This window comes from Cryptomeria japonica, chromosome 7 (genome assembly GCF_030272615.1).
Source record: "Cryptomeria japonica chromosome 7, Sugi_1.0, whole genome shotgun sequence".
In the NCBI taxonomy this organism is placed as follows: domain Eukaryota; kingdom Viridiplantae; phylum Streptophyta; class Pinopsida; order Cupressales; family Cupressaceae; genus Cryptomeria; species Cryptomeria japonica.
The window spans coordinates 410876546-410948634 of NC_081411.1; the positions used below are offsets into that span (position 1 = coordinate 410876546).

The 72089-nt window shown below is 34.1% G+C and overlaps 1 protein-coding gene and 1 non-coding gene across 2 annotated transcripts; one reads left to right on the forward strand and one right to left on the reverse strand.

Moving 5' to 3' along the window:
* Window positions 1-12267: 12267 nt before the first annotated feature.
* TRNAT-AGU (transfer RNA threonine (anticodon AGU)) lies at window positions 12268-12338 on the reverse strand. The gene has a single exon. It is a non-coding gene; the product is annotated as a tRNA-Thr (tRNA).
* A 2696-nt stretch (window positions 12339-15034) lies between these two features.
* Window positions 15035-55283, forward strand: LOC131035096 (uncharacterized). The gene is made up of 8 exons (XM_057966731.2): window positions 15035-15489; window positions 15590-15731; window positions 32052-32194; window positions 43751-43824; window positions 43925-44460; window positions 45530-45607; window positions 45807-45869; window positions 54685-55283. The coding sequence occupies exons 2-8, from the start codon at window positions 15687-15689 to the stop codon at window positions 54736-54738; spliced, it is 993 nt and encodes a 330-aa protein (XP_057822714.1). The 5' UTR covers window positions 15035-15489; window positions 15590-15686; the 3' UTR covers window positions 54739-55283.
* Window positions 55284-72089: the final 16806 nt, after the last annotated feature.

Below are 72089 nucleotides of genomic sequence, written 5' to 3' on the forward strand. Positions count from 1 at the left end.
CATACCAATCTTAGAATCCGGTGGATTGGATTATGGTAAACATGATATTCGGTTGAACTTTACAGTTGTATTTATTTCAACTTAAAGTTAGGGTTTACAAAGTTAAAAAGGGCAAAGTGTGAATCATTTCTCACATTACGAGCGAAGAGTTGAAGCTGCAGAGTGAGGCGAACTTGATTTCAAGGTGATCAAAAGACTTGAGGTGATCCGACAAGAAGTTTTTGTGCATCTGACAAAAGAAAAAGGTATTTACCAAATCATGTTCATCCTTTGAACCCTAAATTTATTGAAATGGCATCTTCTTATGTCGATAGACCTTTGGTAGTAGAAAATTCTGAATGAGCAAGGCCACAATGCAAAAGACATCCATTTAAATCTATTGAGGACGATTCTAATGGTGCTTTTTCATCTGTCATACAAAGTTCTACATGTTGATGATGCTAGGGCATACATTCACTGCTTAATTGAGGAAACCGAAAGTAAGGAGATCTTAACCTTGTATATTGAGCACATAATGGATGAAGTTGGAAACCTCAAACCAGACTATGCACAGCTACAGAAGAAGGGTTTTGCGTAGTTTGTTCATTTTTCCAACGTTTGATGAAGATGAATGGGTAAGATATATTTTGGGTCATGTCCACAATGAATTCATATGGCTGGACAAACCTTACAAGATAACCAAGCGGGTCATTCATGCAGTCACATGTTTGCATCAAACCGATGGAAAACCTAATTTGAGGAAGGTAACAAACACAACCATCAACAAACTAACTAGTGCTCAATATGCCAACATGTCAATGACGATTGATGATATCGTAGAGCATGCTGTCAAATTTGCATCAATGATTATTGGGTACAAATTTTATCGGTCTAGCAAGTTGAACTCGGTCTTCGGTACTGCAATATATGTAGCTTATCAGATGGTGAAAGAGGATATGCAGTATTACTTGTGCATAATTCTTCTTGAAGAGCTCCTGATAAATTTGAAGAAAATAAAATCAAACAAGAAGCATGTTTTCAAATTTGGTTCATTGATTGTTTCTCTAGCACTATACTTCATGAATGAAATACTTGGGATAGGTAGGGTCCAATAGGCATTTGACTTACCGGTAGATACTCAAATCAAACAAGGTCTACAAATATTGGGAAATAAAGAGAATCAGACATCTGCCCTATGGAGTTTCTTCAAAACTTTCCAAGGCATAATGAAAGATAGGGAAATGATCCCTAAGGAAGTAGTGGACAAATATGCAGATACTCTATGTTTCATGGTTGACAAGGATCAGTGCCATAAGGAGGTAGTAGAGCCAAGGATAGTATGAGGTTGATGCTCAAACTCTTGAAGGCTATGCTTAACATCTTTTAGGCAAACTGGTTGACCCTCAAGAAGCAAAATTTGGTACATTCAAAGATAAAGATATGGAATTGCACAAGAAGTTTACTCAGCTTGAAAGGAAAAGAAAGGTAACAATAATGTCCAAGGTAGTGGTTGAACAGATGGGCTTTACCAGAGAATCTATTAAGAAAGACAAGAAGAAGAAGGCTTAGATGAAAGCAAAGGATAAATCGAAGAAGCTTAAGACTGAATCGGTTCCCTCCAAGACAAAGCCTAAGGAAACTAAGTCTTCTCCTACTCCAATGAAGTCATCTCCTCAATCAACAACTCAAACCTCATCCAACAAAGGAGTACTAAAGGAGAAGAAAAAACTAAAAATAACTTATGTCATTGTATCTCCTGTTGCATCTGAGATAGAGTTAGATAAGGAAGCCAAGAAAGCAAAGAAGAAAGGAGAATTTGTCATAGTGGTTAGAAAATCACAGTCTGGTGGTTCCCAACAAAGCAAAATCAAAACCTTCTCTAACCAGTATGCCAAAAAGAGGAAGAAAGCTAAGGGCAAATCTTGATGAAGGTCTTGAATCCAACAAGGTGGAAGGTAAATATACCATCATCACCCCATTGACTACAAAATAATTAACTGATGAAATAGTTAATAATGGAAATCTCAAGAATATAAGTGCATACTATAAAAATATTGATGAGAACGATCAAAGGGAAATTCAGGAAGCTATTGTGTTGCATTTGCATAACTTCAACAAATCATTAATTGAGTTAGAATGTAGCATTCCAAAAGATCTATATAACATTCTTGATGCTAGAAGGCTAACAACAAGCTGAGAAGATAAGAAAATGAAAGAACGTGAATTGATCAATATCAATGCTTGTATCACACAAGAAGAAGTTGATAGACTCATGGAGCAAGCCAAAAAGAAGGAATTCCAAAGCAAAAACAAAGTAAACATGCTTATGGTTGGCAGGGTTGAGGAAGTCAGAAAAGAAACTAAAGAGATATGGAAAAAGTTCTTAAAGAACATCCGATTTCCAATCAACCCCAAGTATGATGATGACTCACAGAAGGAAGATACTTCCCTTCCGGGAGTACCAGAAAATTCTCCAAGTAATTAGAAGGATGAAATTCAGACAAAGGCCAAAGAGACACCAAAAGATGATACTGCACCAAGTGGTGACACTGGTGCAAAGGCTGAAGAAGAAGATAAAGGAAAAGGAGGTGAGAAAGAAAAAGAAAAGGATAAAGAAGAAGCACATACTGAGTAGGAACTAGATCAAGAAAAAGATGCAGGAAAAGGAGAATCAAAGAAGGATGCTGAGAAAGAGAAAACACGAGAGAAAGAAAAGGTCAAGGTATAGGATAAGGCCAAAGAAGCGAATAAGGGAAAGCAGAAAATTGATGATGTCCCAGCGATCATGGCAATTGAAACACCAAAGGACAAAGGGAAAAGGATTTTCCCACAAATATCCATCAATTTTGATGGACCTCTTAACATTGGACAGATGTCTCTAGCTGAAAGGTTGATGGTTGATGCAACAGTTCAGGATCAAGCTAGTCAGGACTTGGTTAAGTCAGAGAGTGAGGACAAAAAGTTGATTGAGATGACTATAAGTGTTTTGTAAAAGGTGGTACCAGAAATGCAATTAGATCCAAATTCTAACGCCTCCGACAAGTTGTTACAATTGATCAATAATAACAATACCAATTTTGAGTCATTGGAAAAGGCAACCATCAAGCAAGTATTGGACAGATTCAAGGAGGTGCATATGCAGACATTCCAGAAGATGATTGAAGATGACAGGGTCATATTGAACAAAGGACTGTAGACAATCTTTGAGGCATTGAGTGAAGAAGGAAAGATATATGTCATGCCTCGTATTTTCCAAATTCATATCAAATATAGACAAGTAGATTAGTGCTTTCCAGGGAAAGCTTGATGGTATATCTCAGTTGTTTGATCCCAATGTAGCCCTTACTAGCAGTATAGAAGGACAAGTGATGGCTCTAATTGATCAAATCTTGAGCCTCAAAATAGAAAAGGACAAAATACTGAGGCGAGTTGGTGAACTCTAGAACCTTATTGCCCCTCGGATGGACACCATGCTAAGCAAAAAAGTAGATTGCATAAAGACTATGGCACAACCAGTTTCGACAGACTTGAAAGATGCGAAGATATATGCTTTTGTTTTTTAGTGCCTTCGTTACATTTTTGGATAACTTGAAGAATGGGTGAGATACCCACTTAGGATTTTTGAAGACTCTTTTTGTAGATATCTTCAAGTATGTATAGAATATCCAGTATATACCCTTGTATATAAGTTTTTGAGCAGCACCCCAACTTTGGCATTGCTATCAAAGGGGGAGAGTAGAGTGAAAAATGTACAGGGAACGATACAAGTTTTTGGTTGATATAAGTTTTTGAGTTTTTGGTCTAAGGGGGAGCCTTAGAAATTTTGATCCAGTATACAGGTTGACTCAACACTTAGTCATTTTTCATGAGTGTCGCCATCAATGCCAAAGGGGGAGATTGTTGGCTATTAACACTCATATGGTGGATACCAATGAATGTATAATGGATTAGGGTTGTCATTGATGGCAACTCTTCATTGAAATCCTATCTAGTAGTTATGGATTTTGGTAATCAACAAAGATATTAGCTAAGTGAGTGGTTTGGTAATCTGTCTCTGGTATTTCAGGATAGCAGAGCACTTTTGGTCTAGAATCTTTGCGGTGATTTCGGTGGACATATTCGTAAATGGGATGATAGGGCCATCATGTAGAAATCATTTTGACATCATTTGGTTGATCCGCACATGTTTTAGAGATACGGTCTAAGCCGACACTTGGTTACATGTTACATTGCATGATATGGATGGCCAACTTGATGAATGTTTTATTTTGTGATTGCGGATATATATGACCGATGTAGAAGATCTTTTTGAGGTGTGATATAAGTGAGAAGTGATCGATAAACCTATTTGGCGCAGTTTCACGTGCGCACTCTTGATCTGGTAGCTGACTGAGAAGCAGAACAGGGCAAAGTAGTTACAATCAGACCTTTTGCACTTAACCAGAACCCATCCAAGCATTGTTTGATGCTATTTTGGAGTTTAATCACTGCAGTTATCATTGCAAATGATCTGTAAGTCTGTGTGACTTCCATATTGTAATTGAACCTTTGATTCTAGGCAGTGTGCCTGAATGCAAGTACATTCACCTTATGTAATTTTTATGCACTCCTGATCATAGTATATGAATATTGTGGGTTCCAATCCTCCCTTTTCGAGTTTCCACGTAAAAATTTTGGTGTTATGATTTTGTGGTTGATTATCTCATGTTCTTGCATTTTACTTTCTTGCATTTGCTTTCAGTGGTCTAAGAATAAGTTTGAAAATTTATTTACCGATAGAATACTGATTCACCCCCCTCTTAGTGTTCCTTGATTCCAATAGTTTACAACGCCACCTAACCTTATGGAACCCTTAGGCCCATCTCACCATGCTCGTGGAGGTAGTCACATGACCCATACAATAATACAATACAAGGGGGATAATACGCTCACACACACAACATACATGACACACAATGACATATAAAAATGCAATGGAACATTAATGATAATGGTGATGCCAAGACATGATTCCATATCTAGTCACTTCTCAAATCTACATAGGAGCTGGATATTAGAGACCACAAAATGAGATTCTCATTGCATAGCTCAAAGTGGTGGTCCATACCGAATCGAGTAGTCCTCTCGTGAAGATGAGGAGACTCGATCATGCTAAATAAATGCCTCATGGATGGTCAGGCCTTCCCAATATGTCCTTAGTCTATACAATCACTTAAGGCACACAAGGGGCATCCTCAATTATCTCATTAGTGTGTTTTCCCCAATGTTTTAATTATGTTATCACTTGATTACAGTAACTCTCTAATGAGTTACCCTAGTGGCCACTTTGGGCCCCAACCCCCATTAAGAGACACTCCCCTATCCGAGTCTAATACCGCACCCTAAGATTATCCCATTCCAATGAATGAAGAATTCATATGCAAAACAATACCAAGCCTCAGCTAAATCCCAAAGCAATGCATCAATTGTCGCTATTCACATAATGCCTAATTAGCCTCAATATCATGGAATTGGATTTGAATTGATCTCAATTAAAAAAATTACATATATAATACTATCATCCCCATTGAGATATTGTTACAAAATCATCAAAATCCATTTTGCATCAATTCACAATTTTGGAACAAAAACCAGCCCATGGCCATCCACTATTGGAGGACCTCAAAAACCTTAAATTTTCAAAACCCCAAAATTGAAAATGTAAGAATACCCTTTAATCCCCATGTTACCAATGCCATAAAAACATATTCAAATTGACATTTTAATCATTGTACACAAAATTGGGCAGCATACCATTTTGTAAAAACCATGATTTCAAAATTTGTTTCAATCAAATTGAATAATCACTACAATGAAAAAATTTAAATTGAAAAGGTGTTTGAATTTATTTAACAAATCATTTGCAATAATTTTGAAACACTAAATTGAGAAACAAGAGAGAAATTGAATTCCTACCTCATATATTGCTCAACACTTCAAATGGAAATGTGTTGCACACACAACGAAAGAGGGTAAATCCTTCGGACAACCAATTGCATTCACCAACACAAATCTTTCAAGCTTCTACCCACATAATTTCTTGAAGTAAATCTATCACAATCAACAATCCAAAATCCAAGTGTAGGGTTTTTTGAGAACACAAATGAGAACATAATACTAGCCGTGAGAAATGAACTCTAATTCAACAATATAAACTCACTTTTTAAAGTTGAGATTAAAATAATAATAAAATTAAATTAAAACTTAAATCCATAATAAACTCCCAAATGACCCCTAGAGTAAAATAATACAATTCTCCACATTTCAAATACATGTAAAACACATCATGCATTATAGTATTAAAATTACCACAATAATAAAAATATCATTAATATGATGATAATTTGCTAATGATTGACTACGCACAAACAATCATTATGAGTCATCCATAAATATGTAATAAGGTGTATCAGACATTACTAGAGTGTTAACTAGTGGTGTAAACACATGTAATAGGGAAATCATCCAAATTAGGATGATGGGTATGGATGGGTTTAACAATGGTTGTTTGCTATCTCTTGTAACCATTGTCGAGGATATGGGCACAATCAAACTTGTGGAAATAGGTGGAGTCGATTCCATGTACCTGCATCACTCAATAACACAACAAGCACCTATACATGTATAATATAGCTGAAGCGCGTATATAACTAATCCCCAATTGGGGTCGCATAATAATATGGTCATTAACATAATACATCATCAAATCACCATAACATAATCAATGCATCATATCATGAGCACATCATCATTAGTATAAACAAAATATCATATAATCATATTGTCAGAACATCATATATAATCATCACTAAATCTACATGTATAACCATCTATCAATACAATAATGATATCTACACGATCAAAAGAGTATAATTATAATTAGGATCACCACATTTATGCCAATATGTAAAAGAATAAACATACACACAATCCAAGTGTATCATATACAAAGTCACTATTGCTTCAAAATAAAGCAATGGCAAAATGCAAACATGAGAGGCATTACATGATACATTTTAGTTGTGTGGGAGTTGTTAGGATTTGACCAAACCATTAACACTTTACTTGCTTTACAAGTCTTGATAACATGCCACCTTTGTTATGCAACACATAATATCACCACCCACATGACATGTGTATATAGTTAACATCATTGACCGAATCACTTCCCAACTCAATTGTTTATATTGTTGACATTACCATCCATACAACTAGCCTCATCGTTGAATTTTGTGCATGCTAATGTAATACTAATGCTAGCATCCTATTTGGCTTGGTAAAGAGATCCCTCTCCATTGAAATTTTAAATTTCACATCCCAAAATTAGGCTCATATCTTAGTCATTCAAAGGCCTTTTTAGGTACATTTTTTACTCTAGGTATTTTTGTTGGCTATGCTCATGTGCAACTAGTTTCTAAATTTAATTTCCTCAAATATTTAATTTTATCAAATCTTTTTTTTGTCTTATCATTCTCTTTGAGACTTAAAATAATGTTTTTCGAGTTCCATACTACTATGTACTATTTCTATTCCATTCCACGAGTACTTGGTGCTTTCTATATATTTGTCCATTTTGGGACTTTGAAAAAATTTTGCATTATAAAATAGACTAATTTATAAAGTGTCAAACTTTATATTTATTGGGAGGGTCATTGCACTAATTTAATTAAAGGTTTTTCTTTTGTATCGTGAATCAATTTTTAGTTCCTCTACTCGAACAAGATATAATTATTTTGATTGAAAATCTAAAACGTTAATCTTCAAGTATGAAGTACAAGATTATTCAAGATTATTGTGGGTACAAAGGTAAATATCTAACTAGATGTAGAGAAAATTAAATGACAAAATAAATGCGATGAGATGTGTGAGTTTTTTTGTGTTTGTTTGTATCTCCAACTTATTGTTCCACATCGAGTCTTTGGATTCATTCAACCATATTTAGGCTACTTTGGCTAGTTTCTTTTGGGAAAATGATACCTTGATTGGTCATTGATTAGAGAATGAGCTTATTAATTTTAGCACTATTAGTTTTGACAATATATGTAAGATTTCTTCACTAACCTTGAATCCTTGAGATGGTGGTTAAAACAATGTGGGATTGGAAAAGAATACATTCAGTTGATCCTTAATATTCTTCTCAAGCTTGGTTCATACCACTTAAGTTATATTTCTACATTCCATGCCACTAAAGGGGCTCTCAATTTTGCATGAATGATGATGTCTCTTGATGACATATCTTATTGTCACCAAGAAATCTAGGTTAAGCCCATTTAAGTGGGTACTCTAGAAGCTTCTAATTCACACGCCTTGCAAGCAAACTATGGCATGAAAGATTGTAAGGTTTCTAATAGAAAGGAATATACATATAAAAATAAGAATAACAAGGAGAAAAAAGATCATAAACCATCCACTACTTCCAAAATAACATCTAAGGCATGGTCCTCAAAGGGTGACAAGCCTAGGAAAGAGAAGGTCACGTGTTCTTATTGTAAGAGACCTAGTCGTGATGAACACCAATGTTGAAAGAAGCATATTGATCAATTGCCTCACATTCTTGAGAAGAATAATATTAGTGTTCTTAAGTTAGTCAAATATGGTTCATGAAATGACGAGTTTTCCAAAATAAAGGACAATAGTAAATGTTGATTGTCCCAGGTTTTATTGGATGTATTTTAATGTATATATTTGATTCAATCTAATACTTGCATTCTTGGAATTCTATGTGTTCTCAAATTGAATAACATTATACTATATATATTCCTTTGGAGAGGCATGCCCTTGAACGAACATGTCTCTCCTTTAATTATAATAATTTAATCAATATTATAATGTGTCATCAATCAATTATTAATTTAGAATAATATAATAGATTAATATTGAATATTAAATTTCATATGATTAATAATAATATAACATAATAATATATTATTGTTAATCAACATATATTATATGTATTCTAAATAATCATTCGACTGAAGCTACAAACATTAACACTCCCTCTTAGCTAGGGAGGATGATCAAACAGAATGAGTAGTGATCTCCCATGTCAACACTTATGGCCCTCACCATAGCTACACAAAGCATAATTAACACTCCCTCTTAGCTAGGGAAGATAAAATCAATGCAAATGCATTAAGTCTAGATTAATTATGGAATAGAGAAAATATTATCTCACTATGATATCAGGAAGTATGGTATAAACAAGAATATCAAGGCACATGATATTCACCATAGCTCAAAAATATCATCTCATGGTATTGGGAGTATTTGCATCAACCATATGATGCTCATCACAGGGGACCATAGTCTCAAGCTGTGAATTTGCCTCCGTCGGCGATTCTATTCACAAGCTCTTGCGTGGATTGCCTCTGTCGGTGATTCTATCCATAAGCTCTTGTGTGGATTTCCTCAGTCGGCGATTCTATCCATGAGCTCTCACGTGGATTGCCTCTGTCGACGATTCTATCCACAAGCTCTTACATGGATTGCCTCAGTCAGCGATTCTATCCATGAGCTCTCACGTGGATTGCCTTAGTCGACGATTCTATCCATAAGCTCTTATGTGGATTGCCTCAGTCGATGATTCTATCCATGAGCTCTCACGTGGATTGCCTCAGTTGGCGATTCTATCCACAAGCTCTTACATGGATTGCCTCAGTCGACGATTCTATCCATGAGCTCTCACGTGGATTGCCTCAGTTAGCGATTCTATCACAAGCTCTTAAGTGGATTACCTTAATCGGCAATTCTATCCACAAGCTCTTACGTGGATTGCCTCAGTCGGCAATTCTATCCACAAGCTCTTAAGTGGATTGCCTCAGTCGGTGATTCTATCCACAAGCTCTTATGTGGATTGCCTTAGTCGGCGATTCTATCCACAAGCTCTCATGTGGATTGCCTCTATTGGCGATTCTATCCACAAGCTCAAGTTATTGTAAGATCGTCACCTTCCAATAACCTCAAAAATACAAGTGGAAATAATTTGGAAGTCGTCACTTCCTTATGATTTACACAGGGCCCATAAGGCATTAAATGATTTCATTAGTATAATAATCATTTAAATCAAGTTTTACCTCATAAGTGTTTCACCTCCAATAGTGAAAATCCCTCTCAATCACTATGATCAAAATTGTCACAAGTTGACTGAACCATCTGCTCCCTTTGAAGCTCAAGTTTTTGTATCGACCTCTTGTCCTCTTTTGAAATGTCAGACTCCCTCTGCATCTGGTCTCAATCATCAATTCATTTATAAGCATCAATTTATTTCTCCCTTTAATTCAATTTTATTGTGCTTTCATCCTTAAGGTATGTCAGAGAGAGATTACAAATAGCTCATAAACTAAATTATCTCAAACTGTAGCGTCCTAAAATTGCGACACTTGCAATTTCGACTGCATTTCGGTCTTCACGATGGCGACGCAACACGCAACCTGAATGGAGACCCCAAAACTTGCTCGCGACACTGAAAACTGCATTTTTCAAGCACCCTGGCCTAAACCTCCTTGCACCCTGCTGTCCCGGGAGGTGGGACCAGAGCGCCCAACGCCCTGGTCCCCAGGACCATGGCGCCCAGCGCCCTGGTCCCTGGGTCCTATTTTAGGCCCGGTCTCCTAAGGGGCTCGGGTCTTTTTGTTTGCAATTTGGAAATTACATTTCCTGGTCGGCCTAAGGTCGGGAAAATCAGTCTATCAGCCCTAAATGACAAGTATATAAACTACATTTTTCTCTCTCATTTGGCATGAAGAGGATATGTGTACAAAGCGTGGAAATTATACTCAAGCATTCAAGCATTCAAGCATTCTTTCAAGCAATTGATCATTTCAAGTCTCCATTCAAGGCTAAGTGTTGCATTCAAGTCAAGGATTCAACCATTGAAGAGGAGATCACATACGACATGCTACAACATACAACATACAACATCTATACCTTCGCACATAAGGATACAAACATCCTTAGAACAAGGTATTAGTACTTGTTTTACAGTCATTTACATTTACAGCTCTTGCTCATTTCTTGGTTAATTCCAAAACCAGGGTTTGACCTAAAGGCAAACCCCTAATCCCTAACCCCCCAATCGTCTTCGCTTTTCTGTGTGTAGGTTGCAGGTACGCGGCTGAAATTGAAGATCTGGAATCCTTGTGCAGAGACGAACAGATCCCCCTTCGTTTCGCGGATTTTTCGGAGGACCGTGGCGCCGGGCGCCATCGTCCCGACAACTTTTGCTCAAATTTGCAGGACAGCGCCGTATCGACATTTTACTGCTAATTCCAGGTCCGCAGCTTCATCCTATAACCCGAACTCAGTTTATAAGCGAATCTTTATGACTTTCTATGCATGCTTAGCTTAATTTCTTTAACAACATTCTTTACAAAAGAGGGTAGCCTTGCTTTCCTAACCCTTGAAATTCATTTAGCATCCAACCTTACATTGTGTGGGATTGGATCTTATGAGTTTCAACCTCTCTTTTGAATGTAAAGTCTCTCCCCTAAGTGAAAACCATCGAATCCTAGCAAACCTCCCTTCTCTCTCCTCGGAGTTGGAAGAGGGGAGAACAACTAGGGTTCGATTGCGATTTTCCGCTTTACACAAACAAAAATACCAATGATAGAAGCATACAAGATTTTACTAGCCAATATTATAGCATAAATTACAAACTCAATAATTCATGTGCCTTAATAAAACATGGAATACTTATCTTAAGTTTAAAACATTTCCTTTCATAAGGTGAGCCCATATAAGAAATATCACGCATGAATCATCTCTCATCATAATTCCCTTTGAATGATGTAGAACATTTTCATAAATTTGATCAACACTTTCATTATGATCTGCCACACACAATCATTAATAACTTTTTCAATTTTCCAAATTTATCCAATCTCTTAGGTGAGATGTTAGAAAATCTAATTACAAACATTTCCTCCAAGTTATAGCCAGATCCAACGGTTAAAACAAAAGTTATGACATTTTCCCCAAAACTGCTAACCCTAGGTAGGGTTTCAAGTGACCTGCACCAAAGTCGTCATATCTTGCACAAAACTGAATCAAATTTGATGAGATAAACATACTTGAAAACTAGAAACACAGATCTTTCCATCCATATATTATAGTCCTCATTTTGAGGCCAACCAAGAGGCATACAATGGCATATTTCAGACTAAAAATTCTAAAAAAAAACTGAATTCTCCAACCCTCTCCAACCTCCAAATTAAACTTCACAGGCTTGAGCTCTGATACCATGTTGAGACATGGACCAGCTAGGACTCGAACCTAGGACCTTCCATCACTGCTGGAGTGCTCTACCACTGAGCTATTGGCCCCTCTTGGACCAGTCCATCGTTGGTCCGGGTGTGGCTTATTTCCAACACCAACACCTCCCCTTAAGCCACACCTCTCGTGTGCTTGGGGCTCCTAGCCTGGGCCTGGCTCTAATACCATGTTGATTTTCCCAGGTTTTATTGGATGTATTTTAATGTATATATCCGATTCAATATGATACTTGCATTCTTGGAATTCTATGTGTTCTCAAATTGAATAACATTATACTATATATATATTCCTTTGGAGAGGCATGTCCTTGAATGGACATGTCTCTCCTTTAATTATAATAATTTAATCAATATTATAATGTGTCATCAATCAATTATTAATTTAGAATAATATAATAGATTAATATTGAATATTAAATTTCATATGATTAATAATAATATAATAATATAACATAATAATATATTATTATTAATCAACATATATTATATGTATTCTAAATGATCATTCAACTGAAGCTACAAACATTAACAGTAAAGGGGAGGTAATGGAGATTCCTTATAACAATTTTAGCTCCACCTTCCACTTGGATACTATGATGCTTCACAACACATTGTATTTTCATAGGATGATTTCACATCTTTGGAGACTTATTCCATGTTGCACATGTTGATGGGTCATGACATTCTAATTGAAGCATGTAGCAGAGTGTCTTGTTGACATGTATTTGACATTTGAATGTTATTTGTGTGTACCCATTATTAAATAAATATTATTAGTTTACCATATCACTTATATCAAATTAAGAAAATAGGTCAAGTCTAGTCTCGATACAATGGTTATTCAATAGATGCAAAGTACTTCTACAATGGACCTTGGGAGAGCATGCCAACAATCTTAGCTACATATTTTTCCACTTTGTTCTTGATTCTCCTTTAATCACACCTTTCACTCATTTTGAGGAGGTAAGTTGTGGCATGAGTAGATTAGGCATTTTAACTACCACTACTTATAACAACTCAACTAACATGGCATGGTTATAGAGTTGCTTTCTATTTACTTATTTGAAAGTGTTTGTAAGGGTTGCATCTTAAAGAAAAGTTTGACTAGAGAAAATCATAGAGGGCTACTAAAATTTTGAAGTTGATTCACAAAATTTTGTTTGGACCATTCCTCATCCACATGTTCACCTTCATTGATGTTTTTTCCAAATATACATGGGTGCACATTCTTTACAAAAAGATTTTTGAGTGTTTTTAGGAATTCAATTTACTCGTGGAGAAACAAATCCATTAAGGCTTCATGTGTTGATAATAGTGGTGAGTATGCCAACCACTATTAAAGTAGTTTTATATTTTAGAGGGGAATTGATTCACATTGAGTATAATCTATCCTTTTCATGATCATTGAAAATAAAATTCAATTTATATTTAAAATTATTGTTACTTGTATAATAAAATCTATTCATCACATATTTTTATTTTCTTTTCAAGTTTCCACGGAGCACACGTGCTAAATAATAACCATGATGATATATAGAGGGGTCCATTACTCTACACATATGTGATATTCTTTTTGTATTTGAATATTTACTTTACATGCCTATTTATGAATGCTTACATACTTTGAAATGAATGATCATTGTGGGATTCACATGCACCTTAAAATGGGGGAAAAATATAATTATAAAAATTGTATATCCATGCTAATTCACATTTAGTTTTAGGTCCATCTTGATGGAGTGATTCAATACAATTACAAATCAAGAAGTCGAGCACTTTTGTGCAGAGTCGAGCTCATTCTCCCATATTGTTATCCACCCATATTTACACATTCTTCCATAGTTGGCTCCATCTTACCCATATACACACATGTTTTCATGTATTTGTCATTTTTAGCTTATTATTGTTCCTTATATCCAAACATTCATTTCCTAACTAGATAATTATTAACTCAATGTCTTTGTTCAATCTTATGGGCATGCGATTGATTCTATATCTGCAAATCTAGACTCCAAAAGTAAAAAAAATTAAAATTAAAATTAATTAATTCTCAAATTTTATTCTCACCATATGCTAACTTGGTACACTACCATGTAGTAGTATTTTAAGACATTCAATATGCACTTATTGATCATCTAATGATCACTTGCAATATCTTATACATTGGAGAGAAGAACTATTTTAGGAAAAAATCAACCGAATCACTAGAGCTAACCAAAATTTGTAAAACCATTTTAGAGCATCTACATGTCTACAAATTACTCTCCTTGATCATTTTCATGATCATAAAGCCAATCTTTCTAGAGGTTCGACCTAGGATAACTTGATCCTAGTGATCTCGTAGCCTCCCCAAGGTATTTTTGAATACTACCAATCCTTGATGATCAATGTGGACAAATAACTAGGTGAATCAAAAAAATAAGAGTATGAACTATACTAAATCAAATTCATGGGCCACAAATTAGATCCATGCACATGAAGATGATCCATAACCATAGATTTGACCTTCCATAAAATTGATAAATTATTATGATTCCAAAATCTTTTTCCAAATTAAAAAAAACTTTTTAAATTTCCACATAGATATATTTCAATTTACCCCTTATATTTTAATTTTCTAAAATAATATAATTATCTAAATACCATTTATAATAACTTATTTTTTTAATCTGAATTGATTTATCATAAATTGTCTGCATTTATTTATAAGTAGCCTATACATTAGGTTATTTTCCTTTCCACACATATACGGAAACCCGTTTTTACTTCCGATACAATAAATAAGCAGGATGCTTTGTATGCGATGTTTTTTGAAAAATTAAATATGTACGAATTTAAAGATAATAAGAAAAAAAATCTGAGCATTTTGTCACATACAGGGGTCCCAGGTTCGATTCCCCATCCGATCCTCAAACCCTCCTTGTTCCCCTTCCCTAATCCCGCGTCGCACAAGACTTCTTAGCACGTCCTCCTGTCATAACTTTCTTTCTGTCATCTGAGGCGTTGCTTTCTTACCATTTTCTCTTCCCGTCAAGTGCCGTGAAAAGCAAGGTTCATTTTCTAAATATTTCCTTCTGTGCCCTTTAACGCTGCATTTTTACAGGGCAGTTAATCGGCTTGAGCAAACAGCAGAGCAGAGCGGAGCACTGATACTGTCGTATTGATGAACGTTCGATCGATGCACTGCTGAAGGCTGCCAAAGGTACACCAAGAACAGATTCCTTTTTTCAGACCTCAAGTGCACATGGAATCATTTGAGTGTTTTATGCATATGTTAAAAATATATAATTTTGTTCCCGCAGAGCTTCCGAGAGTAGCGGAAGATCTGTTGTAAGCTTTTGCTGGACAGTGAAGAGGCAGGGTTTGAAGGGATTTTAGAGTGCAGAATTCAAAGAATTGATGTCTCGGCCCAGAGTCACAATTACTCTGGGGCGCAGTGGACAGGTTCGACTTATTTTCCTCTCCGATCCAGGATAAATCAATTAACCTATGTATTTTTTGTGGTTGACGTTCATTTTCCCCTTATTTCCTTAGACAATGACCTAGTCAAGGACGCATCAGGATGCTCGTACAACTTAGTAATGAATTTAAGTATGAGGATTCGTGTAGTTGTGTCAGGACAAGAGGGGCCTCAAGAGTAAAGGATGTGATAACGACTTGGAAAAATAAGAGATGCTATTCGGAGGACTTGTTTTCAACATTTTTTTATCAAGTTGGCTACTGTGTTGAGGCTCATCACTTTCTTCCTAAGATATGTTGGTATAACAGTTCCTTTAGGAATTTAAATGTGATTGGTCCATACCTCTGTCAACCGTAGTTTTCAAGGTTTTAAAATTTGATTCATTCAGGAGGTAAAATAAATTAAAAAAGTTGAGAATCCAGAATGTGAAAAAGATCTGAAAAATGTGAGGTCTAGACTGAATCGGTCAAAACTTGCCAGCCCAAAGTGTCTGAATCCCTCCAGTTTTGGTTCAATAAATCTGAATTTAGGAACTTGGCTATTAAGTATCTTGGCCATATATTTGTTGTCAATGGTTTCCAAACTAGTCAAGCCAAAGTCAAAGTTATCAGTGGGTGATCCCTGTTATTGACCCACAAATTTTTATTGGATCCCTCAAACTTGCAGGGTCTATTGAAGCTGTCTGAAATGAGGATGCCACCAAATGGCCTGCTTTGTCTGACCACCTTAAAGATGGATTTTCTTTTTCTCATGTCATGACTATCCTTGGTCTGTTAAAGGTTTAAAATGCTTTATAATTAACTGTTATGCTTACAGCTTTGGAATAGGTGCATTGTTTTTGAAGTCCATTGACCTAATATGCTTGAAAGCTCAAAGTTAGAGTGATAGAGAGAAGAGAATGTCTAGCTTTAATAGAGTGATGTTGGGTTTCTCACATCTTATTACCAAGCGTTATTGGTTGATTTTGGGTACCAAAGGTTTGATTAAGAGTGGACAGCTCAGCCTGAATTGTTCTATGAGAGACTTTCATTTGTATTCAGAATGCTTTTGCTCTTCTATTAGAGTTGCTCAGATTGAATTGTAGCAGGCATAAAACAAAATTTTCTGTTTTTATATTGCTCCAATATGTAGGATATTAGTGCAATGATATTTTTGTGTTTTTATAATGGAAGAGAAATATTATTTTTGTTAACCAAACATAACAGATAATATGGCCCACCTGATATCCTGCGGCTTAATGCCATACACCACCAAAAGTAGGAGATCATTTCTATGCAATATATATCTGGTTTGCGTCCCTGTAAAATAAAGAATGTTACTCTTGTTGCCGTGGACACACCAAATATGCACATTTCCTCTTCAAAATTTATTTAGAGTGAACAAGGAAGATACTATCTTGTAAATGATAATGTTTTAGCAACACAGAAATCTGAAACAAGATACACAGAATTATCCTGGGAAAACCCTCCACCTGAGGGTGAAAAACCCAGCCCACACAAATATGATCTTTATTATATCTCTGAAAATGAATACAACTGTTGATAGTTTCAGATTACTATCAATCACAACAAGATAAGTTTGATTCTGTACAAATCAATCATGACAATGAAGTCAAATGATACATCTCATATACATTCTATAAACCTTCATAAGACTGAAAACTCTGAACACAGAAAACATATAATATTACTGATCTGACAGACTACATACACAATGTTCTCAACTCGCTACAAGACAAATGAGAGAAGCCAGCAATATATAACTATCCATCTGCAGAAGAAGAAGAAGAAGAGCCACGAAAATGGAGGGAATCGCAAGTGAAGAGACTCCATGAAGGAAGAGGAAAAGACACCGACAGCCACATAGACATGAAAAGTCACCGACAGCCACAGAGACATGAAAAGTCACCGACAGCCACAAAGACATCTTCACCAACAGAACATGAAAAGAAAACGGAAGCCAATGAACCGAAGCAGGATAAATAAAGGTAACTAAATCCACAAGATAAATAAGAGACGTTGCATCTTGGATCTCCATCGCGGCTATAACTTCAACAGTAAACAGCTCCCAAAGGTTACTACTTGAAGCCAATTGGGACACAAATATCTGATGCTTAATGACTGCAAATTTATCTCTGGAAGCTGTAACAACATCAAAGTCTCAGAGGCAACTTTATCAATGCACAACTGCTTAAGATCACCAACTCCATGAACAAAAGCATCTGTCGTAATTGACCAATCCAACACTATATTCCACAGATCAGAACTTTGCACACCAGTAAGAGCAAAGATGAAATCGACATAATATGATCCATGACTGCTCAGATAAAAATCCATACAATCTATTGAAGCCTGATTCCTCAATCTCAAATGGTGAAAGCTCATTCATGAGCTAAAGAAGTTCAAGTGAACTATTAGAGATCACGTGAGAACTATTTAAATCTGACCCAAACCAAAATGGGTTTGACCAGGTGACAAATGCCACCAATGTCTCAAACAAAACCATTGAAAGCTGCACATGCTCTATCATTGCTGAATCTAGTTGGATGAAGAAGAAATCAAGCTTTGCTAACCAAATTTGATTAACCTTAAGAAGAATCCTCATAACAGGCCACACATTCTGCAATAAGCAACCACATAATTAGATAGTCTATGGTAGGTTTAATTTGTAATGTCCCTGCTAATTTCTGATATGAAATCCTATTTTTTTACACTAAGACATTTCATCAAACACTTGGCTGCCAAAGTTTATTATGCTGTTCTCAGTTTCAGTTAGACTTCAAGGACATTCTAAAGCATTTCTTCATGTAAGATAAGCCTCAATAATGATAGAATATCATAGAAATAATTCTAACAACAACCACAACATAATAGGGGTAAACAGGGCTCATTAACAAATCACAACTCCTTGCTGTCATTTTATTAAATACTTGGCATACATTCTCAGAATAAGATGCAGTTCCTAAACTTATTCAATCCTTATAAGAACCCCTCCATAATATGTTGTTGAAATACTGAAGTATGGACTGATTTACAAAGGGACTAGTCTCAGATTTTTTGACTATGGACTGATATAAACTCACAAATTTACAACTGTAACAAAGGGTATGGAATGCCAAGAACCTGATTTTAATGTCCCAGGTACAGCGATGAAGATGCAAGCCAAGATCCTCAATTATGATGTCTCCTATGTGCAAGATCGAAGCCCACTATATGCCGTCCCTGCTACTGCCAAAGGAAGTCTGAGAACTAAGTGTAATCTGCAGTTTTAATGCTCCTCCAAACTAATCGGATCCTCCTCTAGATGAAAGTGCCCTTCTCCTCGAGAGATCTCCAAGCTATCATATGCATTAATAGCTCAAATCGAAGGTCTTAAAGGCCCACGACTTGCCTCAGATCTTATTCACAAAATAAATTGAAATGAACACCAAAATACTTCACAAATTGTCCCAATGGTATCGCCTTCCCTTCCTATGATTTTTAGAACCATTGAAGGTCAAAATCGATGCATGTAGAAGGTGGCATGAACAAAAACGCGGGGACCAAGTTCTGCAACTGTGATAATGGCAGCCTCTTATATCTTCGATTTGCCTCCACAAAATAACAAGAGGTATCGCTTGGATGCCCAAAGGGAAATTGCTGTCAAGTTAGGCCAAGGGATGCCTACACCATCACACGAGCGTACCCTCAAATCTGCAAGTCTGAAGCACTACCATAATCTGATATAAAAACTCCTTATGCTCAAGTGAAAGGACTGATTTGCCCTTCCCAAACACCATCAATTCGTTATGCACAATGTGGAAAACTGAATATCTTCCACTCCCAAGAAGAAGCTAGGGTTTCGTCCAGCCCTTCCTCAATCTGTTGAAGGTTTGCGTCCTCAGAGATTCAACCAATGCAATGCATCAGTCATGTCATCATATCTAATCAATCTCCAATCTACCTGATCAATCATCACCCTCTTCTGTTTCTCCTTTTCATAACCCATCACGAGATTCCTTCTAGAAGAGGGTAGGTACACTTTATTATTTATTTAAGTGACTTTAATTATTTTAATTTTATACTTTAGCCACTATTTAATTAAATTAATTAAATATAAAGTCACTTTTTAATTTTTAATTTATTTAATGACTTTATAAGAAATTAATTTAATTAATTTCTCCTTATTCCTCTATTTAGCCAAAAGGCTAAATCTTCAAAAAAGGCTAGGAAAAATGGGGACATTACAAAATTCCAACCTCCAAGAAATAGGAACTGAAGCAAATAAAAAATTAGTTACATGTAAGCAAGCTCCATCTACCTAGATATAAGACTTAAAATACACCAATGTTTAATTTAGTAATTACTAATTACACATCAAAACTCTATCCACACGAGCAATAATTAAAGTACACCAATATTAAATATGAAATATCAAAGTAGTAATATATACAAGCTTGGAGTGTGGATTACAATATGAATATCTCAACTTAGGCCATACTCACTAGCTTAAAAAATCCAAACTTGAGGATTGAAGGAGAAGCATAAAAGGATAAATTAATGTGTCACCAAAACTATTAGGTTTCGTCAAGAAGCCTTATCATGATCATCTCATGTATGGAAGATTCCCACAAATTTTAGCAAAAGGAGCATATAAATGGACTTAAGAAGCATTGTATATACTTGGGTTTGGAGTCCTTCAACTAACAAGTGTTGCTGGAGAGGGGATATTGTATTAGTAAACAATCAAGAATGATACTATTAAGCAAAAAAATGGGTCAAAGAAGTGTAGGAAGATGACAAAGTCAAATTTAAATGAATGGTTTGGTAAAGGGGACAAATACCCTTTTGGGGGAGAGAGCCTTCCAATAAGGTTTCTTGCATACAAGGACATCATCTTTGTTCACCTCTCTTGTGTAGAATAATTATATTAAACATATTAGAATATCCTCCATGAATGATTCAACTTACAAGAAGCCATAAGATAATCTATAAAATGGTAAGAGGCATCCACCAAGCCATTTCCATCATCTCCAACTTCGGTAAAGGTCATAAAGCATTTCAAGTGATCCAAGAAGTATTTACAATCAAGAATAAAGATAAGCTCAAGAGATGGGATGCATACAAACATAGGGCCATTTATTGATAAATGTACCCATAGAATTGGTCAATGGTGACAGCTATGTGGCCTCATTGTTGAGGAAATGCACAAGTATGATTTTCTAAAACATGAACAAGGGAAGCTCCTTGACTTGGTATCCATCCAACTCGTTGTGCCCAAATTGATTGTGTCCAATTGTGCTTGAAACATAACCCTTTTCATGCATTTTTTCCTTATTATGCCCATCATAGATAATTTGTTTGAGATGTTTCCTAATGGGTCTGCACTGATAAAAGTTTGCATTTTTGTTTTCCTCCATCATTGCCCATGTGCCTATCATGTGTTATAAGTTGCAATGGTCCCAACAATTCTAATTGTGGAGATTTTATGTTCAAATTTCAAGGACTATGCTTATGTCAAAGTTTTGAAGTTTCCCTTCATGGTATGCCTTCCTTTCTCCCTATCCCTATTAGGATATTGGACTTTCCCATCCATTCATAACTTTCATTTGTTTTGCACCCTTATCACCTTTCCTTGTTAGATTTTCAAAGTTCTTCTCACCATATTTCTTCCAACCTTTTCTTTCCCTTGTCTTTGTTGACGTTTCACACTTTTCCATACTGGCGTGCTTTCCTTCTAAACCTTGATTCCTCGATTCTTATGTTAAGTTACCTTTTGGAGTTGGAGTTTTGGCCATTCCTTACTCATGGTACCTTTTACTTGGTATCTTTGAACCTCAATCCTTGATGCTTTTCACTATGTATCTCATCAGGATTGTTAGTTTTTGACGTATTCTTATTTGCATGCCTTTAGGCATGAATTTGTGGTTAATCTTGATCCCTAACTCCTCACCAATGATATTGGTATGAGTTTCCTTGACCCATTACCTTCAAAACTCTCACGTTTTGTGCTGTTCAACTTCACTCCCACCTACCTCTTAGCATGACCTAGGTTACCATCAATGACTAGATTTGATGCCGCAACTACTCCAAGGGGATTTTTTCCATTCATAACCAATTGTCAATTAAGGGTGTGGATACAATTGTACTTCAAGTAATAGAGGGTGAGGAATGCCATGTTGCCATTCATGTGATGGTTACTTTTTTGATGCAAATGATTTCTACACAAGCTCTAGGCCACCATTTCAATGGATTTTGTAGGATCTAAGCTCGCCTTGCACACCTTATTTATTGACCACCAGTTCTTTCTCAAGTTCCAAAGCACTAGAGAAATCAACAGATTGCCATAGAGGCTAATTTGTTATACAAAAAGGTTTGTCATTTTGCCTTTCCATGTGCTTGTGAGCCAAAGGAGCTTTTGGGGTTCAACCTCTGCAAGTCTAATTGCCATTAGAGCAACAAATGTTATTTAATCTAAAGGAGGTTAATATTGTTAATTACTCTTGGAGTTGAATTTCTCCTCTGTTTCATTTGTCAATTTTTTGGGAAGTTCTAGCCTAGGGTTTCCTCTTGCTAGTTTGCTAGTATGAATTTAATGAATAGTTTATGAATGGGGCAAGTTTTTAATACATTACAAGCTTTGTAAAGGTCATTTCTTCATTGCATATGAATTTCTGTAGTTGAGGATGGATAACTAAGAATGTTCAATTGCTTGATATTGTTGTTTGTGGTGTATGCTTATGCACAACTCATAGTCCTTTGTGATTTCGATTTATTGTCTCTCATGATGTGTTGTGACTCCATGACTTAATGAATAGGCATCTATCTTGAAAGTTATGATGCACCATGCACCTAAATTGAGAACATTCTACTCTAGTAGAGTAGGAGTAGGAAGTAGATTTGTATGCACTTCATGATTCAATGTTATATCCAGGGAAAACTTCTTCAACGATCCATAGCAATAATCATTGTAGAGAGTCATTTTGTGCATACCTACATCCTGCTATCATGCAGTGATGTGCTTTATAACTTAATAGAGATCATAGCAGTAAATTAGTCCTTGGCCTAGTGATAGCTTTGGGGTTAGGGGTACATTGCATACTATTGCACAATTTATCCACTTGTCAATCTTCAATTGTGTTTAATCCTATTTATGATACCTCTAGGGAAGGCCCCCTAGTTTTAGTTGACCCAAAGGCAAAGGTCTTACCCGCCTTAGTAAATTGGTCTGGTATTGCCTTGCCTCATCATAAGTTAGAGGTTTGTTGCTCTTAGTTTTACACCCATAACATTTAGAGAACAACATGCCTTAAGGGATTTGGGACCTACAACCCTATGCACCAACACAATTGCAATCATTATATTGTCTATTTGCTCTTTGTCAACGAAGATTGAATATAGTTGTGTTTCCAAGACATATGGTAGGATATCTCCTCTCATAAGAATTTGGGAGCCTTGTAATGTCCCCTACCAGTACAAAACCTTAAAATCTGCAATAGATGGCTTGCTTGATGATAACCCTGCAATCACAAGGATGCACACAATACCTACAAGCATATATAAATATTCTAGAGATCAGCCTAAACTATCAGCACTAACATGCAGACAGAGAAAAAGTAGCATAGGCTAAAAAGGAGAGCAAGGGACTGCTTGTCTACCAAATCCAAGGGCTGGTTGCTTCTAATCCCCTTGCTAGATGGGTAGTCTCCCTATGCTTCCCTTCTAAACCTTAATACTTTCAGACACTCAATTGACTTCTCTGTCTTGAGAAGACTGGCAGCGAGACTGTAACTGGCTCCTTGACTTCATAGGTCTCTGACCACATGACAGCCCCTCGTTGCCACTGGTTACCTTCTCCAGTGCTCTCCCCAAGATAGAGTTGAAAACACTATCCTAACATTTCTATATGGTATACAGGAATATGCCTAATGACTTAGCAGTATATTACGCAGTTGCTAGCAAACAGCAGTATATACAAATATTCCATTCTATTATAGTTTAGAGTTGTAAATATAATAACTTCCTTATCTTTTAATATCTTAATTCCCTTACTACAGATAAACCATAAGGAATTTGATAGTTGCTGTGATGGAAATGATTAAACTTCTTACCTGTGCGTGGCTTGGCAGGATGTCCTTGGCAAATATTAAATACCCGATACGTTCTGGCCGTATTCTCTTCGTTTCTTTTCTCCGCTGTGTGGCTTGTCTGCAAATTCCCCACGTAATTCCTCTCTATAGCTATCCCATTAATGTGCTTGAAACTTGTTCTTATATCTCCTAAATCGGAAAGGTGGCATCCTTTGAGGGTTGACTAATCACCTCCATTCAATATCAAACTCTCCATAACAAAAACTTTATTAATCACTGTCCATATAATTGGTATATGATCCTTAATATACTAATCGCACCATCTTATACATAATCGGTGAGCATCACGTTGTCTCTCTTGTCTATCCTTAATCTCACCATTTCCTTTTGTTACGATTACTGACAGACGCTAAATCATCTTGTGTTTGTACTTAGTTTGGTTAGCGATTCAATCATTGGGGTGGAATATGTCCATACCTTACGTGATAATAATCATCCTTCATTATTATTTAGTCTTATCTTACTATTGACTTTTACTAACACGTAATCGATATCCATCCATGCCTTAATCAAAGTTGTTCAATATTATTATTTGCTGATCATTGACTAGTCTTCCTTTTATCAGCGTCATTGGTCATGTTTGCCGAGAATGATATCTCAATCGATATCCTTTATGGCCCTGGCTTGTAATTTAATAGCTTTATTCTGTAATCATCACTCCGTAGTGGATATCGGGAGTAACTGATGTTGACTTAATCCTTATAAAAGTTAATTAACTGCTACCATCCCACATATGTCTTTGACTGATAATGTTATCTTGTGTCCATAGCTTAGTCGAACTTTTACCAGAACACAGTGTAGACGTGTTCCATGTGTTGGCATCTATGTCGGCTTCGAAGGGTATTACCGTTGGTGATTACTAATAGCTTTCCTTCTTAAATTTACCGTTTCATAATATGTCGGCCATTGGATTTATATGATCGTTGATTCTTGTTATGGTGCCAAGGAGCACCCTTCGCATAGCAATCGGGGTGCGGGAGAGCGGATGCAACGTTGAAGGACAAGCGACTATGTGTAAGAGGCTGCAAGGCTGCTCGGAGCGGTCTAAGTATCAAGCGCCGTTGGGTCGACTACCAGTGCCGACCCCTTCTCCCGAGATGCGTCCGACACAGAGAACGTTGCAAGACAGCCAAGGAGCCCACTCCACATAACAATTGGAGTGCAGGGCAGCGAATGCGATGATGAAGGACTTCACGAAATTGGATTCTTAGGATGACCGAATGGGGACATCACAAGCCTATACAATGTAATTGTAGATGTACCAATTATCTTTGGTCAAAGCTATTGGAAAATTAGGAAAGCCATCTCTTATTGTAAACTTAGGGAAACTTTTTTTTCCTTCATCTATCCATTACCTGAATTGGATGAATAACTTGTTACCAATACTTGTCTAGTTCTCATGCATTGCTCATGTTCTCAGACAATTTCAAACCAACACCAGTCCCAAACTCGTTGGTTTTAAGAAGTAACCTCTTATACACTTTGGGTTTGGACTTTTGGATCAGTGTTCTTTGTTTGACGACTAGTCCCTAGAATTAATAGCAAGTGAAATGCTATGTAAGTGATGTCCATTTGAATCATATGTAGAAGCATATCATGTGGAGAAAGATATTCATCCTCATATGAACTATTGTTAGAATGTTTTAGAACAATGAACTCGATAAGTCCTTGAACAATGCAAAATTATACTTTCATTATCAAGTTATTAGCAATGACATCTATAATAATGTTCAAGTCGATACCCTTGAAAATATAATCAACTTTGAAGAACCATTATCATCAATTCCATCATGTTAAGAAGAGTATTCTTTGAAAAGATCAATGGAGTTTTGCTCATCATTGTCATCATGAGTTCTCTATGATCCCTTTGAGATTCAATTATTTCTACAACAATTGTAACATTAGAAGAGACATCTTGATCCAATGGAGAATTAGTAGGGTAAATACTAGTTTCAAAGACATCACATTTGATATGTACTTAGATCTTTCTTCATTGTGTCCTAGATCATTGTGAGCATAAGAGGAAGTAAACACTCTCTCCACGTTCATATTTATGAATTTAGAACAACAGTACACCTTTCATAGTCTAGTATATGATCTGTCATATGGTATCATGCAATCAATATGATTTTACAAATGTATGTGGTCTCTTTTAAGCTTATTGAATTCAGTTAATGCTTTTTGTAAGTCCATTACCATAGGTGTAGGACTAACTAGTTCAACATATTCTCCTGATATAAATCTTAATGGAAGTCAGAAGGTCTTCATGATTGTTATTGGAAGAAACAATCCAGGATAATTACTTGTAGAAGGTAAATAACCACCCTTATTGTCCACAACATTGTCTGCATCGGATGATATATTATTTACTATACTTTCGAGCTATGTTATTGGGTTCTGAAGGAACCTTTGATAAACCCAAATTTGTACAGGTTCTACCCTAGCCTGGGCCTCTGGATTTGTCTTGAGTGTATTTAACTGTACTTGGGCCAAATCTAGAGGCTTGGATTAGTAACTTGCACAAATCTGGGTCGTGTGTAATTGGGTTGAATTTAGAGGCCAAGGATAAGGACCTTGGATGAATACAGGAACAATCCACATAGGAATGGCACCAGCATTAATCGTGTTTCCAATGAACCAATTGATGTCTTCAATGCTCTGGATGAAGAGCAGTATGATGATTTCTATTTGTTTTACATGTGCAGATGCACTACTATAAACCATTTTGATTTATCTTTTATGTTTGACAATTGACATCGAATTATCAATTATCAGCTATGTTTGGCATTTAATTTTGTACAGTTTGTGCAGATGATGTATATTTCTATATATTTTTAATGCTTTAGTTTTATTTATATATTTAATGGTCTATGGATCGAGTCATGGGAGGCTAGGAGAAGGGTTTTGGGGATGTCAAGTTTTTCTCAAAATTTGGGAACAATTGGGGGACAGTGGCTAAACTAATATATAATACAAATTACAATTATTATACTAATGTAGAAGAATATATTTATAATTTTATATATGAACAAATTAACAATAAATAATTCTTTTTGATAGATTAATTGTGGGTTCTATAGTCCCTTTAACTGGTTAATCACGAACTGTATTTTCTAATCAGTCATTTAAGCATCTACTCTTTACAAACTTTTTTTCTTAATAATGTTCAAAAAGGAAAAGATGCATGTTTTTTAATGAAGAGTGAAAATACATGATTTATGTTAAAATGCTCTTGGATGAAAAGTTCGAAAAATTACTAAATATCATTTTGTGACAAAGCAATTTCAAATAATAATTAAACATTGTACAAATATTATGTTATTTAAGATATTATTTATATATTTGTTTTATTAGTTTGTCTAGTAGTTATATATATTATAGTATAAGTTGATTCATCTGTAATTATGAAATATTTAATTGTTACTATGGATAATACAATATCCAGTATAAATTTGGGAAAATTTGACAATTATTATAGGAAACTTTAATCTCAACTTGCAACAACTGAATAAAGACCAAAGTCCTAGGAAAAATTACATGGACAACCATACCATATAGTACCTTGTGCACAATAAAAAGAGCCTTGCACAACTGCTTATTGACCATGTGTGGTCGAACATCAAGAATTTACAATATGAAATTTACTATCTTGACACATAACCAAATTGTAGACAAGTAAAAATTGTCTTCTCCAACCGACCTCAATTTTTCCATTAATTAGGTGAGTCCATAATATTATCCCTTTTTCATTATATTAATATCCTTTATTCTAATGGTATATCCATTTTTCCATTATCTCATTTAATCCATCACATCAATATATATTCTATTATTTATCCATTTAAAAACTTATATTCCATTATTCCCTTAAATCCATTTTATTCTCAAACCCCTCTCAAATCCGCTTCATCCCTTATTTATCATTCTTCATATCCATCTATTGCATCCACCTAATCGATATGGGATAAACCTTTACATTTTTACAATTGATCTATTATCCAACATTTATCCTAGAACATGGATTCACCCGGAGAATGTTTATAAAAAGCATAGCCCCTCTCTCTCATTTTGGTATCCAAGACTTTGCATTCAAATCCGTTACCTTAGCATTCTGAGCATCCATCCGTTATCTTGCATTTGTTATTTGCATCTTTTGATATCCCTAGTGCATTCTTGCATCTTACTTTTCTTGAAATCCTCATTCTTCATAGCTTCTTGCGCTTAGTGTTGAAAGAAATCTGAGAGCACAAATCTTGATTGCAAGATCTTGAAGATAGAGGTGCAATGGAGTGAGGCTTCATTTGAAATGCATGTGTGTGTTTTGATTGTTTTCAGCTTTGCATGTGTGTTTCTTTTGCAGGTACTCTATTGAGGATGTTGAAATAAATCTGGATCTTGTCCCATAAGATTTCAGATATATTTTTCTCCATCCACACAAATAAACTGATTTTTAAATGTATATAGTGTCCCTCTTGATTGAACTAGTTCAAGAAAACTGAATTAACTGATTTGTCTAAGTTTTTATTAGTTACAATATATTTGAAAATCCACCCATTTTAGGACCGATATAGTTTTCCAGATCTCGGCTTGTGTATTGTTTATCATCTGTATACTTTGTCTCTGCAGCTTGTATATTTTTTTTTTAATAGATCCCATGATTTACGAGCTGCTCATGCAGCATTTAACTGAGTAGAAAAGATCTTACTTGAATACTCAATTTAGAATAATATTTTTTTAATATGGTTAGATAATGATAATGGTGAATATCTTCTTGTGTAAATATTTGGAATTTTCAATATTTTAAATTTTTTCCTATTTTTCTAGTTGTTGTCTCTTGCCATTCCCCTCAAAAGAGGCCTCTTGTTCTCTGACATCCTTGGCGTGTTTCTGCCATCCTTGTCTCCAAAACGCTATGGAATATAGCATAAAACTTTATATACATTCCAAATAATAAATGATGTTTGTTATTTGCCACTTTTCTCATGCTTCGTAATAAATAAATAATTAATATACACGTAGCATTAGATATATTTATTATTAAATAACTTTGAAAATAACAAATATATATCAATTCAAAAAATTGAAAAGCTTGGACACTTGTCGATTTTCTCATACTTTGCAGAAAATTAATAATTATGATTTCCTTGAGATACATGTAAGGAACAATAACATTCTACTCTTGTCATTTTAATAAAAAAACGAGCATCTATTATACATTCAACATTATAAAGAAAAAAAGATTAATAGTTGCTTTTGATTGGTAGTAGGTATCACTACTAATCACCAGTTAAAATAAGACTAACTTATCGATCACTATCACTAATTGTTATGAGCTGTACTTCCAACCAATAAAAAGCATCTATTATTTAACTATTTTTTTCATTATATTGTTGAGAAAGTAAAAGATGCACATTTCTTAACTAATTGACAAAAACATGATTCATGTGAAATGCTATTAGGTGAAAGTTTGGGATCTTATTGCGCCCTATGTATAGCTTGAGGAAGTAATAATTATAACTTTATGACAAAACACGAGAAAAGTGTTAAAGTGCCCAACTTATTAATTTCAACACCTTTAAAATAATAATTAAGTTTTGTAAAATTATTGTTATCTGTTCTTGTCTTAGTATATTTGTTATATTAGTTTTACTAGTATTTATATACATATAATAATAGTACTTATAATATATATTAATTTTATATTTTTAAATCTAATTTATAATATTTGATTGTCACTCTGGACTCAATATTCAATATAAAATTCTGGACAATTTGACAATTATCAAAGGAGACATTAACCTTTTATACAAACAATCAAATTCAAAAACCTGTAGAAAATTACATGAACAACATAACATATACTTTCTAATGCACAACAAAAATAGCCTTTTGCAACTGCTTATCGATCATATGTGGTCAAATATCAAGAATTTTCAATACAAAATCTCAACTCTACAATTAATAATTGGGTGTTCTTTTGCTTTTTGAATCAGAATGTCTCCAATTTGGATCCCTCGAGTTTTCCTTCATGCTTGATGAATCTTTAAATTATATTAAGACTTTAATAATTCTTTCGGCTCTGCTAAATTACTAGTATGCAGAATCGCCACTTATTCCTTATCCTTTTCTTCCTGTTTTTTCATCCCCCAAATCAATGATGATTTTATCCTTAATATCCTCTTTCTTTGGCACAATTTATCAGTTTCTTCACCTTTCCTTCTCTAACTTACTTCATTCACAGCTCTGCAGCTACTCCTGTCTTGCTCGCATTTACTTTCCTTGCATTCTTCTATCTGAAATGTGGCATTAGGTAATTCAAAAAAAAATAATCATGTTTTAAGGAGATGCAAGCTTGGGCAGTATACTGTTACACAACAGTGGACAACTAAGAAGATAAACCTTATATGATACAAATTTTGACAGGTTAACTTTAAAAATTGAAACTTTTGAAATGTGTGTTTATCTGTTGTACAATGTGACACAACCCTGTAGCTTAATTGTGGAAATGGTGACCGCATAACAGTTTAAGTTGTAGCCATGTCTCTTGTTGACTGTTATTATTGGGCATTGAGAGAGTTTTATAGAGAATCAAGTTGAAAGGTTTGGGAAGAAGCAGATAACCATCAAAATTTTAAGGAAGATATTGCCTCGCTGTCTGACAAAATGCTGATTGGCTGCTTCAATAATTAGAAGTCATCCTGATGCAGTCTACTTTACATTTATGTTCAAATTTCATTAACATGATATTAAAAGACATTGAATAATTTGAGATACTTTGCTTTGAAATAATTTGGTTTTATTGCTGGTGGTGTAGCTCGTAATATTGTTACAAAATAGTACAGAACTTTATACTTGGTAGTTACATAATGGTTGGTCCCTATAAAATAGATTATCTAAAATTTAAAGTCACTTGAATTTTAGTTATTGATTTACTAAATGATTTGTCCAATGCAATTATACATCTTGGAATTCTGCTTAACATGATCATTTTTTGCATCGATCTGCCAATTTCATGGTGTAAAATTGTAAATTGTTGGATATTCGAATGGATATCAGTATTTATGATCATATGTTTAATACTTAGTTTAATGCAACTTCTTCAGAAATATTTGTCATTTTGGAATGAATTCTTAATTCTTGATTGCATTTCGGTGTCCTGAAATTGTGCTCTGGAATCATTCAAATGTTACATGCTAGTTTTCTTTCCTGGTCAAATTTCATAAACATGATAAGGAAAGACATTGAGTGAGGTGTTTGTGCCTGAAAATAATTTGTTCTTAACTTTTAATTGCTGGTGGTGTAACTAATATTAAAAAAAAACAGTACAGATCTTAAATGGAATCTATGATAATATTTTCAAGTTAAAGATAACTTCATAATTATGCTTGTGCTTCTAAAATGTCTGAATCTCTATAGTATAGCTTACCATGAATTTAAAGTCCTCGTCATTTAAATGTTATTTGAAATTCATCTATGGATTTACCCATGAAATTATGTTGTACATGATCATCTGTTGTATTGATCTATGAATATAAAGTTTGTTTGCATTGTTTAAATTGCTGTATTTGTGATTTGAAATGTGTTCTGGAAAAATTAAAATTGCACACTAATATATTTTTGAAAAGAGATGTCTTAAATATTGATTTATCAAGCCCTATTCATTCTTAAATCATAATGGCTGACACATATTCTTAACATACTTGTTAACAGTCTTCGGCATGCCTCGCACTTTTAATCCTCAACTCAAATAATATTTCTAATCCAGTTTGAAAGATGTATACATTGTGGCCTTGTAATTTCTTGGTCTATCTAGATATGATGAAATAAGCGTTTTGAACACTGTTTTTTTGTATATTTTGCAGTGCATCATCGTAGTCAGAGTGGTTTCTTTATGCTTTTTTCAGACATTCAATTGACTTATTTATTTAGGATCAGTGAAGCTTAGTTCAAGTTACTGCCTTTGAAAACTAGGAATCTGTATGAATTCAAAATAGACAACTATCGGCAATTATGTTTAACTAAACGTTTACAGTGGTACTTAAGGTTAGTGATTTGTATTATTCATGTTATCTTAGACATTACTTTTGGAAGAGCAATCTCTTTGTGTCTTTTGTACACGTTCAAATATAGTATGAGCATGTTACTAATGGCCAGCTTCACGAAATTGTGGATACAGGTTGTGAAGAAACCCGCATCTGTACCAGATGAAGCATATGTAGATAGAACACCTTTGACAGGTAGGAAGAGGCCTGTGAGGGAACGGCTGGGAAGCAATCCAGACAATAGATCAAATTATGATAACGAGGGTAACCTCAAACGGTTAGAAACTTTAAAAACTTTATCTAGTTTTTATGGAACAAATTGCCCTTTTCTAATTTGATTTCCTGGTCAGTCTCATGTATACTTTTGGTATTAATCATGGAAGAGTGAGATTTTGAGATCTGTAGATTTTGATCCAGACAGATATATTGCGTCCTTGTTAAGGCTTAAAATTCTGATCATGCTTTTTACTTAAAGGATGGTGATTATATAGAATCTGTACTTTGTGTTGGCAATATTAAAATATTTCTGTGGTTTTTGTTTTCTTAAATGACTCCTCATGATCAATTTTGATACATCATGCAGTCTATATGCTTGAATGAACTATTTTTTTAGTGCAAAATTGTTTGCTTGCTTGCCATTGTAATTATCTATTTATTTACAAATCTTAGGAACAAAAATCTTATCTGGGCATCCTAGGAGCAACAAAATTGAGCAAGAGTATATATAGAGTCTTCTTGAGAATGTAATGTGGCCAGAAGTGCCTGATTCACTAAGTTGAAATGGGAAGAAAAGAAAACAATAGTAGTTGCACTATAATAAATCATTGCATGACTTCTATAGTATGAGTACTTTACCAAAACTAGGCAACTAAAAAGTGTAATAATGTTAACATTTGAGCTATATCTTTTCCACACATTTGGAAGCAACATATGACTGTAAGGAAACTGGTGTAACCTGCCAAGTAATGCACAAAATTTGAGATGTATAGTTCCAAAATATGAAATACATTTTTTAGGTCATCTGTTATTATATGTGATCAATGGTTAAGTATGCACTCATCAACATTTCCCTTGTAGACATGATTCATTGGTTATTGCATATAATATAGATAAAAATAATTAAGTGTAAGAACATATATCATGAAGACGACTAATCTATTTTAGTAAAAAATAAATTAATGCATAATTGGCACACTCCTAGTATTCAAGATGCAAGGAAACATGTTGTGAACTTGTAAGCACGTTACTAGTAGTCACAATGCAGAGAAGAATGCCGTAAGCATTGTATTGAATTGGACTACTTAGGGCTATAAAACTGGAAGAAAAAGTGTTTGTGAATGTTGAGTTATCTTTTCATGGGAAGCTGCCAAGTTTTGACCCCAGAAATAATATTCCGTAATTGGTTCACCTGCTTGCTTATCAGAGAAAAGGTATTTGTGTGTGGTTTTGGATAAATTGAATCATTAGCCATCTTAATGAGATGACTCAAGAGAAGATAGAGGGTTAATTGTATTTTTTAGCAATGCTTCTCTCTTGAGGGGTAGGAAGGTTATAAGAGTAAAAAAATCAAATGTGCTATTATGGATATGAGAAAACTTAAGTGGAAGATAGGACATGAATCCATTTTTTGTGTCTATTATACCTCTTGCAGACAATTTTGGAAGCAATGATCTCATTCACATTGTGAAGGTGCACTTAAGATTCATGTTGTGGTATAACATAATCAGAAATATTGCCTTTTGTTGATTAAAAACAGATGTAATGAAGTGAAATGTTGAGGATATTAACATTGCTCAGTTGTTAGCAACTCTTGTAGCTAGGAAGAAATGGGCACAAATCTTTATTTTGTTTGAAGTATAGATTGAAGAATGCAACAACCTAAAATAATTTGTTATAAGATTTGCCCTGCAAGTTGAATACTTTTTTTTGGTAAGGAGAATGCTATAAATCTTAACTGGATTTCACATGAGAGTGTTCCATATACAGATGGATCTCAACCTATGTAAGGTTAATTTATTGAACTTATTGTTTGAGACTTTGAGTGACTTAAGTGGATGTTAAGTTATAGGTTGGTTTTGAAAATGGAGTCTTTGTAGCTATCCTATTTTTACTTAATTGGATGTATGAAGCTAGAGGAAGAATATCACATAGGTAAATCAAAATAGGGCCTGTAGAATTTCGTCAATAATATGAATGAAATAAACCACTTTAAGACTGCAAAAACAGGTTTATAGTGCAAAACCTTGCTGCCCTGTGCTTGAACAAGCTGTTTGTTGGAAGTTCTAGCATTGAACGTGCAGTTTACAGAAAAGGATAACCAATTAATGCAGTTGAAATTTTTTCAGCAAATAGTGCTTCTCAACAGTTTGTTTGCAGAATCAGCTTATATGTATATAGTTTCCTATGGTACATGGATATTTCTGAACAGATTTTTTTGGTAAATATTTTATATGACAGAAAATATTATTTGCAAGGGTGTAGAAAACAATTAGCCAATTTTTTATTACCTAGTATTTACCATAGAAGTATATGTTTTACTGTTAGATCCATAGTAAAAATTTTTTTTCTTGGGAATAACTCAACAAACCAAAAGATAAACAGTTTTCAATTAATCAGTAAAAACTGGCAGATTGAAAAATGCAGAATAAAAAAAAAAGGAGAGAAAAATTGCCGCTTTTGACCATATAGACAAAAAATAGAACAAAATGAGAGTGTGCACCATGAATTACAAATTTTCTTATTGATCGAGGTTGCTGTTTTGCTGATTACTCTGCATACTAGCTTACTACATAGGTTGACTTTGAAGTTCAAATCTACAAATAGAAATCAATTAATATGCAGGAAGAGGTATGGACAATCTCAGACTCCAAAAGAAATGAATGAGGTTGGTAGTTCTGACCTGGGTTTTGGAGAAGAAATTGATGCGAAGGAAGAGGTATGGACAATGTTAGACTCTAAAAGATATTTGTAAGGTTTTTCTGTTAACCCCATAATTATAGAATGTAATAGTTAAGCAATGTCATGATCATAACTCTGTCACCCTACAAGGTTTTTGATTATAGGCCCTCCACAGGAGCAGCCATTCAAAACTATAAATATTAAATTTCTATTTGATATCAATATAGAAGGGTATTACACTATATCTGGTGTTAACTGCCTTGATGTGTGTGGTGAGCTGTTGATTATACACTCCGCATTCATTTCAATTGTCACATTTGCGAGAGCATCTATGTAACCATTTGCTTTTCTGTAGATGTGGCTAAGTGTATAATTCAACGAGTCTTCAAAAAGGGGCCAGCATTGATAAAGGATATTATATATTTTCTAGCTTGGCGAGGATTTCCTATGAATGACATTGATTATAATTGAAAGGTCACCCTCAATGCATACTTAGCTTAGACCAAAGTGTTTGCAAGTTTGAAGCTTGAGGAGAAAGGTTCGAGCTTTTGCCTCGTTATTGGTTCTTGACTTGAGTTTTTTCGCTGTGCTCCCACAAACTTACCATCATGATCTTTGATTATACATCTTGCTCTTGAGCGGCCAACGTTACTTCTAGAAGCCTCGTTAAGTTGAGCTTGTACCAAGTCCATAGTTTGAAGACTCTCCAAGTACTCTGCAAACTCTTGAGTCCCTAAGCTGGCCAAGACGAGTCGACCAGACTCCTGTGTCGAGTCTAGTTGAGTCTTGGAGAGTACTTGACCGAGTTCGGCTCCAATACTTCTAGGTCTCAAGCTCAGACTCTCGATTCTTGAGCTTAGACTCTTCTATTTGATACTTGGACATAATAGCTGTGTGCTTTTTTAAGTGAAATTTCAACTTTTGTGGTGATTTTTTGCTCTTATTTGCCCATTTCATCCAGTTAAACATCAGCATAGAAAGAAGAGCATTTGAGAAAAGAATTTTTAGGGATTCAAAGTTTGATTTGAATCATCAAACAAAAGCAGCAGAATTGGATGCAATTGAGGAAAATGAAGACACTTTTGAGGAAACAATTTATCATCATTTTGATATTGATTTCTAGTTCAAGGCTAAAAAAATTAAGCTACACATGGAGGTTAATCACAAAGATGTGGATTGTATTTGGTTTTTCTTTTATTTTGACATATTATCATATGCAAACAGTTACAATGTTATACATTTATTATTTATAGTTTTGTTGTATTACAATGTTGGGAATATCGCATCATTCCCATAGGTTATTTGTTATACGGTTGTGATTTGCTTGTTGGTGTGTATTATGAGTTGTTAAAGCAACTTATATCTTTAGCAGGTTGTTATAAGTAGTTTCCTATAATATAGGAAATAGAAATCGTATAAATAAGTAAATGTATTGAACGAAAAAACAGAGAACAGAAGCAACATTATGTTGTGTGTAAAATGTTTAAATTTGGTTTCTATGGCTTTGCCCATAATTCTTATTTGGTATCAGAGTGAGGGCAGATTTAACAGTGTACAGTTTTAAAGGACCTATTTTTGGCTTAGTGAGGCTGTTACCTCGAGTTAGATAAGAGCACATGGGTAGAAGTGCTGCCAATATACGTTCAGTGGAAAGGTGGAAGTCAGTAAGTAGAGGGCAAAAGATAATATTATGGCACACTACTAACATTATTCTCTCAAACCTTCACAAAGCACTTTCCATTCTCTTTAAAAGCCACGGAGCTAATAGCATCTTCAAGGACTAGGAAGAAAATGGTGCATGTGATTATTTTTCATTTTATTAATGTTTGGATATAATTGGCATCATTAAATGTGTTGCAGATCAATGGTTTTTAAAGAAGTGTAATTAACTCATATTTGGTTAAATTTGGAGCCGTGAATGTTGCTGGGTGAATTTTACATTGGGCGATAAATGTTGCAGCTTGTAATGTAGTGTCTGGTAATGCACGATTTGGATAAATTTGATGTTAGTGTTAAAAGAAAAAATATTTTTGATCAGTGAAAAAAGAAACATCATTAATTGGTAGCCTCTGGAATAATCATGATTTTGCTGATACCTCCTTCATCCTACCTTGTATTTGAGTTTGGTTTGAAGCTTTGCATTCCTTGCTTTAATAGCTTTGAAATGAGTGGTTACATGCCATATCTTATCTTCAGTTCTTACATACAGATCAATTTCAAAATCAGACAGCAGCTATTAAACGTTTTTCATAAAAATGCAATTATGGCAGCCCATACACATGACACATAATTTGCAGTTATGGTTATCACCATTCTAATATATATTCCCATGCTTGCAAAATGGGCATTCAGCTTTAGGAGATGCATATTGTTGTCGAGGAATTTTGGACTAGTAGCATTGTTGAGGGGAGGTTGGGAGATCTTTATGTTCAAGTCAACATTATGAGAGCTTTCTAAATATTTTGAAGTGATTGTGCATATCAGGCAAAGATCTAGCTTCTTTGAGCAATTATTAAGTTTTGATATTTTCATGGTGGTAGGTAATTATTATAATTTATTGTCTAGTTAATTTAATGTAAAAAATGTATTATTAGTTCTTATAGAGATTTTTTGTGTCAAAATCAAGTTGTATGATTTTGTTTAGGAATGTGGTCCATTTTTACAAGTCATTAGTTGTGTCGAAATGCAAAAGTGTCAAAAAAAAAAATTGTCTCAAAAGTGTCAAAAAAAAAATAAATTATTTTTTTGTCTCAATTGTTATTGGACGCACTATTGCTTGTACGTGATGTCCATCTTGTGGGAGGGCATTCTAAAACCGAGCTTCAATAAAAATCTTGCTAAGTAGCAAACCAATTGGAGGATGGAGGCACAAGAGGTTGGAGGACATTGAACGATCAATTGTCAGTTAGTAGCCACGGGGCCGTGAAATTGCATTAATGACAAAATTATTTGTGCCAAAATTACTTAAGTCAAGATTGGTTTCTAGGTGGCGGTGACAACCGTCTCATAGCTTTTGTGATTAGAGTGTCAGTGATCTATAATGGTGGCTTGCATATGTGGCAACGAGGACTTTGTTCTCAAGATTTTTATGTTGTGGTTGGATGTGTATGTCCCAATCACAATTCTTGGTTTTTTGTGAATGGATGTGTTTGTTCCCATTCACAAGGTGGTGTAAGTGATTGGAAGTGTTTGACCCCAATCATAATTGTTGTTAGTAGATGTGTGTCCCTGTTCATAACTTTTATGTTGGATAGATCTGTTTGTTCCTATCCAAACTTGATGTAAGACCTTGGATAGATGTGTTTGTCCCTATCCTTGGTTCCATGGGTAAATGTGTTTGTTCCTATCCGCGGATGAAAGTACAATAAGCGTAGTGAGGCTAGTTCCACTATTGCTTGCCAGGAGTAGATGTGTATGCCCCTACTCATACATTAGTGATGAACTACTAAATGTGGTTGTTAAGTATTGTTAGTTTGTGTATCCCCATTCAGAGAATGATGTAATATAGGGGGGTGTTTGGAATATCAGATCATGACCATAAGTTATTTGTTATATGGTTATGATTTGTTTGTTTGTGTGTATTATGAGTCGTTAAAACAACTCGTATCTTTAGTAGGTTATTACAATTAGTTTATTATAATATAGAAATCCTATAAGTAAATAAAAAACGAAGAATAGAAGCAACATTATTTTATGTGTAAAATGTTTATATTCGGCTTCAATGGCTCTGCCCATAATTCTTATATATAGTGTATCGTTAACTTTGAAACTATGAAATTTCAAATTTTTAGAGTTTGAGGATCATTTGACATGTAATGTTTGAATTATGACAATTGATAATAAAATTAGATGCTTATGTTCTCTAAATGCATTCAATTTTTTCTTTTGTGTAATTATGAGGTGTTTTTTTGTGGAGTCTGTGTCGAGTTTTTTGTTGGGTCTATGGTGAGTTCTGAGTTTGAGTCAAAATTCTGGGCTGCCGAGTTGAGTCCGAGTCCGAGTTTTCAAACTATGGTACCAACTGTCAGGAAGGGGTACACTTGACCCCTAATCTTGGGTTTGGAATTGATTGACCCTAGCCACCTCATGAATGGGGATAATCGATCAACCTTTCCATTCCTTAATTATTTCACTGTCCCAAGAAGTGAAAGAGTTATTTTTGAAGTTCTAGTTTTTTCTACATTGTTTACTGTATCTTGAATTGTAGTTTCTACTTTTGTGTGGAAGCAACTTATTACCATTTCTTTTTCTTGGAAACTTCTTCTGTTCCTCTCTTTCCATGGTTCCCAAACAACCATCAGTGAGCAAATAATCCATGAACTAGAGAAGACCGCCTTCTTGTAGAGTGAAAAGCTATGAATAGGGATATGGTTTTTTTAGGTAAAAGGCTGACCGTTTTAAGCGTTTTTTGAACCCATTTCCAGCAAGTTTTAGCAAATAGGTAGTCTGCCAATTCCCCTTCTTGTTTATGTGACACATCTTGAGGGCCCTTTGAAACTCGACTTTTGAAGTCATTTTGTTGTGAGAATTCTATTATCTAGAATAGCCCAAGCAAATGCCCCAACTTTAGACAAACAATTTTTATGGCAATATAAACGAGTTGGCCAATCTGGACATTGTAGTTCCTTGTTTAGGCACCACACCATCAGATGTTGTCCTTATCATTTGAAATTTGCCCTCGAGTTCTTCATCAATAAAGTTCCTTTGATTTGATGTGATGTTGAGACCTTTTACTGTTTCCAACGCCATTCCCTTCTACCATCCATAACAATCAAAGTAATTTTTCACACATTGTCCCTAGACTGGTTTCAAAGTTTCTCTTGCTTCCATTAAGTTAGGGAACTCCTTGAATGCTTGATACTCATTCTAGGAGTTCTCACAGAATAAGGCTCTTCCGTTGTCTTTTAATTCCTAAGTAATATGGTTAATTACAAAATTTTTGCTTGATAAAGAAAAGTTCTAGATGCTTGACTCCTTGGGGGGATTTCTAGTGGTGAGAATTTTGTTTGGCTCATCTGAATCTAGGTACTTGTTGTAAAATTCTTAGATTGATGATAGAGTCCACCATAGCTTGGTAATACGGAGGTCAGACAACATTGAAAGATAACTATAATAATACTAAAAATAAGTAATGGCCTTCTTGAGCCATGGATGAATTATCATTGTCCACCCAACACTCTCTAAAGTTGGTTGCACTTCCAATTTAGTATGAGGTGCAAAGGAGGCATTGATGTTTCCCACTGTTGTGTTAGGTTGCTATGAAGTACAAGAAGGTGTTGAAGAATCCGGCATAGGCCATTGTAATGGCTCAACCTTGTCCTTAAGCCTTAGAAGATGTTGTTCCAACTATTGTTCTTGACTTATTTCAATTTGTCTTAATTTCTGCCTATGTTGTCAAAGTCACCAACATTTTGATGTGAGATATCACGAGGCATTGTTTGTAGGGCTTAACATCATGCCTTGATTCTTTTGACAGATGCCATTTGAAGCTATAAATACTTCCATAGTGTTCAATCAAGGCCACAAAAATTGCATTTTATATTGAGTTAGGGTCTTATCTTGATAACAGTTGAAAAGCAATCTCCAGTGCTTTTTTTGTCTCTAACAAAGTTCCAATCAGGTCAGGCCAGTGACAGAATGGCAAATCTGAACACCTTGTTAAATCCCTATTGTATCTCTGAGTTGCAAGTTCAGTGGTCCATGGATGATCAATTCACATTTTTGTTGAAGAGAGGCTTTCACAACTTTTTCCATTTACAACACTTCACAGAATGGTAGATCATAGGAAACCTATCTAGTTGACGAGGATGGGTGCCATATGTTATATTTTAGTTTTTAAAAAATTTTCTCTCGTGTTTATCCAAATCAAAAAAATCTTAAATATATTATGTATCTTGTAGATACAACTACACCATCCCCAAGTTCTATAGGATCAATCAAATTTCATTTACACAGAAACGCAAAGTGTTAAAATAATATTGTAATATTTAGTTTTAATGGTCACTTAAGTTGCTAGGATAGACTTTAGGAATATTCTTTATTCTTTTAGTTTTTATCTGCTTTTCCTATCTGTTGATCTTATAATGTTTGTAACTCTTATTTAAGGAGACTTTTCCTCCTTTGTTAATATCAAATATCTTGGTAAGTATTCATTGTCAGTAGTTTCATAATACAGACATCTTACATTTACTTGCAAATTACTTCTCTGCATAAACCTCAGATATGATAGACCTTATGTCAATCCAAAATATCCATCTAATGAGAATCTGCAATTATATATAAGCATGCTACGGTGCTGGGTTTTTAAGTGTCAAGCATTTGCCCAGGAAAATGCTATATCTACAGAGTCCTTAAAGGAACTATTCACAATTAAACAATTACAATAAACTTCCTAGCACAGACTTGGATACACTGTTTAACAAGATCAAGTAACAAGGTTATGACAGTATCTTATATGCATCCTTTTATCTCCTAAAAATTCAGACTTTTTTAATTAATTTTGCAACTTAAAATCCATCCAATCTCTAAGGTATCCCAGGGGTCTAGGGTTCTAGGCCCTGAGAACCTATACTAAACATGAATGCGTTCACATCTTTACAGTCACAATCAACCAATCAGCATGCAGAAATGAGTATTGATAACTAATCAAGATAAGGAAACAACAAATTGTTGACCTTTAAACCTTTATTCGAGTAGCTTGTTGTTAAATGACCATGACAAATCTTTGGTCCAGAATTTGTGAATCCAGTGTGCTTGAAAACTTCAGTCCTTTGCTGTTTGCTTTAGAAATTCTAAAACAGAAGAAAAAATTCTGCATGATAATGCCATTAAGGCAGCAAACAACCCTCTTTTTAAATTTACAATCTAACTTGTGGATTGAGAATTATTTATGCATACTTCTATATCCTCCTAGCTTCTGCTTTCAAATGTTTAAACAACTTTTACTTTCTGACAAAAAATCAATCCTAACATGCTGAGAACTACCATGGAAGGATATTGGGTGCTATAAATGGATGAATGGTTGTACTTATGCGGTTATGCCCTTGCCCATAGCGTGGAAGCACAGTGAATTTATTCTACATCTTTTATCAGTAGGCTGAAGATTTCCATCATAAGCTGTATGGACCATCTGAAAGGTACTAATAACAATGGTATACTTGTAAACATTTTCCTGCACACCAGTACTATAGGCAACCTTTATTACAAAATATAACCACTTGAAATTTAAGTAATAGAATAGGCATAGATAGTTAAATTGCTTAACTTAGGAACCGTACAAGACCTTTACTTGCCAAAGTAAAATGCTAAGGCCACTCAACAATCTTACACAATGTAATCACAATATTGCTATTGAAACTTAACACTGTCAATAAACAATCACCAAATTGACCAGTTGACAATACATATTACAAACGATATGCAAGATCACTCATAGTGCGAGTGAGGTTCATCACTCATCTCTAGCTTCCCATTTCAAACCAAAAATTAAAGTCATTTAAGTATCTAAACAGTAAGTTGTAGTGTTTATTTTATATAATCAAAACAGTTATGAGTTATATCAAATAATTGCAGTAATAAAGAATACTAAACGAGGGCCCTTGAGATTACAAAGAAAAAATATTCAAGGTGCTTGCTTTCTTACATTTTAGTCTCCTTTATAAATTAGAGGTATTACCTCTTCAAAGCTGACATAAACGAGCATAATATTAAATTATACTAGCACAAGGTTAAACATGTAGCTTTTACTTTAGCAATCCTTTATGCAAAAATAAATAATTTCCAGCTCAAGAAAAACTAGAGGTGGAACGAAGTCTGAACTGAAGAAATCAAGTATTGTTTTTCTAGGTATTGAAAATCACTGTAGGACACTTTAGCTGCTACATGTGAGTTTACAAGAAACTGTTGTCCAATATTACAATTGGTGATGATGGATGCATGTTGTTGTCACCATCATCATCAATGCAGAAGAGAGAGTGAGAAATTTTTCCATATACTTTTGTCTGTGAATGCACTGTATGACATTGTACTTCCTCCTTACCTTCTTATCTGTATAAAAGGGAAACAGGCAATAAAGTTCTCAATTTCTTAAGTAGGTAGGCCTACACATATGATTCTGGCAATCATTGATACGACTTGTATTCATTTTATAATCGAAAAAGCCTTTATGAAGTTTAACCTCACTTTTAACTAGTTTTAGCAATCTCAAAAGACCCATAGATTTCACTCAATAATGGTTTTTGAACCCTTATCTCAACAATGGCTTATTGTTTAGGATGCACAAAATTTTAGATTAAAGATTTAAACAGGTAAGCATTTGCTAGGTAACGGGTAGAAGTTTTTGTCTTAAACATGGCAAAGAATTTTAGGTCAACCCATATGTGTATATATATTTTCATGATCTCAGTTGTTTTGAGTGTTAATATAATATTATAAAGTGATTAATAGCTTTTTAAGGTTAAGTAAACAATATAAAGGTTGATGAATACTAAGGGAAAATATGTTCTAATTTTTTTAATCATTCAGTCTGAAATTTAATGTTTATGATTATTTTTTATTGGGAAGTTTTAGGATACTTCTGCGCTAGTTCTCTGACTAGATCTATAGGAAGCATACACTCACTTTATATTTTTATGTTAACTAGTATGTGTTCCTAGGTATGATGGAGAGAAACTCATACCATTTGGCTTAGTCTCATCATTTCTAATTAAAGAATCTTGTTGTTTCCGGCTGTCCTTCCTCCATTCCTGTAACTTGTTATTCTGCAGATATGACAGCTGAATAAAGTTAAGGAATTTTATTTTTGCATTTCTTGAATATCTGAAACACTGTCCATGTTTAGCAGGTGGGTATAATTTATATCTCTTGATCAACTGTCCATGAATTTATTAAAGTTTTATAAATTACTGATGTGTTGTGTAATTAATTTTGTCTGCAGTCAGCGCCGAGATGAACGAAAATGGAAATATGATCAGGGCAGCAATGAGGATGGGGATATGACACAGTATTCAAGTATTCTTATGTTGTTCTTATTGGAAACATACCTTTTTATCTTCTTTTTTATGTTTCTTTTATTGGCTGTTAAAATATGTTTGCTTTAATAATTTTAAAGATGGACGGGCTGGTGCACAAGATCTCCGCATGAAACTTATACGAAAGAAGTCATCTAGGCGCTTCCAAGGTGGCAATAGGGGTCAGGGTGGGGTGAGAGATCTGCGTGAAAAGCTTTCTGGCAGATCACACTCACTGCCACCTACAACTACTATAAGGCGGCGTGTGTCATCAGCGAGAACAATGGATGGAATTGGGCATATGATCTCATCAAGAGTAATGAACCCATCACAGCGTATGTCACCTCCAAGAAATGCAGATTTATCTCGTAGGATGTCACCTCCAAGGCCCATAAATACAATGCGGCATATATCATCTCCAAGGAATATGGACTCATCCCGCCATATATCTCCACCAAGGAACCGACATATATCACCACTTAGAAACCGCCATATGTCACCACCAAGAACTTTAGATACATCACAGCATGCTTCCTTGTTGGTAAAGGTCAACCCAAATGCCAGGTCAATGGAAACTAATAAGCCAATTTTGAGGAATGCTGCTCCAGTTGGAATTACTCAAAAAAATGCATACCCGGTAATTATTCTATATCCTGTATCATGTTTTCTTAAAATAGAGAAAAATTAATAGATAAATGGGGTGGATCTTTGTCCAATTTAGTTTTTTTTATTGGTAGTATATGTTATTTTGATTAGATATGTTGAATCAAGTCTGGGAGGAATAATTGTGCTTATCAACCTTGCTTTAGCAAAGTTCTGATTACCAGTTCAAGTCTATGTTTTTAAAGATTGGTTTCATTGCTCATGGTCCTATGTATTAGGAGTTTCTTTACATTCTAAGATAATAGAATACAAAGTTTCATTTTTGGTCAGAAACAAAAAATTCTGTTTAGGTTATTTCAAGTCTGTTGAGGATGGCATTGTGGTGTGGTTATGTTACTTTTATGGATCAAGCTCACATTTGCTTATGAAGCTAAATTTGTACTGCTCAATTGAAGGCATTATATCATATGAATTTCTGATTTTTTTGGATTTGTGCTTGACACATTGTTGTGGTTGACCATTTCTTTTTTGATTCAAGTTTGTGATTCCATTACATACATATAATATGTCTGCAAATTATATATGATATCTATTCTATTAAATTGGTGCGGCTGACACATGGTTGTGCAATTGCAACTATATCTAATTATTTTGAAAATTCATACGTTGTCAATATTCTATAAGCTATCTTTATTGTACTTCTTAAATTATGTAAACTATGAAATATATTGTTGTTTTGTTTGAGATCTCTACTGTGATTCTTGTCAAGTAGAATACATTGTTTATTCTGTTCTTCAAGGCTATCAAGACTTCATATTTTTCTCATTCGATTGATTCATTTATGTCAGATAGATATACCATGTTCTCTTTGAGGTTTTGTTTACTTGAGTGGTTACAGTCTCTCTTGTTTTATTTAGCTTGCTTGGCAATTTAATGTCCTTGAATTTGCATATTTATTTTGATAGCCATGTAACTATTCAGTTTTTGTGGAGATTTATAGAGTAAATTGTGCCTCTTTTAAGCACCAGTGTTTCTTGTTTCGTTCTAGACTTGTAATCATAGTGAAATATTATTTTTATTTTCGTCAGATTTCTATTTTGTAGGCCGAGGAACTGACAGTGTCAAGTCTATTGCAATCATTGGGTCTGAGCAAATATTCAATAATTTTTCAGGCAGAAGAGGTAATATAAAGTTTCCATCTTGTTTACTTCTATCTTTGTATCTAATGTCTTTCAATCAATATGTATTTTTTCGATTATTTATCAGTCTTACTAAATTGTTGGTTCTATCTAATGTTTTTGAAAGTGAACTTCTAAAGAAGTATATCTTGTATCATAGGAGTCTGTAAACCTTATCTTTTATTGCACTGTAAATCAACAGGTGGATATGACTGTTTTGAGGCACATGCGTGATGATGACTTGAAGGAATTAGGAATACCCATGGTAAGTACACAAATACGCTTCAAGGAAACTAATTGATAGTATGGAAAAATTTAAAAAAATCTTGTAGCATATGCAATATTTTCAGGTTGATTTGAGGTACTTGGAAGATTTGTTTAAATGTATTAACTTGAAACTTTGAAGTGGGGAATCCAAATACCTCTCTGGTTTGTTCTGATATCTGGCCTCAAGTGTTGTGGACAGTAATGCTGAAAACTTGAATAATATAAAAGATAAAAGAGTGTGTGCGCAGCAGAAGGAAATTTTGCAAATTCATCTTTTCAGATTATTTGAAACAAATTGTAGCTAGCAACAATAAAATAATTCAGATAGTTATGATGGAAGTGATCTTAAATACCTCAATATTTGAGACATTTCAAAGCATTATTTTGGCCTTAATATTCAATAAGAATATTGAAAATTTCTTAAATCATGGTGCCAATAATGGTGGAGTCTTGTGAAGCCAATCAAAATAAGCATAAATACCAATATAAACATGTGAAATCTTGCACAAAGGGCTTTTGTTTAGGTTTTAAAAAATTCAAGCAAATCAAAGTGTAAAATAACTTGGACATTCAGAGTGTAGTTTATGAATATGGAGTTGTTTGATCAATTGGGCAGTGTACATTGTGAACTAAATTGTGTATTTGAGAGGTAGCTGAAGAAATTAGATAAGAATGCAGTTGCACACAAACTTTCTCAAGGGCAAGATCCCCTATGATGAAGGAGCATCTGGGCCCATAGGCAATCCTGCATCACCCAAAAACATGATTGTCCCAATTTTGGCTTTTGTTTTGATTTTGTGTATGTTCTCAGATTTTGGGATCCTGAATCTAAGAAAGAAACTTGTTGATCTGGCTCAAGCGTCACCCATTGGCTGTTAATCCAGATAGAATTTATAAGGTTGCTGGGGGTCCTACAGGCAATCTCTTTGTTCATAACTGTTTGTTTCAAAAACATTGTAACAATGAATCAGGTTGCAAGAGTACTCAGGAGGCTGCATCTTGTGGTACAGCATATGACATGGATATAGAACGTGACAACACTTTTCCAGTTGCTGTTGGGGCGTTTCGTTTCTGATTTCCTCTCACTGATCTATGTGAATTGATGAGAGTTATAAGCCTGCAACACCTCTATACTGGTGAATTTATGAAGTGGTATATTAGTACCTGCTAGCACTGAGAGACAGTTACTAATTGCTGCCACTGCTGACAGTTTATATTAATCTTGGTGTGTATAAGGCAGTATGTTGGTGCTGGTAGACCTTTGTGTGGCAGTTACATTGCCCTTGCCTGGCATTTAAACCTTATTACCATCATTAGCTTGAAGATTGGTTCCCTGTGTCAGTTTTCTGACAGTCAGCTATTTTATTGAGGAACACTTACATTAGCTGGCAGTACAGCAGTAAGAAGAATATTAGTTAGACCAAAGAAGCAGAAATTGGGAAATAATTGTGGTTAATGGATTTTGGCAATGTTCCCTATTTTTCCCTTTAAAAATTGTGTTTTTTAAATTAAATCATCGACTGCTGCTTTGTTACTTATTTTCAACGATTTGGCAGTTTTTTCTGATTAATTGCCATTTTTTGTGAAATAATGTTGCGAGATTTTACCAACTCGCATCTGTAGGGTTTACTTTGTCCCCTTTGTTTAATAGATCGATTTACCATAACAAAAACTACTCATATTCAACATTTTTTTTTTAACATAGCATCCCCTCACGATCTTGCAACGACTGTTTGTGGTGATGGAATGTGAGAAGCATTTTCACAGAAGGTTAGATCGACATTTTTTTCAGACAAAAGTTTTGCCCTTTTTTCAGAGAACTACTAGGATTTTTTTTAATTTTCAAGTAGTTAATAAATTATTCAATTTTTTAATTTTTAATGTTTTATAAATTATAAATTTATAATTAAAGAACATATATAATTATATTTCATAATTTAGTTTTTCTAAATTAATTTAGAATGTTTTCTTTAAATAAGTAATTTTTTATTTTTATAAAATATATTTTGTATTTCACAAGTTTTAATCTATATGAATATTTATTTATAATATAATTAATTTATGTTGCTATGATATATATGATATATATATATATATATATATATATAATTATATTTTAGTATATTATAATGTAATAGTATATTAATGTATTATAGTTATATTATTAATTATTAAAAAAAAAAACTGATTTTTTTCAAAAAATCTTATGCTTTTGATTTGTTGATTTTTTCCCCAAAAAATTGTTGCTGCTATGAGTTAGACTGTAATAACTTTAACAGATCTGGAGTGATTGCAATTCTGGGCATGTCATTTATCCTGGCTGTTATTTTCTTGTGACTGTGACAGGTCATTTTGGACCATGAAACATTATTACCGACTGTACCATAATCTGGATTGAACCATTTTTTAAGACTGGCTGCAACCTGTCCATGTTTGGGGTATTATTTCTATGAAATAAAGCATTTGTAGGTGATATAGTACAGGCAAGGAGAGTAGAGAGAGGATTTTGTTGAATATCTTCCTCCTTAGCTGAGGACTGAGAGTGAGAGAAAATGAGAGAAGGTTATAGTATTTAAATGGCTTGATTGATGTAAGAAATCCTGTTGCTGTGTTGCAGCAAGAGAGGTTGAAACAGGAGAGAATTGTAAAGTCCCTGTTTCTAGATTGTGCATTTGAGAGAAGGATTTTGATACTAAGGATGGTGTTAACTGCTATTTTTTCCACAATGCGTGTTGAGCTGGGTAGCTGTCCTTGCCATGTCTGATTTGACTGTTGGCTGTGAGTGATTGTGTGTGAAGCTGCTAGGATTAGCTGCCCTTCACTGGGTACCTGATTCATCATTTAGCATCAAAGCAAGGTTTGTTGGGATGTATGTTGGCAAGATGGTTTTGATGTGAGAGAGGAAATGGTGATAATAAGAATTGAGTGTTGTGTAAGGGTATGTTTGCTGCCTTTCAACAAAGGTAGTGTCGGGTAGAAGATAAAAGTATGGTAACAGAAGTCCAAGAAGTACAAGTTGCAGAAGATTAAAAAGTGTTGCTCAATTTTCATTGGAGTTTGTAGCTTATTTAGAAGCTGAAATGACGGCATGTGAAGCCCCTGTATTCGATTGAGGAGTTGATGAAGAGAATCTCTTGCTTGAAGAGGAGATGGATAACATTGAGGAACTGTTTGTTTTGTGTGATTCATAAGAGGAGGAGAAAGATAAGAAAACTTTTGATATTCATGATATTGATTATGCTGATTTATATGTAGGTTCTATAGCAAATGAGATGAATGCAGTAGTTGAATGTTCTTTAGAGAAGAAGGGGATGCTGATGGATGAAGTGCAGTTGAATGCATGAAACGAAGAGAATGAAGAAGTGGGTGAAGAGGTGGAGCTAGTTACGAAATTGTGTGCAAATTAGGAAGCTGTAGATGAAGGTAAAGTGGTGTTTGCAAAAATAGAATAAGTGATTTTTTTTGGTAAAAATCGTTGTAATGGCTTTTTTGTAGGTGAAGAGAAGAGTGAAGAATAGAGAATGAAGTCTTGGTTGAGGTGGATAGTTGATGGTCGGTTGAATCCCACGAAAGATGACTGGAGTGCAAAAGATGACCTTTGGTGTAGTTGGATGGATAATGGTGGGTTGAATTCCACAAAAGGAGGAAGAAATGGTGGAGAAGAAACATCAAGAGCAGGTTGGTTTAAGGTGGACAAAGTACATGAGAGAGATGAACAAATATGGCAGAAGGAAGTGGGGTTTTTCCCAGTTAAGTGCTGGAAAAAGTGAAGGGGGAAATCTTTTTGAGGTATTTGTTTCAATAGTGGAGTTTTCTATGCTATGCACGTTTTTTAAAAGGAAGCTTCTACCACTCTGCTTAATTTTGTGAAATATGCTCATGAACTTCTTACCCAGCATGTATTATGTAGAGCATCTTGGCTGCCAGGAAATCTTGCATCACCTGAGTAGAAATACTTTTAAGAAAAGAGTGAGAGGGCCTTAAGAAGCTTAGGAATAACAATGAGATTGTTACAACAAAAACAGATAAGGGCAATGGCACAACATCAATGAATAATGATGACTAATGAGCATAAACTTCTGGGTCATTGAACAAGTTGTGGCTATAAAATTAAAGTGGGCTATGCAAAACCTTCCTTTAATGATTCCAATACAAGAAACTTAGAAATGCAAAATACCCATAAAACTGAAGATATAAGTGATATTTTAGGTATTAGAGACACTTGTGAGGATCAAAAATAGATTGTGCAGATCCAAAAATATATCTCTGAGAGGTCTATTAAGACCTATAGGTAAGAACCAAAAATGTGCAAACTAATAAAGTTTTGTGAGTGTGGAAGTTCCAAAAGAATCCTGTAGATGTGGATCCTGTTTTTGACAATAGAGTTAATGTTCAGTGTAGAAGTGAAGCTTAAGTATCTGTACCCAAGCTATCAGCAGTATGTGGATCCAAGGATTAAGGTATCTCAAAATGTGGGGCCCTGTTAATGGGGGAGTTCACATGTTTACTATTGGCAGAAAAATCTTAAAAAAAATTGTCAGGAGGATTAGCCATGAATTCATCCTTGCAAATAAGAGGATAGATCCAGTTACCTACATGCAAGAATAAGAAAGTAATATAAGAGATCTCTTTTAGTACATAATTGTTTACTGTTGTATGCGGGAAGTTTGAACAAGATAGGAATATGCCTTTCAAGGCAAAGGAGAACCCCAGATTGATGCAGAGGACAGGATACAATCATAGAAGTTACTTTAGATTTTGGAATAGTTAATTAAAAGCATGCAAAAAATTAAATCTTTTATGGTCATTCATTTTAGAAGACTTGGCCTACAAAATTCTAGTGTGCATAATGTACATTCTGTTGATCCTTGCAACTTGATATTGTTGCAAATTTGCATTTCTTAAAAATAGAATGACAATCTTTATTTGTAATTAACTGATATAAAAAAGAGTAACAAAACACCTATTGCACTCTTTGTTTTGCTGTTACAATCAGTGTTCTCTGGAGATGTATCCTTAGGGGTTTTCTGCTGCTTTCTGAAAGGGGGATTTTTCAGGGACAGGCATGAAGCAACCATATCCCATCCCCTTTTTTTTTCTCTGAAAATTTAAGGAGATCCCAAGGATGCCCCCTCACTATGAGGGACAGCTCCTGGGAATGCCCCCTAAAGGAGGACCCTAGGGGGATGCCAGGGCATCCGCGACATCTGGAGATATACAAAAGATTGAATTGTTTGCCTCAACAGAAGCAGGCAAAGTAGATGACTTAATATCATTTTCTACTGAACAATCACAACAGGAATTGATAGAGTTGCTTCCCACACCCACATTTGAACCATTTTCTGGGAAGCAGCAGAATGAAGCCTCTGACTTTCTTTGGGGCCACCTGAAGGAGCACATGTCAGTTGCCAAGGACATTTTGGTCACTGAGAATCTCCCTGGAAGTAGAGAGAAATTCATCTTTTGTAGTCAATCGTTGGATTGATGATCTTAATTCCCCCAACAATAATGTATCTATTCATTACCCTTCATCAAAAACAGGCTGTGGAGTGTGGAAATAGCAACCATCTTGGTATCTTAGACTTCTATTTCACAGTCTCTTGTATTTATAATTTATGCACAAACTCAAAAAAGCATAGAGTTTTAGACTTTTTTCTCTGTACAGTCATTTCTAATTATATTCTCCCTTGACATTTATTAAAACACATTTGATTATATGTTGTACAATTTACTTTTAATGGTACCTCTCCTCCAAATTTCATATCACATTTTGTATAACTTATAGTATATATTAATAATATAAAATAATTTTGAATTATTATATGCCAATATACATAGCCAACTCCTCCTGTACCCAAAATTTTGGAAAAACTTTCCATTCCTTGTAACCACCGCTTCCCTACCCACCTGCCCCCAATCCCAGTAACTCAGACAAACACTGTTTATAATATATAAAATTTCCAGTTGTTAATATAAAGACAAAGATCAATGGTCACACAGTTAACAAGAGATACCATATAGGCTAGTTATATCAACACTAACAACACAAGGAGTTACTTGTAATCTTGTATAATAAGGGATTGCTTCCAGGGTAGTTTCCCGCCCATTGCCTATGCTGAGGGGAGTGCTATTGATGCTTTTGGTCATACCCACCTGAGGACCATTAGATGAATTTCATGCTCCACCAGTGGGTGTGGGTCCCAGTACTGTAGCATCTAACATCCTGTACTCCTCTCTCAAAGGGTTCGAAAGGGCCTCTGAAGACTGATTTCTCTTGGCAGTGTGCAGCTCACTTTCCAGGGGAATAATATTTCTGCTAGTCTGATGTTTCCCTTGAAGCGTTCCTTCTACAGTTATTGCTGGATCTATGGAGGCTGCTCCAGCTTCACACGTGCCTGCAATCATTGTTGTTCCAATTGGTTTAGAGGGGTTTGAACTGATTGAGAAGATGAGCATGATACAATGCCCCAAGAAGATACCCTGCTTATGTTTGGGTCAGATGTTGTGGAAGAAGAAACACACTACGCTGAGTTTGGAGTGGCTTGCAGATTCAACTGTCTTTGGCCTAGCATCTCAGATCTTCACACTTTGCTGTCTTATTATTGGAAGCATGTCCTTGAGAGTGGTTTATACTTTATAAATATACCCGTGTGCAGGATTTCTTTATTACTGTGTTTGAATTAAAAAACGATAGTGATTTTATCTTGAATGATGGATGTTGGTTTTGGGGGAAGGTTATCTGTTAGATGAAGTGCTATCCGGCTTTCAACCATTTGATGGAGTCCTTAATACCAATTTGCATCATGCTGCCTAATCTATTTCTGCAGTTTTGAATGGACACTTGTGTGGAGACCTTTGGTAACACTATTGATAGTTTTAAATTTATTTCTCACTTTGGAGACTTAAGATTTCTCTCATAAAACCTTTGCTTGCATCTTGGTTGAGATGAACGGTCTCCCAACTGAAATATGGTTCAAAGTTGGAAGACCACATATGGAAACAATAGCTGGATTATGAGAGGTTGGATTTTAGATGCTGTAGCCTGTTGGTGTTGTGGCATTGATCACCTAACGGCTGCTTGCTCAAGTTTGAAACACTAGTCCTTTGGTCAAACTTCAAGGTGGAAGGATCCTATGCCACATCATTTATTGATTCAATGTGCTTCAGGTGGGGTATCTCGAAAACCCTCTTTCACTCCTAGTAGGAAGTCTTCTTTGGTCCCAAGTAGAGAAATCTTCTTTTGTTTTCCAGGTTTCCTTTCTTCTGGCTTTGTTTCTTTTGCTACCATTTGCTGTGTGGGAGCTCTCAATGGTGCCTCCTGTGTGCCTTGTAATTTTGAAGCCAGTGGTTGGGACCAAGGTTATCCATTCCATCTTGGTTGTTGTTTCCCTATCTAGCATCTTGGGCCCTTTGAGGTTGATGTGTATGTTCCCTCTGTGTCTTTCTTTGGAGGTGTATCATTCTTTTGACAAGGGCCCCTCCATGTTTAGCCTAAGGGGATACATGGACTCTTGTTTATAATAAAAAATCTGTATCTAGAAAAGCCAGTCACATGGCAAAAAACAGGGGTTAGCTAGATGTTTGATGTTTAGCTCATTTGTTTACTTTCCCAGCTCATCTGTGGAGTATGGTTTTAGTCTTTTAGATGATTATTTTTGTAAGCGCTTTGGGCTGGTTCTGGCTTAAAGGCCTGTTTGCAAAGAAAAAAACAGAAGGAAATTAAAATATTATTTGATATTTTTTTTAAAAATAGCTGTGAAATACAATCAAAGAGGCTAGCCTCCGCTTGGTGAACATTATGATAGATCAAAAGATGAATGTTTTGAAACTAACCATACAAAGAGATTCAAGAATACAATGTTTTTTCAGTGAAGGCCTTTTTGGTTGTAGTTTAGAATTGAGGCTTTTTCTAAAAGTAGAACTCTACTCTACTATGGTTTTTGTTTGATATAATTTCCTGCTTATAATGATGCCTTCATATTGTTTTGCTATCCCACACTATTTTGTAATTTTTGGGACGTATCCCACAAATTATACATGTTTGTTACATAGTACTACATTAAACATAGACTTGGAAAAATCTCAACATGCAAAATTTGAGGATGCTGTAGACATCTGCGAGCAATACATGGGTTTCTAGTTTGTACATATATACAAATATCTGTTTGTTTATCTTCTATGAGACAAGCCTTATTAAAAGAGAAATTTGACATTCATATAAACTAGATTCAGATGATTTTGTTCCTTGTACTAATTCTTGGCCTGTATCATTCCATATGTAGGGGTTTCTGCTTTGCAAGTGTAGAATATAGAAGTGCAGAACAGAAATATTTTGTGCTGTAAATCCATTCAGGCATATGTTCCTTATTTATCTGTAATATTTTCTGCTAATGTTTTTAGTATCTCATTCTGTCCTATGCCTTGGGCAGAGTGCCCAAACTTGGCCATGTGTAAGTTCCATCATTCCTCAATGTTACATCCATCCATGTATTGTTCTCAACACTCAACTACCTTTCCGTCATTCTTCTATAGGTTATTTAGGGTAAAGTTTCACATATTTGTTTTCCTCTGTTAAATACATATTTATCATGAAAATATAGATAATCAAATAATTGCCAATTTAAAGAATGAATGACACTACTTGTTTTGGTTTGAATGGTTACTAATGAATACAATTTGGTTGTTCTTTATTTTTGTTTTTTGTAGATTCTGGTATTGATGATTATGTTTCTTTGATTGTTATTACTTTACATTTGGTCATTTTGTTGTATTTGTTCCTTACAATTCTTATATTTGTATGCTTTTATATTCAGGGCCCTAGGAAGAAGATACTCCTTGCATTGCCTCCACACTCGAGGCGTGGATGAGAAAACTTGTATGATAGAGAACTTGTAAAATCGAACTTTTTAAACATGCTTTAATCCACTATGGGGTAAATGTGGTGCATATTGGTGCTGGGGAAATTTATTTGTAAATGATTAACAGCAATCTGTGTACTGTAAATTTGTATGTTCCCTCAATTACATGCAAGTTATCTCACAAATTTGCAGCCTTAGCAGTTGGATTAATTTTGCACACTTTATATGGTCTCAATCTAAAGGGTGCAGATTCACATTGTTGGAGTCAGATTTGTTTTAATATACAGGTTATCCTATAAGGAAGGATCTGATAAGTTCAACCTTCATATGTAAACTAATTATAAGAAAACCAAAATTTATCATGAGTAGAAGGTGCTCAACGTTTTTAGCTTTTTGGTAATTTATGAAGTGCTCAATGCATTATAAGTGAAATGATAATACCCTTGGCATCATTTGAACGGGGAAGAATTCTTGACTTTTTGGAGGCTATGAAGGTCTACTCAGACTAGTGGATTTGCAATGTACTGAAATATAAGTTGGATTATATTTGCACACATGTTATGTTGGGCTAAATCTGAGTCGTGGAGATTTATATCGTTGAAATCGTATTCTCGTAAGTAAAGATCTGAGAGGTCAACCTTTTGTATATAAACTAAACATAAGCAAATTAAAAATTTATCAATAGTAGCAGCTCGACAGTTCTAGTTTTTTCGCAACTTATCAAACTGGTCTATGCTTTGTAATTGAGATGATTATTTTCTTCGCATCATTTGAATAGGGGAAGTATTTGTGCCTCTTGGATTTTGATGCCTACTTAGACGTGTTGATTTACTATGATCTCAAATATAAGTTGGATTGTATTTGCACACACATTATATAGGCTAAATCTGAAGAATCCAGAATTATTTTGTTGAAATTATAAATATTTTAATATTACTGATCATCCTTTAAAACAAAGATATGAAGTCGACCTCCCATATGTGGACTAAATATAAATAAATCAAATTTATGATGAGTAGGTGCTCTCGAGTTCTTTTTGCAATTTATCAGAGTATGCCATGCATTATAACTGAGAGACATCAATTTGATTGGCATCGTTTAAATGGGGGAAGCATCTTGTGCCTTTTGGAGTATAAGTTGTCCAGACAAATTTTTTATATCCTGAAATTCAATAGCAAGATCTGGGTGTTTAGATATATTTTATGCCACAATTATTTGTTCTAATATGTAAAATCTCAATGTAGGAAACTTAAGTTGTAGTTTTGTGAATCTGTAAAATTCTTATATCCAATATTGAAACCTTTCCAATGTATATCAGGGTGGTCATGTGCAGGGTTTCTTTGATGGCCAACAAATTAGCTGTATATAAATGCTGGTGTTTATGGTAGGGTGCCTTTTAAATATACGAATTTTGGTGCCAATGCCTGTTAAGAGTATATTCTATAAGATATATCACCAGTTTATGAATTGAGAGACAGCCATCTCATCTATTACCAATCTCTTAATTGAATGTGACAATTAAGGAAATGGACAACATTAATTATATTAATTAATTGATGAAAGGAAAAAGTGGGAATTAAATAAATAAAATCCTCTTATTTGTTTTTTGGGGATGCGTGTGATTGATTAATTAATTGAATAAATAGTTCTAGTTTATTCAATTAGTGAAAGAATGGTCAGATGAATTAATTAAATAATTAGAATGTTCTAATTAATATTATCAGATGAATTAAGACAATTTTTTTTTAAGAGGGTAAACACTTTTAATCTGGAGCTATGAACAGCTGAGTTCACAAAGGGAACTTCATCTTCAATATAATATTTAACAATAACACTTCAATAGGGTTTGAATCTTGCTGGCAATACCAACACCACTATGATTAAACCATCGTGCTGTGCCAATTCCAATAAGAGGAATAAAATTAATTAATTACGATTTATTCAATTAATTTAGGGGCAATACCAACACAACTATGATTAAACCATTGTGCTATGCCAATTCCAATAAGAGGGATAAAAAAAATTAATTATTTAATTAATTACGATTTATTCAATTAATTTAGGAGCACCATTGTGAATTGAGTTGAAGACGGCAAAACTTTGGAGAAAATTTTGGGTGTCCACATGCACTACAAAAAAACGTCTTAACAATTAGAGTTTAAGTGAACATTAACTGGTAATCCAATGAGCTCATGCCCAAGGACGATGGGATTCAATCAGATGTTTAAGGTTTTCCATTATCACTCCAAAGTAAAGTTTTATTGCTCTAACTTATCACTCTCACATATCAATATACCTGTAACATTGATAGCTAAATTTCTCAATATGTCAAACATTCTTGTAAGCTCATCATTATGTGGAAGGGTGATGATATACCTGTAACATTGATAGCTAAATTTCTCAATATGTCAAACATTCTTGTAAGCTCATCATTATGTGGAAGGGTGATGATATATATGATGGTATGTGGAAGCAAATTGATAAGAGAGCAGAGTGGTACCATGAGAAAAGACATTTTTAATGGTGAGTAAAGGCATATTTAATGGTGTAGTTGATCATAGAGGATAGTTCAAAAGTTCAATAGTTCAATGTATTTTAAGTTACATTTATCATCTAAATTATAGACCATCAGAAAAGGAAAAAGAAGATTGTATCTAGTTTTTGCAGTTTTTTAATTCTGTAGTTTTTCTTTTATAACTTAAGAAAGAAAACAAAGAAACTTGTAAAATTATACTTTAAGAGCAATAAAATATCTTAACAAAGATGACTCAAAAAATATATAAACTTTCGAATTAAATATTGATTACACTAATTAAAAATACATAATTTCAACATAAAGAACTCTGAAAAATGCCTGCAAATGAGCAAGATGTCATAGGAAAACAAAAAAATCGTGTCAAAGAAAGCCTGCACAAACACTGAAGGCCTCATAGGTTGTCAATATAACTAGAACGAATACCGAGGTCACGTGACCAAGGGATTAACCTATATCACTTCTCAAAGACCAGCCGTTTAATCCATGCCACCAACATATCATGAAGGCTAAGTTATTAAAGGTTTTGGAACGAAAAGAAAAGGAAGATACAAAGATGACGCGCGTCGAAAGGCTTTAATGTTTTAAAGCTTTTCAAGGAAGAAACTTTAATGGGATTAATGGATTCACTAATTTTTTTACTGATTTTAGAATTTAAAGCCAAACTTTTACGAATGAATTATTTATTCCAATAAGCGTTGTTTTCATTTGAGTACAATAATTTATTTATTTTAATAGAATTTAAAGCTAAACATTTATTAATGCTTTCTTTATTCTAATTAGTCTTGTACACTGTTAACTAGTGAATGTGTGTAAATTTTTTTTCACACATTATAAACAGTGCTGAGTTCAAATGTTCTACAATACAGAAAAAAAAAACTTTATTTTCAAACACTAAAAATATTGTTTATCATCCCATTTTAAGTCTCAATGAATTAAATGATAGTATCCTTTTTTTTTTAGAGTGGAATGTCGGTATGAGTGTAAGTTGTCATGCATAAAATTTTAAAAGACAAATACATCGGCTATAAATAATGGAACTGGAAACAAATGTGCTCTCATTGTGTAAAACACACTAAAAATTGTTTACTAATAATATAAATTTATTAAATGTTGATATGAAGAAAATTAATCACTAGCCAATATTTATTGCAACACCTCTAATGCCACATAAACTTAGAAACATGTAAGTGAACACCAAATCACAAAAATGCACACTTAAAAATAATTTGAAGACTCTCAAATAAATTATAGTTTATCAGTTATTATATTATACCAATAATTATTATAAAATATGTTCTTTGTTTTCATGGTTGACCCTAAAATCTAATATCATGTTAGAAAAAACACTTCACATAGGACTTCTATGTTGAAGGAAAAATTGGCAAAAACACTAAAATTAATTAATTAAAAAGGAATATATTATGTACCCTTCATTAACTTGTTCAAATATTTAGTTTCACAACAAAGTTTTGATAATAATTATAATACAACTAACCTCTTTAAATAAAGTCACCAAACTAATGACTTCTAGGGTATAATTGAAACTTGGTCGTATCCAAGAGATTGGAGTTCTCTCCTATAATTTAACCCTTACTCAAATCTTGGAGTCAAACTTTGAAACAAGCTGGAGGCAATGGCCTCATTTTGTAGATCTAGGACCATCACAAAATCATGTTATAAGCATTGTTGTTTATAATAAAACTCCAGAGTAATTGTCTTGTATCGCAATGTGATGGATGGGGTAATCATTCCTATAGTTGTTGCTTTGTGGTTGTCATACCCCTTGAGACCATCCTAGCAAGATGTGATTTTAATATCCACATATCCCATCTTATAAGGAAAAGGGTTCTACATTAACTACAAACTCGTTATCTATCAAAACCTTCTTGACATAATTATTATAAATCCACTTTTGATGATATAAGGTAAGGTTGACCCTTATTATAATTTCCTAGGTCCAAAAGTTATTTATGTAATGTCAAAGAATAAATCCACATTTTGCAACTATTTTGGTGGAGCATGTCTAGACTACATGGTTGGTATGTGCTTAATGTGGGGTATTAATATTATTCAAACATTTTGAGCACAATCACTTTAAGTATGACAACTCAATAAATAGGGGAGTTCCCAAGAAGATCAATGAAATACATGTGTGAAGCTCTTCTTGAGATCCTTGAATAACTCCCAGGACCCACCAAGGGAGGTAACTAATGCCTATAGAAATCCATACTTGCTTTACATTTAGGTCTAGTGAGAGGTTTATTTCTTCGTATATATCAAGTTCCACTTGACCAAGAATTTTTGTCTTTTACTTTTTGACCAAAGAAAGGTTCCATGTTAGTTTTTTTGTGGTTTAAAATCTCAAGATAAAAGAAGATGAGTTAGATAACACCTATAGGTTCTAAACTACTCAATTATGTTAGATAAAATTATATGATAAGTTCTTAAATTGGTTTTCTAGGGGCAATTGACCCTAGGTTGTTGGATGAAGGAGGCTCTAGTAGCTTAAGAAATCTATTAAAAATATCTGTCATTGAACATGAAGAATCCATTGACTAAATGCATTACAGTCCCTAAAGGTTTTAGTGTCCTACTTCCTTGTAGATCGTGGAAGGCATAAAATTTTGGGGCACTCATAATCTCATGGCTTGGTATAAGGCTCAAAGTGGTTCTCAATTGAAGGGTGATTGAATTGAGATTCATGTTCTTTAGTTTTTTTTAATATGTTAAATTATTATAATTGTGAAGATCATATCTACTATAGTTGTTACACCATTGTTATTATTTCTCTTCCTTTGTGCGACATATGGGACCCCCATTGATGGTGGCATTCCTATTGCTTTTCAAGAGCTTAGGGATAAAAATATTATTATTGTTGTTAGAACTTTGGTTGTTACCTTGTTGTGAGGTATTCAATTTTGCATTGGAATTATGTCTTCCCAACACTGTCTATGTCTACTAGGACTATGCATAATAATTTGCAAGGGCCCCTTTACAATATTTTGGACCTCCTCTCATGTGTGCTTGTTCAACATATGTAAGAAAATATTACATGGTTCACAATGGTCCATGTGTAGGGAACTATTTGAAGAATAAAAAAAATGCTCATGCCACAAATTCATTATTTTCTTGCTTTATATGCAAGGATTCTCTTACATTACTTTTGACTAACTTATTCATGTTAAAAGAAACCATAAACTTAATAATAAGTTATCAAAAGGAGTAGATAGAACATTCGAATTCATAAAATTAATTGAGGGTAATCTTCTATAATATTTCAAGAAAAATCCTTGTAACCACAACATCCTAAGGTATTAAAAATAAGAAACAAAGAGCCAAAGGCTCAAACACACAAATTAATCAATCTTCAACACCAAATTATTACATTACAGTGGCTTTATAAAGTTTTTCTTCCTTCTAACTACCTAAACCACTAACTACCAACTAACACAACTAATAATTAGCTAAAAACAAACATACTATAAACTTGTTAATTTAGTATTTATTACATAATCTATGTCATGCACTGCTTAATTTATAACAACCCCTTTTGTGTTAACATAGGGACTTTATTCTATTGTTGCAATATTAATAAATGGGTTGTCTCATATTTTTCTCAAGCTTCAATGATTTTTTTCCCCTTTGGATGTTGGTTTCTATCGATAATGCATCCAATTACAATGTGCCAATGCAAAATCTATTACACCCTTATGACTCCATAAAAATGATAAATTAAATTGGCAATAACCATTCAAATCCCTCTATCTTTTGTATCAAACTGTGAATTAAATATTGAGGTAATTCTCAAATGGTTTTTAGTTTTGTTCTCCTCTTTATATTATATTTTTAGAACATTTTGAGATTTTGAATTTGTTAATGTTAAGAAATGAGAAAGATATCACAATTTTAGTGAGATTATGTTAAATTGTCATTTTAAAAATAGAACAATGTACCAACAACAGAATGGTGCATAATGAGAACATGTTTCCTTTTTTACATATCCCAAACATCCATCAAAGAGCACCATAATATATCCATACAAAATTTTTATCTTATTGATAAATTAAGAAATGTATGCAAACAAATCCCTTAATCAAGGATATCCTTATTTATACAAAAATAGTTTATGAATTATGCACACACAAAAAAGAATAAACAAAATCCAAAGGTTGTCCAAGTCATCGGACAATTAGCAGATCTTATGTTAGGGAACATTTCAATTCTTAGATATTTTGATCTTGGAAGTCTAATGATTTAGGTACTTATTGGTCACTTTTATTCCTAATACACAGTCATTTGGGTGCTACTATAAATGTAATGACTAGTGAAACTATAGATAATTTATGTTTGGAAGGCTAAAAGCGTACACCCATATTCCTCAAACGGTTGATCATTCTTTAGATAAACTTGAAGGTATGATTGAGGATGTTATTATTTATATTACTCATGGGAATATCTAACTCACTTTGTGGTTTTGAAACCTAAAGTAAAGTTGGAGGATATCACCTAATCTTTGAATGACCTTGGTTGTCCACTACATATGCTTTCATCAGTTGTTGTTAAGTTAATATGCTAATTTTGTCACAACCCTCCTTTATCACTTTTGGATTTAAAATACAAACTCTATTGTATTTTTGGATAAGCTATTTAAATGATTGAATGAATATTATAAAAGGATAAAATAATAAAACACACACACACACACATGGAAAATATACATTTTTCTTAATTATAATTTAGTTTTCCTCATCCAATTATGGCACATGTTGTAGGAAGAATAAGAAGCTTCTAGAGGATTCTCCACCACCTTGCATGTAACTCCTCCCACTAAGTCTAATCAATTTGCATGAAGTCCAAAATTGGGAAAGAATCTCTTTTTTTTAATTAAATTTTCAAGATAGTGGAATGGAGGGAATTTTTCTTATAAAATTATATGCAAGTTTCAAAGAAGGGAGTTGATTATGTTTTGAAGGAAATTTTCCCAAGTTTATTTTTTTGGTAGTCTCATTTTGTTGCAGGAATTTTTAAGTTGTTGTTGGAAGATCTCTCTCTAGTTGCAAGGAAGGATCAAGGATAGCTAGAGGATTCAATATCAAGCTTCAGCAAACCAGGTTCTCTCCTTTTGTCATATGAGAAATTTATATTATCAAAAAATAGCTTCTAGATCTTCTTTCAAAAGTTTTATTAGAGTGTAAGTCTTTTTCTTCTATTTAGAAACAATTATTGATAAGTTTTTTCCACATAATGCAAGTAAAAGATAGTTCTATTATTTATTTTATTTTCCTTAAGAAATATGCTCATAATCTTGCCTTTTGTTTTTCCAAAGATTTTAGATCTATGCAAAAATCATATTTCGTTTATTTATTTATTTTTTTTAAATCTCTTTTTCTGAAAATAAAACTCTTCCCTTTGTGATTGAATCTTAATCTTTACTTCTTCCCTCTAATTCATTTCTCTGGAAATCTGAATCTCATTCTTAAAATGAATCTCTCTTTGAATATTAGTTATTTTAAATCTCTGTGATTATTTTAAATCTCTGTGATTATTTCCTCTATGGTTATTCTAAATCTCTCTCTTGGATTATTTTAAATCTCTGTAGTTTTTTTTTTTTTTTTTGATTGGTAATTGGCTGAAGCCTGAAGCTTTTGATTGGAGCTATGAACCAATGGGGACATAGTAGGGGGCCCCATCCCCATTACATATCTTTGAATTATTATTATTATTATGTTTTATTAGATTGACCCCAAGACCTTCCCATCCTATGGAAGGCCAAGAGTCATAGCTTAGAGTTCCATTAGATTGACCCCAAAACCTTCCCCATCCTATGGAAGGCCAAGAGTCACAACTTAGAATTCCACTTCAGATGTCCCTATTGGGAATTGAACTTGGGTCTCCACAGTGAGAACCCAGTGTTTTAGCCAATTAAGCTCAACCCCTTGGACAATCTCTGTAGTTATTTTAAATCTCTGTGATTATTTTAAATCTCTGCGATTATTTCCTCTATGGTTATTCTAAATCTCTCTCTGGGATTATTTTAAATCTCTGTAGTTATTTTAAATCTCTATGATTATTTTAAATCTCTGCAATTATTTCCTCTATGGTTATTCTAAATCTCTCTCTGGGATTATTTTAAATCTCTGTAGTTATTTTAAATCTCTGTGATTATTTTAAATCTCTGCGATTATTTCCTCTATGGTTATTCTAAATCTCTCTCTGTGATTATTTTGAATCTCCCTGTGAGTTGATCAAAGACCTCTCTGTGAATATCAGTTGAATAAAATCCTCCTGTGAATGCTGGAATAAACTCACTCTCTCTCTCTGGAAAATATTAGCCTTCTATTTACTGAAAACCAATCTAAAACAGTTATTTGTTTATCTATCTTATTCATGTTTTTATTTTCATAAGTCAATACTCCTTTGTTATATATACATAAATACACACACACACACACACACACACACACACACACACACACACACACACACACACACACACACACACACACACACACACACACACACACACACACACACACACACACAATCATTTCGAATGAAAAAAAAAAAGAAATACATATTAATGTTAGAGATTAAAATGGCGGTCAAAAAAATAATAAATTTCGCATGGCGTACGGGGACAGTTATTGTAACCGTCAGGGAGGGACAGTGGTACCCTCCACTGCCCCTGCGGTCACTGCCGTGGGACAGTGGTACCCTCCACTGCCCCTGCGGTCACTGTCACGACAGTGACTGCAGGGGAGTGGGGGGGCCCGTGGAGTCCCCTCAACCCCTATGGGCCTGCACATGCATGACCGCAGGGGGTGATGGGACCCGTGGTCCCCACCCCCTATTTACTATTAACAAAACAAATGCGTTTTTTTTTAATTATTACACTTTGAATTTGCAATGGAATTTTTAATAATTGTTTTAATTAAAATTTAAGTTAATTTTTTTTTTATATAATCATTTTTAATTAAATTTAAGTTAATTTTTATAATTGTTTAGTTAAATTTTAAGTTAATAAATTAGCAAAAGATTGAAATAAAAAATTATTGTCTCAATCCCTTTAGGGATTTATTGGATTATTTGATCAGTGATTTTGACTCACTTTAAAAACAAATAAGTCTTATTATTACGATTTGATCCAAAATTTTCAAAAAGTATAAGCTAATCACTCATGTGGAACTAGTAACTCTATATTTTAAATATTCTCACGATCGAAGTAAACATTACTTAATCTCGTATGTAAATGTCACTATTTTTACATCATGCGCATTACTTACATGTTAAATTGCATTCATTGATGAGCAAGTTACCTTTCCATTTTCTTCATACAAGTTACATGTTTTAATAAATGAGTTCATAATTGTCTTTATCATACCATTATATATTAATTAGTTGAGTTGTAGAAGAATGGTATTTCTTTTTATCAAATGGTACTTGGTTGCCATCAAGTAGTTATTCAAATAATTAACTTCAAAAGGTCTAATTATGTACATTCATTTCGTGACTATTTCAAGCATGATGCTTTCATAGCTCTTAGTTAGAAAACCAAATAAAGGAAGATGGAAACCAAAACCTAGTAGCGTTCGGTATATACGGTGCCTCTGGGTCACGCTTACGGGTAATGCCGTCGTGTTGAACTACTGCACTTAATGCCTAATAAAGCTACATCAACGACATCTGTGGCATCGTCCCTATAAATCGTTGTGGAGTAATAAGGGACACTTGGAAGCTAAAATCCAAGGGGTGGGTAATCCCCCTTGGATCGATAATCTAATAAGATATTTTTCAAATGATTCTACATCCGTTGAGTTAAACCATAGTAAACCCCCTTTAGGATTGGTTAAGTAGAAATGCTTTTATGGGATTAATTATCGTAGAGATATTGTTGTCGATTGGCAATTGGTCAAGGGTGACGCTTATGATAAGAATTAGGATCTAGTTATTTTAGGCCACAAGCAATAGGCCATCTTGAGCCTTCGCTTAAGCACTACCATCGTGGGTAGCAACCGCAGAGAAACTGTTTGGGACATTGACCCTAGAAAGGGTTGCGTACCTACAAATCAGTTTACATCAAATCATAGAGTGGAAAATAGAACTACATACTTTATGCCTTGATCCCGTGCTGAAGTGGGTATGTAGGCAGTCTTGGGACGGAGTTGTCCCTCGTACTTAGGCGTTCATGGGTGGGGTCTAGGCTTGGTAGGAAGAAGGATTGAGTAAGAATTCTAATTTGAAAAAAATGAAGTATAATAAGATGGAAAAAGTAATTCAACGCATACTCGAAAGGAATCCCGTATGGATTCGCTTGACTTCCCGAGGCTTTAAGCCAAATTCTGAGGCGGAATTCAAGCTTGTATTATGTTATTTAATTACTCCTAAGGACGGCGACCTCGGTGCACTTCTATTAGAAGAGTGTAGTACTTAGTGAGTGGCTCAGGACCCGAATGGTCCCGATGAGTCTAAGCCTCTGGCCAGAGCACCTCCTATCCCGAATGGATAGATGCCTACCCCGTATGGGTAGATGCCTATCTCGTATTGGATAGATGAAATCTTCTGTCTCGTATGGACAGATGCCTAACCCGTATGGTTAGATGCTCATCTTGGATGGATGAATGCCTAATCCAAATGGATGGATGCCCAGAGTATGTGATTGAATCAAACATGATGATTAAATTAAACACACACAAAAAAAGAATGGTCAATTTTGTTGAGTTAATTATGGTGGGTTATTACAAATTTCTAATGAAGAACAAACAAAAAAATAATGTTATGTCCCCTATCTCAACCTTTGTTGGAATCAAAGGAACTTAGGTTGTAGATAGTGACATGGAAGAGTCATTCCCTATTTTGACTATTGGCTAAAGCCTAATGTTACAAGAACTATCAAAAGAAGCCACAACTCTAATTAGTTTCAATGTGTATATTCATCAAATAATACTTTAGAGATATTTATTTTTTATTCTTGTGTAGATGATCATTGTACATTTATATGTTTTCCTTTAGTTGGTGATTTGATATCTTTAAAATATTTAGTAACACTTCATCAACTATTACCAAGTGATTACTTGCATAGTCTATTTTTGTTTAATGAAATATCCATGCCAACACACATAAACACAAATTTAATGGTTGACCCATCACTTCTATCCATTTCACAATTATTATCTATAGAATTACATATAGCATGTCAATTACAAGAAATTAAAATTTCAACAAGAAAAACAATCAACAAAAATCAACATTTGAGTACAACACAAATAAATGATTTTCTAGCTATGCTAAAAAACCACAAAGCAACCTATGCGTGGGAATATGAAGACATGTGCGTTATACAACTTGACACTCATAATAATCATATTTATATAGAGGAGAAAAGTTGTCCAACGAGACAACCACAACAAAGATTGTATCACATTTACATTAAATTGTTAAAGAGAAATCATAAAAAAATCTCAATGTAGGATTCGTTTATCCCATTTCAAATAGGCAATGGATTTTGTGATTGTGATTTATAACAAAGAAAGGAGGTAAATAATATATTTGTGCTAATTATTGGGATTTTAATAAAGCATCTAAAAACATAATTTTTTGTTGCCCTTTAATGATCAAATTCTTGATATTCTTGCAAGGAAGTTCTCTTTTTTGGATGATTTTAGTGGACTAAACCAAATCAAGATTGCACTCGAAGAACAAGACAAAACCACCTTTACATGTCCTTGGGAAACATTTTCCTCTAGTGTTTTAACTTTTAGATTATGTAATGCACCAATCACTTTTCAGAGATTTGTCTTAAGAATTTTTGTTGATTTAGATCATAATTTTGTTGAAGTATATATGGATGAGTTCACACTATATGGTGATACCTATGATGAAGCCAAAGATAATTTTCAAAAAGTTTTTCAAAGTTATTGAAGATACTAATCTTTGACTTATTCATGAAAAGTCTGACATTTTAATGACCAAAGGTATAGTTATGGGGCATTTCATCTCTACTAAAGGTATTGAAATTGAGCAAAAAAGGTACAAATAATACGAGAAATCTCTCTATCCAATTATCAAAAAGATGTCTATAGTTTTTTAGGGCATGCAAAATATTATCAAATATTCATTCAATATTTTAGTAAGATGATCTCACCACTTTTTTTGTTAGGAAATAATATTTCTCTTGGATTGAAGAGAGTCAACATGCTTTTGATATTATTAAGGAAATGTTGATAACCAAAATAATTCTTCAAGGACTATATTTGTAGTTACCATTTCAAATTCATATAGACGTGGGTTGTGTTAGGACAAAAATAATGTACACTTTTATTCTATTTATTGTCAAGTTAAAGATTAAGCTCCAATACCAAGTTTAATTTGATGAGCTCTGATACTATGTTGAATTTTGTAACACAAGCTTGCAAGATCAACGACAAACTAGAACACCTTCCATAAACAAGAGTAGCAAGAGAAATATGTCATATTCTTCAAATTAAAAGATCATAGGATGAATTTACAATGCATAATGATTTTTTTATATAGAGAGCACAAAGATGCCCTAAGATAAATTTAGGAGAATTAAAGTGACAGCATGAGGAGCTAAAAAAAGCTCAACTCTAGCTAAACTAGAAGCACAACTAAGTAAAATTAAGAAAAAAAAATGTAACTAGTTATTAAATTTCTCTAACACCCCCCTTGAGTGAAACTTAAGGTGAAGTAAAAAAGTCTCTAAATGCATGAATGCAAGATGGATTGCAACAACTAAAAGCCTGATTAGGTATCCAAGTAAAAAGAGAGATCTCTCTAAGTAGAGAAAAGGGTAAAACCATGTAAGAAAAAACCCCTCTCCAAAAGAGAGAACAAGACAATGAAGGACTAAGAAGCCTCCGAGAAAATTATGTCCCAAACTAATAGGAACTTGAAGAAAATATTCAAAGCACAAAAAAGTTGTAGATAACTATCGAATGCTAAGTGTTATAGTGTTGAATGAAGAACCTCCTCTAAAAACAAGATGATGATCAATATCAAAAAGATATGAATCTACATGAGTGTCCCCAACGACACTACTCAAACAAACAAATGACAAACAAAGGCAAAATATCTAACAATCGAAGAGAAAGATGGCACATGAATATGCATGAGTGATCCCAACGACACTACTCAACCATGCAAGAGTAAACTATTAGTAAAAAATATAGGTGCCAATAGTCTAAAGAACATTGATCAATAAAGAATAAGTCATCTCCACATAATTGGAATACAAGAGTTTCTATATGGTAAAAGCTCCATCTCACCGAAACAAAACCATTGCATTTGGCTAGTAAATTAGAACAAATACCAAATACGTAACTCACTCCAAAGTGAAACCAATGAAGCATTAGCAACAATAGTAGAAATCCCTCCCCTCCCCTCTTGCCATAATGCCAACAAAGGAGAGGCATGACAGGTCCACTGAAACTGAGTGTCACCAAGTAGTGCATGAAGGAGAATCTGAATGTGCACAAGAAAGTACCTACAACTAAAAAAGTGTATGCATGAAATGTACACACGTAATGGACAAGAATCTCTAGGATTCGATGTTGTCGTGGAGGGACACTCACCTGACAAGGGTGTGATAGCAAAACAAAAGGCACTACACAACCTCCCATGACACTTTATAATATAGCGCATGTACAAAATAAGGCACAACAAAATGTACAAAATCTTCCAAAACCATACACAAGAGTGGCACTTTATCTTAGTGTGTCTACAAATAAATAAGTGCGTGAAAAGGATGTTCTAAATGCCCAAATAGGGTGAAGTGATGGAAATACATATAGAACGACCCGATAGAAGTTATCCAATGCAAATAGAAAGTTTCAAGGAGCCAAAAGGACCAAGTAATCAACCTTAAAGTGAAAACACAAAATATTGAATAAAATATACTTGGGGAAAAATCATGAAAATAAACCCAAGATCTGGATAGAGGACTCTAAGAGCTTTCTTATGATACCTAATTTTTTGAAAAATGGAGTCCAGATGTGCAAGATATGGCTTTGAAAAATGATAAAATGAAGGATGACTTCAACAGTCTGCTACAGACATCAAGAGTAATTTAATAATATCAAACCACCTATATATTTGAATAGCCCTCTAAACTAGCTTTCCAACAATATGTTGAAGTCAAAAAATGGGTGTCGTATGAGAAAGTAATGGTAAAAAAACTAATTGCATGTCAAAATGGGCTTGGAGGCTTGAAAGGGTTTCCAAAATAGAAAATTTTCAAAAATAGATATTTTCCAAAATTAGAAAGTTTCCAAAATAGAAATTTGGGAATAGAAACTTTCCCAAACTAGAAAATTTCCCAAAAAAGAAAGTTGCCAATAATAAAAAATTTTCAAAGAAGAGACTTTCCAAAAATAGAAACTTTTCAAAATGGAAAGTTTTTTCTTTTTTCTTTTTGATGTTCGTTTTGCTGCAAAAGTTGATAAGAATTGCCCACGTCCAAATCCACACAAGAAGGCAAACTCGGTGATCTTGTAATGCTTTTGAGAAAATAAACCCTCAAAGCTTGACAAGACATTTGTTGAATCTATGCTTGATACCATGTTGACGTAAAGATCGAACTCTGTATTTTGATAGCTCTGATACCATGTTGAATTTCACAACACAGGCCTACAAGATCAAACAACAAACTAGAACACCTTCCACAAACGAGAGTAGTAAGAAAAATATGTCATATTCCTCAAAAGCAAAGATTATAGGATGAATTTACAATGCATAATGATGTGCATATATAGAGAGCATAAAGACTCCCTAAGTTAAATTTAGGAGAACTAAAGTGAAAGCATGAGGAACTAAAAAAAAGCTCAACTTTAGCTAAATTGGAAGCACAACTAGGTGAACTTAAGCCAAAAAAGCATAACTAGTTGTTAAAATTCCCTAACATTTATTATATAAGTAAAAAAATTACTAGAGTTGAAGGCAATTACATAGTTATAGACAACGAATATTAGCTATTGTATATGCTATCAATAAGTTTTATTATTATATTATAAACTATTTTGTATTTGTTCATACTAACCAGTTTGCAATTCCCTTATTAGTTAATAACATTATTCTAATTGGGAGAGTCATTAGATGTTTAATAAAATTACAAGTATTTTATATTACCATACTTGGAAAAATGTTGGTGAGAATTTTATAGCAAAATTCTATCTAAATTAATGATGAGTAGGTTCCAATCGATGATGCCTTTCCCAATGAATACATATTTGCAATGTTTGTTAATATTCCCCAGTTTGCTATTATTACCAACTATTTGGTTGCATGCAAGTGTCCTCTATATTTCTTTCCCAGGGATTGAAGAAATGTTGTAGGTATTAGTGGTTAATAGACATGGGATAATGGAATTTTATTTTAAATAGGGATTTATAATGTGATGCATTGGTGTGTAGTTGAAGATGATATCTTCAACATCTTCTAAGCAAGCCAAATATAACTCTATGGAGGCAACTTGCAAAATAGTACACTATGACCAAGATTATCACTCTTGGATACTATTTGTTAGTACTTAAAAAATATTGCAAGGGATATGTTTATCATTATGACAAAATTCAATGCATTGATTGACCCTTGCATTCTAATTAAATCGCTCTTTAAGTGCAACCATCTATTAAAACTTTTGAAAAGTGGGGATTGGATTTAGTTTTACCTATAAAACCATTATCCAATAATAAAGAATATATTCTAGATTACGCAGATTATGTCACTAAGTGGGTTGAAGTTGCAACACTAAAACATGCTCAAGATACCAAATTGGTTGGGTTTTTGTACCATAAGATTTTTACATGTTTGGTGTGCCAAATGAGATTGTAATAGACCAAGGACCAAAGTTCACTTATGATCTCATTTATAATATTATCCATGAATACTCTTAGGAGAGGTTTCTCAACCTCCATCTTATTGATAGAATTACAAAAAGTACATTTTTGGGTTATATAATAGAAAACTCAGTTTTTGGCCAAAATAAATATTTCAAGTTATTCATCATTACCAATGGATTCCTATTATGTATATCTCTTTAAGCTCTACTCAACCTCCTAGATAAAAATTTAAGGCCTTGACAGTTTGCATAGGAAATGTAAAAAATGTGGACACATAATACAGTTGTAAGGGATAGTTAGACTTGTTGACTAGTTTATCTTGCTTATTATAAAACACCATAAGATATATTTTATTGGTGACAATAGAATCAAAATTGAATGCCCAATTCAATGAGTGGATTATAAAGAAGCTATGATGGGTGGAAGAAATATACTACTTTTAGCTTTTAGAATTATCTCGAAATTAAGATTTGGGTATCGCTTTTTGTTAGAACATGATGTTATTAGGGGTCATACCCTTATAACATTTATATAATGTTCGAATATAAGATTCTAAAACCTTATATATTGTGTTTTATAAGCATATTCCATTTGAAATAATTATAATCTAATAACTATTAGATTATTAATTATTTGTGAATGGGCTATTGAAAAGGTGTGACTAGTGAAGAACTAGTGACACCACCCTTCCTCCTATATTTAAGGAGGTCCTCTCTCATTTGAGAGAGTGGGGGATTTGGAGCTTTATAGTGAGTTGTATTACTATGCACAAGAGGTATTATAGGCCATGTCAAAGTATGTGGAGTAGTATCCCCAAGTTCAAGTCTATTTTGTTTTTGATATTAAAAGTAACAAAATAAGGGTGTTGTCCCCAAATACAACAACCTAGAGGACGTAAAGACAACCAAAAGCCAGTAGCAGCACATTAAAAACACATTAATTTCAAACTACAATGAACAACACAAAGACAA

Coding starts and splice junctions, on each gene's coding strand:
- LOC131035096 (XM_057966731.2), top strand. CDS start 15,687: ATGTCTCGGCCCAGAGTCACAATTACTCTGGGGCGCAGTGGACAG. Junction 43,825..43,924: donor GGATATGACACAGTATTCAA/GTATTCTTATGT, acceptor ATAATTTTAAAG/ATGGACGGGCTGGTGCACAA. Junction 44,461..45,529: donor CTCAAAAAAATGCATACCCG/GTAATTATTCTA, acceptor TCTATTTTGTAG/GCCGAGGAACTGACAGTGTC.